Source organism: Alnus glutinosa, chromosome 4, assembly GCF_958979055.1.
Source record: "Alnus glutinosa chromosome 4, dhAlnGlut1.1, whole genome shotgun sequence".
Classification (NCBI taxonomy): Eukaryota; Viridiplantae; Streptophyta; class Magnoliopsida; order Fagales; family Betulaceae; genus Alnus; species Alnus glutinosa.
This window is the reverse complement of record NC_084889.1, coordinates 30225993-30298081: the sequence shown is the minus strand read 5'-3', so window position 1 is coordinate 30298081 and position 72089 is coordinate 30225993. Positions and strand designations below refer to the sequence as shown.

At 35.2% G+C, this 72089-nt stretch overlaps 3 protein-coding genes and 1 long non-coding RNA gene across 4 annotated transcripts; 2 read left to right on the top strand and 2 right to left on the bottom strand.

Annotated features, from left to right (window-relative positions):
• Positions 1 to 5014: 5014 nt before the first annotated feature.
• Positions 5015 to 7765, top strand: LOC133866934 (uncharacterized). Its single transcript, XR_009899947.1, has 3 exons — positions 5015 to 6509; positions 6674 to 6720; positions 7571 to 7765. It is a non-coding gene; the product is annotated as an uncharacterized LOC133866934 (long non-coding RNA).
• Positions 7766 to 29510: 21745 nt separating this feature from the next.
• On the top strand, positions 29511 to 32248 carry LOC133866484 (ABC transporter I family member 17-like). Its single transcript, XM_062303024.1, has 4 exons — positions 29511 to 29650; positions 29764 to 30096; positions 31581 to 31768; positions 31860 to 32248. Exons 1-4 carry the CDS (start codon positions 29638 to 29640, stop codon positions 32109 to 32111), a joined length of 786 nt encoding a protein of 261 aa, XP_062159008.1. The 5' UTR covers positions 29511 to 29637; the 3' UTR covers positions 32112 to 32248.
• Positions 32249 to 48026: 15778 nt separating this feature from the next.
• Positions 48027 to 52138, bottom strand: LOC133867259 (ergosterol biosynthetic protein 28). Its single transcript, XM_062303979.1, has 3 exons — positions 51777 to 52138; positions 49150 to 49356; positions 48027 to 48544 (listed from the first exon to the last, which is right to left on the bottom strand). The coding sequence occupies exons 1-3, from the start codon at positions 51889 to 51891 to the stop codon at positions 48477 to 48479; spliced, it is 390 nt and encodes a 129-aa protein (XP_062159963.1). The 5' UTR covers positions 51892 to 52138; the 3' UTR covers positions 48027 to 48476.
• A 5555-nt stretch (positions 52139 to 57693) lies between these two features.
• LOC133866396 (uncharacterized) lies at positions 57694 to 59995 on the bottom strand. The gene is made up of 2 exons (XM_062302906.1): positions 59151 to 59995; positions 57694 to 58681 (listed from the first exon to the last, which is right to left on the bottom strand). The coding sequence occupies exons 1-2, from the start codon at positions 59774 to 59776 to the stop codon at positions 57967 to 57969; spliced, it is 1341 nt and encodes a 446-aa protein (XP_062158890.1). The 5' UTR covers positions 59777 to 59995; the 3' UTR covers positions 57694 to 57966.
• Positions 59996 to 72089: the final 12094 nt, after the last annotated feature.

The following is a 72089-nucleotide window of genomic DNA, read 5'->3' as shown; positions in this document are numbered from 1 at the left end:
TGTGAACGGTGGTTCCATTATCTGGGGCTCTATAGACAAGGGTACTTGGTTCGAGCTTTACAATGCTATGAGAGTGATGAAGGAGAGAGACTGGACTTTGGGCCAATTGTAGTCCAAATACAATAGGCTTAGAACTGATGATAAAGAGTTTTTAGAACTCTTGACTGTGAAACCGGATTTGGGTGGGATCCTATAACTAACACTGTCGATGGGAGTGAAGGGCAATGGGAGCATTTGAAGATGGTATGCTCTAACCCAACTTAGATTAGTACAATTACACTTAGTATTAGAAACACACCAGTTACACACCGGATACCTGTGTCCACTCTACATAAATGAGGTTTGTAATTAGAGATATGTTGTTCCTACGTCATAATACCACATTAATCTACATTAATTTTACACTAAGATGTATTGAATGTAAAATCTATGTATATGAAACTTGTATGTATAAGTTCTACATTTTATGTGTCTTAGCATAAATATATATAAGATAATGTGATGTAAAAATATTATTTTTTTCCATTAAACCTATGTATAACTATGTTTCTTTAACATTTTTCTAACATAATTGTCCCTGGCGGTACCATTTGAATAATTGAATCTTTACTTTTGACGGTGGATCGGAAAGTGGGGTTAGTATCTTTTGTAAAAAGAAGAGAACTTGGAAACTGTTCTCTCACGGGTATTACAGTGCTAGCTATTAGCCTATAAACCCATCCTCAATTATCACAACCATAGCTTGGCCACCTGTGTAAAACTATGATAACTATTAACCAGTGGATAACTTTGTTTTTTTAACATTTTCCTTACATAAATGTCCCTGGCGGTACTATTTGAATAATTGAATCTTTACTTTTGATAGTGGACCGGAGAGTGTAGGTAGCATCTTTTGCGAAAAGAAGAGAACTTGAAAGAAAAATACTAGAATATTTTTTAGTGTTTTCTTATAATGGTATAGATGTAATTAAAAAATTATGTATATGTCCTTCTGAATGGCATGAATGTAAATTTTTAATAAAAAAATTATATTTATGTCATTTCAGGAGAACACAAAGATATGCTCTAACATTCTTCAATTTGAAAACTATTCTCTCACGGGTATTACTGTGCTGGTAAGTAGGTTGTTTTTAATTTAGAATTTTAAAAAATTTGATTTAAAAATATCAATTTTAATATGTACGATTTAAAAAAATACTTTATTGTTTGTGATTTGAATAAATATTTTATTTTTAAATTATAAATTTTTTAAAAATTATTTTCTAAACGATTTATATTTTACTATTTAAATTAAAATCACAATTTTTTTTTTTACAAAATCGCAATTTCAAAGCATGCTTAGCATATAAGCCCATCGTCAATTATCACAACAATGGCTTGGCCACCTAGATGCATGCGCCCCATTACCGGACAAAAATACTGATCCAGCGTCACTTCTGATGGACGTGCAATCAATGCCCAGCTGTTGCACTTTTGACTTCTCTTCAGATTCGGCACTTTCTTTTCTAGAGGGTAGAGGCTCGCAATCATTACTCAAGTAGGTATAGATTATTATTATTATTATTTTTTTAAGAACAAATAGCATGTACTATTATAAAATCTACAAAGTACATCATAAGTAAAAAGACAAGACCCCTTAAACTCTAAGCCAGAAGGATCTGACTTAAAAAACAGCTGCCTGCGCAGAAACATCAAACCTTACCAAAATTACATTTGAGCCTCTCTTACATTAACGCTCACTCTCAAATAAAAGAGGGCCGATCTAGCATCAAGCCAACTAAAATTCTAATAAAATCTGAGTAATATACAAGCAGGCTGTACAGGAAGAAACAAGAGAATACACAACACAAACAGACAGAAGCCACAAAAATCAAGCTGCCGGCAGTAGAGGCAGGGGCTGAAACCGCCGGAGACGGCGGCGCGTGTCCTACACGCGCCGTCACCGATGCCACCCAGCCGCAGATCAGCCACTGTTGCCCCCAGCCCCATCGTGCCCTGCCAGAAAAAAGCGGAGCGTGGCCGTCACGCGCTCCAAAGAGCAAAGAGCTCTCTGGCGTGTGCAGACCACGCGCCGGACTCTGACGACCGGCGTGACCAGTGCTTCCGGCAGAAGGAGCGAACGACGTCGGAGAACGCGGCTGAGGGGCGCGTGTCTTTAAGAAAGCAACGGGGTTGAGTAGATTTGGCACCAAAAAAGTCAAAGAAAAATAATTGAAGAAAAAGCCATAACCGCCGTTGAAAAACACGAACGGCCACCACATTCCAAGCGGGATACCTTGATTTAGCTTTCCTGCCTGAGACGAAAAGAAAAAGAAAAGCAAAAACAAAAACACAAGAAACAAGCCACCATAGCCTCAAAAGGCTAGGGGAAAGACAGCCTCCACCGGCTCTACCGGGGGAAACAAAACCTCCACAACCCAAACGGCTGGGAGAAGTCAAGCCTCCACTGAGAAAACTCAGGGAGGAGAGCAAAAGACCTTAGTCCACATGGACTAAGGGACACAAACGAGCCGGGGGTAGGGAGGCGGCCTCCCTCCCCCGGCAACAACATATTCTTTTTGGGGGGGCTCTGGGCAGAACGAGAGAAGTACGTATCGATTATAATGGTTGGTTTGAGGCTTTTTAAAATTAGAATTTAATTTTAATTTATTGTACAAATTTTAAAACTTAACTTTGTAGAATAACATTTTAAAAAATTAAATAAAATATATATTTTTTTAAATAAAGAAAAATAAAATAAAATAAAATAAAATTTAACTCTATTATCAAACGAACTATTAAAGTAATAAAATTATTAAATGACTATTAGATATAAATTAGTCTAATAAATTATTATGTGTTCGTAAAGTAAATGAAAAACTTATATTTTTTATTAATTAAAAAATATATGAAAGTACCTGATATTAAAAAGATATGTAATTCTTATACGTTTTAAAAACATATAATAATTTTTTAAATCAGTCTAATAAATTATTATATTGTAAATAATTATTACAAATTAATTTGTAACTAATTTATGTCCCGCAATTAAAATATATTGTCACTCTCAACGCGCAAGTAAGTTTCACTTTATTGCATCAGTGTGTTTATGCTTTGAATATCAACAATTTGCATTTGTTAGAGTATCACTGGTAAGAGCACTCTGTTTCGGTGGGTCCGGTTCGGCGGCTCTGCGGGGTGGTTCTGGTTTCGGTTGGTGCGATTCTAGTTCGGCAGCTCGGATTGGTGGCAGCTCAAATGTTGTTCCGGTTGGTGTGGTTTTGGTTCAGCGGTTCGAATGTTCTGGGTCCTGGTTCTATTCGGCGAATTTTGTGGCTTTGAACGGATTCTTCAAGTAGAAGTTTCTAGGTGCGGCGTGTAGTTTTTGGCAGGGTGATCGGTTTTATTTGGTGTTTTTTGTGAAGATTTGATTAAAATTAAAATGAATAAAAATTAAAATTGATTATTTTAATAAAATAGAGAAGAAGTTTAGATAAGCTAATGGAGGAAGGTATTGAAAACTGGTTAGCTAAACTAACAAAAGGGAGTTTTCGTTAGCTATTTTGAATAAAATTTTACACAAGCAGATAGGAATGCTCTAAGCTCTTTATTTTAAATTTTTCATTGAAGTCTGGTGAAAAACTCAAAAGAAGTGCACTTTAATAAATTTTTTATAATTTCTTTATTTTATTCATCAACTATTCATTAACAGCTTCTGTATAAAAAATATAAATAAGCTTTCTGAACTAACTGTATCTTTTTTAAAGTATTATAAAGTGACAATTATACTAAAGTGATATATCAAACTAGCAAAGTGCGTTAATTTGTTTTCTCTCTCAAACATTATGCAACTTTAAATTTATTATTGGATTAAAATTTAATAATAATTATTTCAAATTTAATAATAATTTTAAAATATATGAAAAATTTTAGGAGAAAAAAAAAAAAACTAAAATCTCCCTGTAGCTTGAATCACGGGTGACATCGACTTGAGCAAAGTGGATCTGCAAAAGCACATTTGCTTTGAGTGAAAGTCGTGCCTCATTTTTCCCCAACACACGCCCGCTAATCTTGGCAGAGCATCTTTTTGTAGGATCCAGTGTTGGACGAAACTATACAATAAATTTACATAATTTTTATACAATACACATACATGACATAAGACTCATGAGTGTAAAATCTATATATCACATGTAAATGTGTTGCGTAAAAGTTATTGTGTAAGGATCACAACCCCAAAAGGTCAAAACTATATATGAATTACCTGGCAAGTACACTCAATGCCTACCTGCACTTCTCCAAACCCGCATTTACCTTTCTCCTTTTTCACTCATTACACACTTGTTTGCATTGAGTAATGATTTACTATTATCAAAAAATACAATTTGTTATCACCTTGCCTATATGATAAGGTGATTTTTCACTATTTTTAATTTCTTTTTTAAAATAAATTAAAGTGAAAAATTACCCTACTAAATAGATAAAATGATAAAAATTTGTACCTTTTAAAAAAATTCACGTGGATATATAAATATATATATATATATATATATATATATATATAAATTGATTTATTTTCTTTTCAACACTTTAATTTAGATAGTTGACTTTAGTTCTTTTCCGGTTGTTTGTGTGCATATACATTTGTATTCTGTTTGGTATCCAATGCAATACGGGAAAAACGAAATCACGCCGAAGTTTTGTACATGAGCTTTGTATATTTGATTAACTAAGAAAACTTAAACCCATCTAACCATGGAATAAGTAAAGCAAAAGAAATATTTAACATCGGATTGGTAAAGCTCACGGTTACTCCAACATTTGCCAAGTGTTCTTCTGTTTCTTTATGAACCTTTTGTTTTTTGTTATTTTGTTTTCACATCTTTATTGTGCACTTACTATGCAAAGTGAACGCCTTTTATATATATATATATATATATTTTAAAACAGGAAATTATTCTTTACCCCATGTATTTGGCCTATAAAAAGGACAGGTCTTGGGGTGAGGCATAAGCTTTTGGACGAAATTTCTTTCGAGTCTTTCATTCTCTACTCGCTTTTTTTTTCATATTATCCAGCTCTTGTAATCTGTTCCACTCTTGTTCTCCTGCTCTAATTCCTGTAAGTGTATTCTGCAGACATAATAATACATTTGCAATTGCCAAAATTGTTGTTCCATAATCTGCTTTGCGCTCAAATTTCGTGCTTACTCTTGAAATTTTTTCACAATGTTTAAATCTAAATCTTCCGTGGGCTCTAGATCTACTTTTTCTGTCGAAGATAATATTTCTGTTAATTCTGATAAATGGAAAATCCCTAAGCTCTCCACTAAGGATATTTATACTACTTCTTGGTTAAAAAGTGTTTTTAACGCTGAACATGCTATTAAAACTGTTGAACGAACTTTTGCTATATTTAGTAATAATGAAAAATATGAATTAATTGATAAAAAGATTATTAATGATGCTTTGGTTAAAGGCTATAAGTTTTTGCATATTGGAGCTATTCAAGTTGCTGTTAAACCACTAGCTAGGCTAGGTACTAATGCTTCCGTTTCGCTTTGTCTACGCGATGCTAGATTTATTGATTTCAAGACTAGTATTATTGGTATGATACAATCTTCTTTGTTTAATCGACGAATCCATCTTAATATTTTCCCCAACTTTTCTCTTTCTTTGACTAATGTTCATATTACTAAAGCATTGACTTTAAATGTTTTGACTTTTGGTTATGATATGGTAGAAGGTAGTGGACCTGTTGCTATCAGCTACCGGGTTTATTACAAATTGCTAAAAGACGATCTAAATCCTCAAGCTGTTATCAAAAATTCTGGGGACTATGCTATGTTAATTGAAAGTTCTACACAAGATGCTAACATATATATTCCTAAAATGATGGGAGGTAATGAAATTGACCTCCCTAATGAGTGGCTTTTAGAAAATGTTTCCGAGCCTACTACAGTAGTAAATGAAACAACTAATCATGACTGCGATATCCAACAAAATTTAGATGGAACTGTTAAAATTAGGTTTTTCTAATTTAAATTCTTTCTAATTGAAGAGAAAGATCATTAAATATTAATTAAGGATGTAAATTCGGACCGATTATAACTTGATCGGTGTTCGGAGCGTAACCAGTTCCGGGTCTATTAAAAAAAAATTACCTCCAACCCTTTTATCTTACTTGGGCTATCATGGGGACCTTTCCGTTTTTTTACACTTTTGCCCTAAAATCCTGATTTCTCTACAATGCATTTCGTTCTTTTATTTTCACTTTTGCCTTTTGCGCCGCTGCCTTCTTCAAATCTTCTTGTCTTCTCGCCATTCTTGAATCTTCACGCCATTTTTCACGCTTGCCTTCTTCTCCTTGAATCTTCATTCTTTTCCTCTGTTTTTTTGTTTGCTTTTGCTTTTGCTTTCCTTCACAACACACACGGACCGAGATCGAGAGAGACCTGAGAAAGTTGCTGCTGCTACCGTTACTGTCAAAGAAGTGAAGAACTCAAGAGAGAGCAAGAGTTCTGGATTAAGGTGGGTTTTGTTTTAGTTTCTTTGTACTGGGTTGTTGGACGTGAAGAACAAAGGGACGGCTAGAGGAGAAATAGAGGGAAAGATTTCTGGGTATTTTTTTTTTGAAGGGGAGGGCTATTCGGCCTCAACAATAACTTACTGACTTCGTCTTTGTTTCTCTACAGATTTGGTGATTTCTAAAGCAGATGGAGCAAAGGAAGTAGACTGTTAGGTTAGATCTGGTTCATTTTTAGATATGGTTTATTATTTGTAGATCTGTTCTTTAAATTGGTTAGATCGGTTAGGTTAATGTTGTGGTGCTCGAGTGTGTTATTGCTTACTGATTTGAGTGCATTTTGCTTGAGTGTAGTGTTCTGTGCTCAGTGTGACAAAAGGTGCATGAGAGTAGAGTGAAAATTTGAGGTTCTATAAGATTATGTTTTATTCACACAACTAAGAATGTTTTGATTTTACTTCTAATTCAGTAACCTGTTTTTATAATTCTTAATTTGAAGTCTGTTTTGTGCTGGGATATTGAGATTTGGTATCTTGTCGTAGGCAATGATGCTGAAATTTGTTATTTGCATGAACTGGAAAGCAAACCTGATTTTTAGATCTGTTCTTTACTAAAGTTTATGCATGTTGTGTTGATATGAGTGGGTTTTGTTTTGTGATTTTTTGTTGCTTGATTTTTCCGGATTTGAACAATTGGTGTTATATTATAGGGGTGAGTTACAACTAAGCTTATTATAGAAAATGTCAATGAGTCACATGACAAGCTTGCAACACCATCCACAAATGTTGAAACCGGATTTGAACAATTGGTGTTATATTATAGGGGTGAGTTACAACTAAGCTTATTATAGAAAATGTCAATGAGTCACATGACAAGCTTGCAACACCATCCACAAATGTTGAAACCCTATCACCGTCTTTGCAAACAGGATTGGAGAATGAGAATATTATTGAAATCTTTGATGAGCATGAGAAATAGTTATAAATTCATTTTAGTTTTCATTATTATTAATTCATTTTAGTTATTAATTCATTTAACTCATTCTTTTTTTTTCCTTGTATTGTAGTTATAGATGATTGAGAGCAGACTTGCTGAAAGCTAGAAATCGGACCATGCTTGGATATGTTTTTGAACTTTTGGTTATTAATTTTTTTAATGTGTATGGATTTTTGGGTTTTTAATATTTAATTATGTATGGATGTGGAATTTCCTTGAGGGCATGATAGTTCATACACGTGATTAATAATTTTGATTCATACAATTACTTTCAATGTCTTCGAATGAAATTTTAGGACATAGGAACTTTGTTAGCTATTTCAATTATTTGGTTTCTCTTCAGACATGTTGTGGATCATTACACTAATCTTAGTTCAATAAGATTTTGTTTTTAAAAGTTGGGTTAAAATGTTTAAATAAATCTCAAAAAAATTTAAATGAATTTCAAAAAAGTAGGCCAATACTTATATAGGCTCAAAAAGTTTTTCTTTTTTTGTTTTTTGTAAATATTCGGTGGGATAACTGGAGTATATGGTTCAGCAGCTGGTTATTAAAGTTTAATGACCAGGAACTTCGGAGCTGATTCTTGGTTATGACCCAATAATTGGGAACCAGTTCTAAGTTTACACTCCTCTTATTAATGAAAGAATAAGCTCTTTTGCTAATTCTACTACAAATGAAGAAATTCAATGGAGAGACAAAGATCTTGAAAAATTTCTGTCTAGTTCTGATTTAAAACTAAAAGTGGTCTCCACTGATTTACAAGTTTGCTCTGCATTTTATTCTGCTAAATAATCTACTGCTCCATTTACAGAAGAAGAAAATGATGTTTCTCCCTCTACTTCTGATTTTAATGCTCCTCTTATTCACTAATGCAATGTTATCCATGCTTCTATTAAAACATTTTTTTACAAATCCATTGGCCTGCCTTGCAAAAAGATTTTCTTAAAAAGAAAACCAACAGCGAAGACATGCTTTATGGTGCTAATTATTCTGGAAGTAAAAAAGTTCTGTATTAAAATTCAATGGACTAGTAAAATGATTGAATTAGTCTTCTGACTCTTCTCCTATTGCTTCACATGTTACTATTGCAAATAAGTTCATTACATTCAGTCCAGAACCTACTGTACCTATTTCACTGCCCTTACCATTTGCTTTTGATCCCTTTATTAATCCTCTTCAGAAACCCAGAATTCCTCTTGTTAAAATTGAACAACCATTTGCTTCTGCTCGCTCAAGCTATTTCTAACACCTCCTTTATGTTGAACTAAACATTGCTTCTGTTAGAGACCCAAACCAGTTGGCGCTCTCTTATTTCCCCCATCGCTTTCATTGGTTCCTGAACATTGTTTGAAAGATCTCTCTTATTCCACTAATATTCTGAAAGAGATCAAGGTCTCGTTTGGTTTGTGAAATGGACATTCCATTAGAAATAAGAATAACTAGTTTTGGAAATAAAAGGTGGTGGAATGAAATAGCTATTCTTATTCTTTTGTTTGGTAATAACTCACATTTTAATCGAAATTAAAAATTAATTACTAAAAAAACCCTATATTATATTTTTTCTTTTTTTCTTTTTTTAAAAAAAATCAAACTTAAAAAAAAAAAAAAAAAAAAAAAAAAATTGAAATAAACTGGTGGGTAGCTGACCACCCATTGGGGTGGCTGTCCATCCTCGAGGGACCCTAGGATGGCTTGTGCCACCCTCAGTTGGTCCAGGGGTGGTAGCAACACCCCCAGAACGCCTCAGTAGTCCCCCCGAGGCATTCTGGGGGTGATGCGACCACCCCCGGCTCTCCACAATGGCTGGTCGACCACCTTAATGGGTGGTCGGTCAACCACTTTGGGGTTTAGTTTTATTCCTTCTTTTTTTTTATATATATAAAAAAAGATTTGAAAAGAAAAAAAAAATGTGTTTTTTTTGGGGAAAATGTCGTCTTTACCTTAAGAAATAACTATTCCTCTCATTTTTAAAAGGAATATGTATTCCTCTTCGTAAGAAAATAGCTATTTCATAGAATATACCCCTACCAAACTAAAGAATAGTTATACTTATAGAATAGCCATTCCATTCCAGTGGCCTATTTCACAAACCAAACAGGGCCCAAATTAGCTAATTTCAAACCAATTTTTGATAAAATGCACACTACCAAACTCCTATATTATAGTGTCTATTTTGATAAAATTATTTCTTTGAGGATTGGGGTGATCACCCTTCCAAACCAAGAAGAGCAATTCCATACATTCTTCCCCTAAACCTTGCCAAAGCATTCAGTACCTTTAGAGATACTCATAATGTGGATGCTTATGGTACGAAGTTTCCTTCTATGTTACATTTTATTAAAAAGTTCAAGATTCCTTGGATCTTGAAATGACAGTATGTTAAAGAAGGCGACATCCCAAATCGCCATTGGTTCGTGAAATGTTGGGACAAATTTGCACAATCTAATCTTATTATTGAAGTTGTTAATAAGGATTTTGCAAAGAAGACTGCATCTTCTATGGCTACTCACTACAAAAAAAAAAAAAGGCATTTTGAGCCGTTTCTTTTGGAGACTTTTTAAAAAAAGGGCTCCAATTGTAAACGTTTTCAATTAAAACGGCTCCAATTGGAGCCGTTTTTATAAAAGGTATGCAATTGGAGCCGTTTTTTTAAAACGGCTCCAACTTGAGCCGTTTATAATTACAACGACTCAAACTAGAGCCGTTTTAAAAAACGGATTCAAACAAATTTCGAGCCACTTCAACTTAAACGGCTCAAAATAGAGTCGCTTTATGTAAAACGGCTCAAATTTTAGCCGCTTTATGTAAAACGGCTCTAATTTGAGCCATGACTATTTCCCATCAATATTAATTAGAGTCGTTTTCATGAAAAAAGGTTCCATTTTCAGCCCTTTATTAAAAACGACTCTATTTTGAGCCGTTTTTACAAAATGGCTCAACTTTGAGCCACTTTACAAACAGCTCAATGTTTAGCCGCTTTATATAAATTGGCTCCACTTAGAGCCGCTTAATGTCTTGGTGTGTACATTAAGGTGAAGTTTTTGTAATCGAGTTTATGTAAAAATAACCATCGTGAAAAATATATCTTGAGTTGTTGTGAATGTAGTATTGAATTTTGTAAACAATGTAGGTAAATTGTGTTATCGATTAGACTTGATCGGTTTGTGATCATAAGTAACTTATGTATTATGTTTTGAAATTAGTTATGACCATATGTCATTTATGATTGTAGGTAATTTGATCGGTTTAGGGTTGAATGAAATTATATATGGTGATATGTTGTTGTATTTGTTATTGTTTTTATTTTAATGTCTTGGTGTGTACATTAAAGTAAAGTTTTTTGTTTTAATGCCTTGATATGAAGTTTGGGTTATATATGATCGAGTTTATGTGAAAAGAACAATCGTGAAAAAGATATCTTAAGTTGTTGTGAATGTAGTATTGAATTTTGTAAATGATTTAGGTAACTTGTGTTATCAGTTGAGCTTGATCGATTTGTGATCATTGGTAACTTATGTATTATGTTTTGGAATTACTTATGGTGATATGTCGTTTATGATTGTAGGTAACTTGATCGGTTTGGGATTGAGTGAAATTATATATGGTGATATGTTGTTGTATTTGTTATTGTTTTAATGTTTTAGTGTGTACATTAAGACATTGTTTTTGTTTTAATGCTTTGATATAAAGTTTAGGTTATATGTAAATTTATGTGAAAGGAACTATCGTGAAAAAGAAATCTTGAGTTGTGAATGTAGTATTAAATTTTGGAAATGATATAGATAACTTTTTTGTTATCGGTTGGACTTGATTGATTTGTGATCATAAGTAACTTATATATTATGTTTTGAAAAATTACTTTATGGTGATATGTTGTTTATGAGATTGTAGGTAGCTTGATTGGTTTGGGATGAGTGAAATTATTTATGGCGATATGTTGTATTTGTTATTGTTTTAATGTTTTGGTGTATACATTAAGACATTATTTTTGTTTTAATGCCTTGATATAAAGTTTGGGTTATATATGAGTTTGTATAAATGTTTACTAGTTTTTATATATGAACAATATTTTTGCTATTAGGTATTTAAAAAAAAAATTAAAATATTTTATTTTATTTTATTTTTAATTTTAGAGCCGTTTTAAGTTTTAAAACGGCTTAAAATTAAATTTTAATTTTTTTAATTTAGAGCCGTTTTAATAATTTAGAGTCGCTTTACAAAAGGGCTCGAAATTTTTTGAGCCGCTTTTGAAAAGGGGCTCAAAATTTTTTGAGCCGCTTTTCATTTGAACCGTTTTATGTAAAAACGGATTAATCTGGGTTTTTAATACTTTAGGTGTGTCTCCGTTTCGAAAACGGCTAAAAAAAAACAGCTCAAACTGTTTAGAGCCGTTTTTAAGGCTCTAAAAGGTCTCTAAAAAAACGGTTCAAAACAGCGTTTTTTTTGTAGTGACTCCAAATGTTATTGCTGCTAAACTTATTACTCCAGATGGCTTTTTACCTCCTCCAGAGGTAAAGAATTATTCTGCTGTTAGTTCTCCCTCTTTTTCAAAGACAAAACAGTCTAAAAAGAAGAAGAAAGGTCCTTCAAAGAAAGAAATGGACATGCTCACGCTACTCCTAAAATCTTTCAGAGATGATGATAATGAAGAAGATGAAGAAGAAGAAAATTCTTAAACATCCTCTTTGCCAGGTCATGGCTCCCTTTTTGGGCATGACCCCCTTTGCTACCAGGATTGGGTCCCGGATATTGATGATATTCTTGAACTCAACTATTCACTCACGCGCAAGACAACATTATTAGCTCCTCAGAACTCCACCGAAAGTTCTTTTGTCTTGATGCAGAATTATTAGCTGCACTAAAAACTTTGTTATCACATGGCTACAGTGGACAACACTATTGACTTCTACAGTCCCTTCGCATGTTGTTCTACATGTTGTTCTCCTGCTATCCTACTCGTAATCTTTCTTATTAATTCTGTAAATATTTCAGTATTTTGAAATAAACTTGCAATTATTAAATTTTGTTTTAAATTATTTTACCATTATTTGCATGCCTGCAAGGATGGTTTTACCGCCTGATTACCCTATCCCCTGCATCATATTTACTGTTATTATTATTCTCTATACACACTCACCTTCACCTTTCCACAACATTGTCACCCTTTCCTTTAATAAGGATGGTTTCAAGAGGGGGGTGGCTAGCTTGAATAACAGTTTGGTCAGTTTTGACAAAAAGGTTTTTTAACAACATTTAAAATACCAACATCTTTTCTACCTGCTGAATTTTATTTGATCTTTTTCAAGTGTTTTGAAAAAGTATTATTATAAGCAATTCTATGTTGCTGGTTTTCTTTGGAAAGAAAATTCTTTTGCAAAGATGGCCAATCAAAATCATGAAAAGTCATTTTCTTAACAGGGGCTAACAAGAAGTAGAAGGAGAAACATGTTTAGGCATAGGAGCATTAAAACAAGAAGTAGAAGGAGGAACATCATTTTCTTCTTCAGCCCGAGAAGGGGTTGTAGATTGGTTAAGTCATCTATGTATGATGAATCAGAATCAAAAGAATCTCTGGATTGTAAAATCCCGAAGAGATAATTCATTTATTCTTCATCAATTTTTAATGAATTAATTTTATTTTTTAATTTACCAGGTGGGTTGGGACACTTATCAGCATAATGGCATTTTTTTTTACCACAATTAAAGCATTTTCCTTTAGAAGGTTTAATATTCTTTCACCTAGGTTTTCTAAATATTTTTTCATCAGATTTATTAAATCTTCTTTTCTTAATATGATGGGATCTTTTTCTAATAAACTTATTTGGTTTTTTCCAATGTCTCTTGGAAGGAGCAATAGGAGGTAAACCAAATTGTTCACATAAATTACCCATTTTATATTTAGCTTTTTTAGCATTTTTTAATTGTTGTCTTATCATTTTTTGATCAATTATCATTTTTATACCAAGTTTTTTAATAACAGAAAACAAATCACCATAGTTAAAGTTTTCATAATTAATGGTTCCAGTAGTGGAGTCAACAAGTTCATCGTTTACTTTGTGAGCAAATAAAGAAGGTAATCCATCAATGAATTTTTCTTTCCAATAAGGCTTTAAACTATCAGTTTTAAGCATAACACGAGAAAGAAGAACATCTTCATGCCATCTATAATCAGACATAGTAGGACATCGAAGATTATTCAAATAATCAGAGATACGAGTAGTAATATTAGAACGAGTTCAAACAAAATGTTTAATAATGGTGAAAGCTGGCATGTGTTTCTTTTGTTCTTGGTCGCCATGAGTGGCTTCTTTTTCCTCTTTTACGCTCAGCCCTTTCTCCCTTAGGAGAGGAGACAACTTGCTTTTCTTCTTGATATCATCAGTCCTCTGAAGTCTTGAAGATACTGTTTAATTTTGTTTGCCTGGTCTCTTTCTTTGCTTTGTTGCCCTGTTTCTTAGTAGACAGAGGTTGCAGGTATTCAGTCGTTCTTGGCCTCGTGCACTGTTAGCATTGATTGAAGCCAGAGCTCTCCTTGTTCCATTTTCCCACGTAGTATATGAGACAAAATTATCTAAAAATTCACAAAGCTTCCATATTTTTTTTATTTTTTTTTTATAACTTAATAAAAGGTATGGAACTAAATGTCATTTTGAGAAAATGATACTGAATTATCAAACATCTCAAACTAGTGTATCTAAGTTTTCAAACGTCTTATTTAAGGTTACTCTGTTAGGATTTGCTGTTAAATCCTGTTAAAATTTTCAAATTGCCCATATTTTTTTACAACAAAAAGAAAAAAAAATTAGAAGATTTAGATCTTGGTCAGAATTTAACGAAATTTGCAAAAATACCCATGTTCAAATCTTTGAAATTTTTTTAATTTTTTTTTAAAAAAAATAAAATAAACACATGAGTATTTTAAGAATTTTTGGCATGATTTAATAAAAAAATCTTAACGGAGTACCCTTAACTGTGACATTTGAAAACTTGGATACACTAGTTTGAGACGTTTGATAGTTCAGTATGCATTTCTCAAAACAGCGTATAGTTCGATATTATTTTGTAAATTTTTTTTTTTTTTTTTTTTTTTTTTTTTTTTTAATTCACATTTCGTAGCTATAGTTTTGTTGCTTCAACTTTTGTTCTTTTTAAGTTGTTGGCCTCCCACTTAGACCCATGTTTTGCTGCAGCTCTTAAGTGAACAATCTCGCAAATATCCCTTCTAATCGACACATGTTCCATTATCTCTTTATTTTTCCTTGCCAATAATTCCACAAACTTCTACAAAAAGTGATTCATTGCATTAATAATTCATTTAAGCTCAAAATTAGTGATGGTACAATATTCCACAATTAAGCGTAAAATGCAAGAATTAGTGTAGAATAAAGTATGATAATGCTTTCTTTAATTAAAAAAAAAATGTGGACATTTAAACTATTATCATAGCTTCCCTAAAACGGCAGCATCCTTTGAGTAATAGATCTCTGTGATCCGCAAATAGCATATAGAATCGCTAAACCAAGCCCCAAGCATAACTCACATGACGCAATTGGAAGGAAACGTAATCGCTTTATCTGTGCCTCTTTATTACGGATTTATCTTTCTAGTCTCTAGCCATGTATTCCTTGTCATCATCTCGTGTAGAAGCCTGCAACTATGTTCACACAAATGGTTGTAAACCCATTGAAAAAACTTGCAATGTGGGTTCACCCTTCATATATATTTTGGGTAGCCAAAGAATCGTCTTCAGAGGTATTTTTTGGGCCGTGAAGTTTGCATATATGAAGTCAAACCACAAAAGCATATCCGCGTCTCATTGTGGTCGTGAACGGATGAGAACGATGACCACTCCGATGTAAAAGTATATAGGCCTTACTCACCCTCAAAAGCGCCTTGATAGAGGAGGGGTGTCCATGGCTTATAAAGTTTACAAGACAAGGATCTCTTAGCAATGTGGGACACTTTAACACGCCCCCTTACGTGTGGCATCTTTGACCAAACACGTGTTCAACAACTGGAGGGAAAGGCTCATCATTGTCAAAGGAACCTACTTTGATACTATGTAAAAGTCCATGACCCTTGCTCACCCTCAAAAAACGCCTTGAGAGAGGAGAGGTGTCTATGACTTATAAAGTCTACAAGACAAGGATCTCTTAGCAATGTGAGGCATTTTAACATCCGACACCAAAATGAAAGAACAGGAACACCAACATCCAGTAGAGCATGACAGAAATCAACAAATGTAATAAATTGAATGCAAAAAACGTGTGTTTTAATTTGTTTAAATTGAATGCAAAAAGTTTCTTGGAATCCTCCTCTGAGCACTTGAACTTCTTAGAAATATCTAAGTATTAATTTCAGTGTATCTTATATAGATCATCGAAAATGAGCACTTGAACAGAGAAGTGGCACAAAATTCTCACATAACCAGTAAACGTAAACAGCAGTGCTTAGAGGTTAGAAAATAACGTTAAAGAACACCCACTCAACGCCATAGATCACAAAGCTTACCCACAAACCCAGAAAATTTATCAATCCAGATTCAGCTCTCAACAAAAAATTCAAGAGGAAATTAAAAATTACAGCCCTCTTTCCACTCATTCGGCCAGCACAAGAACATCCAAAAAAAAAAAAAAAAAAAATCATTCCAGAAACAACCCAAGAAAACCATTCCCCCAGCAAAAGTCAAATCAGATAAACATCCAGAAGAATAAACCCAAAATTAAACCAAATTATGAAAAGATTTCAACTAAAAGTTAAAAACCCAGAACACCTAAACCTTAGCTTGTCGGGGATGTTCTAAGACATTTTTCCATTTCTCTAAATCTGAATGTGTAAGACATTATCAAAAATTATATTTACCTATATGTCACATTATAACTTAAAATAAAAAATAAAAAAATTATCCTGTGTTTATTGGTTCAAGTATGCCCTCTCTCTCTCTCTCTTTTCTCAAGAAAACTTTTCTCCTAAACAGTGTGGTGGGTTGCCAGGGGAGAGAGGTTCCAAGCCTCCCTCCTCCCGGTTTTGTTTCCTCTCTTAGCCCTTTTAGGGTTAGAGAGGTTTTTGTTCCTTCCTAGATTGTTCCAGTGGAGGCTAGGGTCTCCCAGCCACTAGGGCTGTGGAGTTTTGAGTCCCCCCGAACTTGTTCTGGTGGTGGTTTTAGTCCTCCTAGTCCTTTTGGACTATGGAGTGTGGTTTGGTTTTTTTAGTTTTTTAGGTTTCCTTTGTTTTTGGTAGGAAAACACTCCAGAGAGGTTCCGGAGGGGGAGAGACCGGCGCTAGTGTCGCTGGCGGAACGATTTGGCGTGCTCCAGTTTTTATCATTCTTTAAGGCCAGATCTACTCTGTTCCACCGTCCTATGGTCGACACGCGTCCCCCAGCCTTGCTTGCCAACGTCTTCCGGTTCTGCCGCTGTTTGCTACGGCCGAAAAGCTCACCGATGAACGACGCGTGGTCATCACGCGCCATGGTGTTTTTCACCCCTTGGGTCGAGCGTGATGGCCATGTTTCGTCTCTGTTGCCGTATTTGGTGGCGTTCGGGGGTTTATGGTGTTTAGCTACTGCAAGGGATCTTCCGATGCTGGCGCGTGTAGAGTGGTGCTTTCTTCCAACGACAGCTTCTGTTTTGAGTGTTTTCTTGAACTTGAATACAGATTGTATTTGACAGTTTGCTCTGTGTTAGATTTAGCCTGGTCATTGCTTCTTAACACAAATTGTTTGTGACCGACTCCATAGTGCAAGTAGAGGTTCATATGTTAACGCAGAGGCACCTTTCTGTTGATTAAGTTTATTTGTAGCAACTGTCGGTATGATCTAAGTTATGGGGTAACTGAAATGGGATATTTGTATTGGTCTGAGTTTGACTCAATCTAGTTGTAACTACGTTACCCTTTGGGTGTATTAATGGAATGATTACATTTTCTCTTCAAAAAAAAAAAAAAAAAAAAAAAAAAAAAAAAATTATGCCATTTTTAGAGTTTCAGGCCCAAAAGCCCAAGTGGGCTTAGTTTTCAGTTTTTTTTTTCCCGGTTGTTGGCACATTGAATTTTTGGCCTAAGTCGGCCCAATTTTTGGTTTGAGGCCCAAGTCAGCGCTGCATTCTGAAGCCGCCACTGCTGTCACCTGCCGCAGTTTTTTAGTCGCCTGCCAGCCCTTTCCCCTCCGCATTGTCATAATTTTCTTGTATTCTTTTTTCTCTTTTGCTCTCACTTTTATTTTTCGTATTTTAAATTTTTCACAAATCCCAACAATATATATGGCGACAACTTATTGTTTAGACTTATTATTAGTATAGTGTGTTGTGCTCTTAAGGCTATAGCCTCTGTGCTTGTTGAACTCTATATTTATGTTAGAACTTATGACTGTGATGCTTATTGTCTGTTTGGATTTGTGATTTTAGAAAGTGCGATTTAAAATTACGATTCTAAAATGTGTGATTTGAAAAAAATAATTTTTAAAAACGCAGTTAAGCGTTTGACAAAATCGCAGTTTAGCATTTAAAATCGCAAATTAGCCTTTAAAATTTCGCGTTTTCAAAAAAGCATCATCTCACCTGCGATTTGAAAAAGCAGATTTTCTGCCTTTTCAAATCGCAATTTTTAAAAACGCAGTTTTTAAACGATTTATGTTTTACGATTTGGTTCAAAATCGCACTTATTATCTACGAAATCGCAATCCCAAACGCACCCTTAATATGTGTTGCTTTAATATGTTATTATTTTGGTGCAATATCATTATAATGTTGCTGCATTTACAACCATGTAATGTTGCATATATATATATATATAATGTAAATTAACCGAATATGTATGTTTATTTGAGAGTTTGATGGATGGCCCACCATTTTGCAGCTTCGGGGCTGGCCGTATGATTGTTTGAACATGTATTTGGCAAAGACTCAGAAGAATTTTGGACGCTGGTTTTACAGGTGTCCGCTTTGACATGATGTTTTTATTGATTTTTTTGGCAATTCGGTTCCAATGGGAAAAACTTTACCTATTTCCCTGAATTATCACATCTCCTTTTGGATTGTCTTTCTTTAAAGTGCAAATTTTTTGAATTTCTCCTTAAACTTCACTTACCTCCCTTGAAGAAACGGATTCTATTTGCTACAATGTTCGGATTTTTCGAAAACAAATCAAATTTTATCTCATTTTTTCTAATTTTATCTTAGAAAGTCAAACTATCCAAACATCTTTTTCAACTTTATTTGCTTTGAACTTCACGCATTAAGTTATAGTTGAATTCAGATTTCAAAAAATCGAACACTCAAACTTGTCATTAAGTATGGCTTCGTACATCACCATCCTTATTGATAAGAAAGTCATTAGAGTGATTAAGGTAACAAATCCAACGATTTGGCTGTTTATTTTTGTGTAATGGGATTGTCCTTATATGGATACGTAGTTTATGTAAGCACCTAACGGACATGCCCTTTTATTTATTATTATTTTTTAAGATGTATATATATATATATATATATATATATATATATATATAGATATTACTTAGATCAGACTGGATGACAAAAACAATTTTATGCTTGTGAATATGGATTTGTCAAAACTTATTTTTTATATCAAACTTAGAGAAGATCATGGATCCACTTAACCTATTGATTAGGTCTCTCTTATTTGGAATTGGATATCTTATCCATTCCAGGACTTTGTTGAGGGGCTTGTAGTTAATGACTAACCTGGGGGCTCCTCTTTCAAGCTCAGCATTCTTCTGGACATAAAAAGCTGAACAAGACCAGGGTGACTTACTTTTACGAATTATGCCTTTGTGCAATAGATCTTCTATTTCTCTCCGGCAAAATTCAGTAACTTCTTGACTCATCTGGATGGTTGCTATCTTCTCTTAGCATGACTCTAGAAAGGAAAACATCCTTATACCATCTAAAGTCGCTCAGGGTAGGACATCTTAGGTTACTCAGTTGGTCATGGACCCTAGACGCAAGGTGACTTGGCGTGCCAATAAAATGCTCTACAATCGTATAGAACAAAGTGTTGACAGCGTCAGAATCTCCTAATCCAATTTTCTCATTGAATATGGGGATTCCATCCTCATCAGTTTTGACAGCACTTCTAATGCTATCTCTAGACTCATTGGTGAGATGCTTTTCCCACCAGGCTTGAAGAGTTCCAGTGAAACCCTTAACCAAAAGGTCAACAACCTCTGGTTGGCTTAAATCATGGTTCATAACATAACTGCTAGAGACCATGGTCATATGGGTTAACTTATCAAGAATTTGCTGTTCTGCTAAACCATCGATGTTCCATTCGTATAGTTTATCAGCAGAAACTGCAAATTGACTTTGGAAGTTTCTTTCCTCAAACTGGATATCCGGAGGGGTAGGTCTGGGATACCAATTCTTAGTGAGACTCATAGGAGAGAACTTCGGCTTATGGATCCTATTCAGTTCTAAGGCTGAAAAGGCTTTCTCAACTTTTCTGACGTTTTCATCAGATTCAGACTCCGAAGAGGATTCTGTTTCAGATGAATTCTCAGAAGACTCAGCAATCTTAGTAACAGACAGAGTGTTGGAACTACTGGGCTGTTCTTGTTTGGGTTTAACCAAATCCTTAAGCATATCCTCTATCTTATCAATAAAGGGCTTTTCCTTATTAACCTTTAGACTAGTTCCTGATTTGAGATCTGGAAACTTGACTATTGGTTTCTCAAAAGGCTTATGTTTCTCTTTTGGGAGAGGCTTATTATCGAGCTTGTCTTCAATCTTATCCAACTGGTTTCCTATGGAGTTTAGGTACTGGTTGGTATAGTTGGCTTGCTCAATGACTTTCTTAACATCTGAGTTCTCAGATGCAACCTTAAAGGGTGAGGCTTTAACCGTAGTGGTTCTATGTTGGAATACTATGGTTTCTTGTGGAGGGTGACTTGAAGAAACAATTGTGCTATCTTCTTTTACCCACTTTTCCTTAGAGACGGTTTGGACCTGGTTTTCTACCGGGTAAAACTCATCAACAAAATCGAAATAAGAGATATGCATCTCTATTTCACTTATGTGTTTCTTAAAGTGACTTAAGATTCCTTTCTTCTGCTCAAGATTGAATCTTTCCTTATAGGCTAATCTTCTTTCGAGATTTGCCTCTGACATAAAATCCTTGTTGAGCAGATCTGAGTCCATCTCAAAAGGTTTCCTCATGGTACATAGTTGGGGGTCTACAGCCGTTTCAACTATGAAATCAGATTCCGTAGGAGAGGCATTACCTTCCTGGGATTCTTCATCTTCTAGCTGTGTGTCAGCTGTATAACATGGATGACTCACTTGGGAGGTCGTCTGGACTCCCTTTAACTTAAGCTTACTTAGTTCTTTTTCCAATTCTAGATCTCGTCGCTTTAGTTCTTCCGTAGAGGTAGAACCAGCAAACGAATGCCTAGCTGGAGCCTTAGGAGTCTTATCCTTAAGTTGTCTAGAAGATCTAGACCTTGGCACTTCAGATCTAGATGCACTAGATCTTGCAACTTCTTCTATGAGAAGATTTGGCTTAGGGGTCTACTGGGAACCTCGATCGAAACTTATCTTAACAGTACCATCCAAGTACTGTTGGATATAATCTAGGTCTCCTAGATTATGACTTATAAGATCAGTAAATGAGAACAATGTGATAGAGTATGATAATCTCACCTACGGGAATATCATAAGTGCTATCCAGAAAAAAGGTCTTAAGATGTGTATCGATATGAAAATATCGAACCAAGCCAATAAGGATAAGAAGAAGGCTAAGTATGAGTTAGGTAATTTCTGTGAGCAATATGGTCTACCTTCAGTAGCACCATCTAAGAAGCATAAGAAGTCTCGTAAGCATGAGGAATATAGAAAGCATAAGAAACGGTTTAAAAGATTCAAGAAAAGAAGCTTTGAGCCGAATGATTTCTATAAAAGAGATAAGAGAAAACCTAAGCAAAGATTTAAGAAATCTAAGAACAACAAAGATGGTTGTTATAAGTGTGGTAAGTCCGGACACTTTGCAAAAGATTGCAAAGCTAAGGAAACCATTAAGTCTCTAAAAGTCTCTAACGAAGATAAGGAAAACTTAATAAGAATGTTAGAGATAAAAGACACTGAGCCCAGTGACTATGAGTCTGAACTAAGTACTAGTTCAAGTGATAACAGCTACCGCTCCTGCAGTAGCAATGAGTCAGGTCCTAACATAAGTTTTGGTTGTAACGACACTTGTTGCAAAACAATTAGTGTTATGACCAAGGAAGAAGAACAAGAAGAGCTGCTTCTTGATCTAATAAGTAAAATTGAGAATCCTGAGTTAAAAAGGCAATATTTAGAAAAGTTAAGAAAGCTTCTAACAAAAAGAGAAGTTAATAAGTCTAAAAGCCTTGATATAAGTTTAAGCAACACGCTTAAAAGATTTGATAAACCAAAGGAACAAATCACAATAAAAGATTTGCAACTTGAAGTTAATCAAATTAAGTCTGAGATTAAAATACTTAAGGAAGAAAATCAAGAATTAAAACAGGATGTTAATCTCTTGAAAATTGAGCACAAGCTTAAGTCAGCCGCTAGCAGTCCCAACGACAGCGAAGCCGAGTCCGAGCCTAAGCTTGAAAATACGCCTCCACAATTTGAAGAAAATTGTATAAGTCTAATCAACAGAATCCATATTAGGAAATGGTATTCAAAGGTTAGAATTAAGATTCATGATTTTGAGTTATCTGTAGTTGTATTAATTGATACAGGTGCAGATCTGAACTGTATACAAGAAGGACTTGTTCCTACAAAGTATTACAGTAAGTCTAAGGAGAATTTGCGTTCTGCTAATGGCAGCAAGATGCAAATTACTTTTGAGATAAGCAAAGCCCATGTGTGTCAAGATAATGTTTGCTTCAAAACATCTTTCGTCTTGGTTAAGAATATGACTGATAAAGTCATACTAGGTTTACCTTTCATTACTCTGTTGTATCCTTTTACAACAGACCAGGATGGTTTAATTACCTATCCTATGGATGAAAAGGTTAAGTTTAAGTTTCTGGCCAAACCAGAATTGAGTCAATTGAATGCCTTCAAAAGCAATTCAATTTCTAAGTCTGTTAACCTAATCAAATCTAAAACCCAACAGATAGGGTTCTTACAGGAGGAGATTAAGGTTAAAAGAATTGAGGAACAATTGAGTCAAAAGACCCTTCAACAAAGAATTCAACTCTTTGAAGATAGGATCAAAAGTGAAGTGTGTTCTGATGTCCCTACTGCCTTTTGGCATAGGAAGAAGCACACTGTAAGCCTTCCTTATATCAAAGATTTTGATGAAGGAAGAATCACCACTAAGGCAAGACCCATCCAGATGAGTCATGAAGTTACTGAATTTTGCCGGAGAGAAATAGAAGATCTATTGCACAAAGGCATAATTCGTAAAAGTAAGTCACCCTGGTCTTGTTCAGCTTTTTATGTCCAGAAGAATGCTGAGCTTGAAAGAGGAGCCCCCAGGTTAGTCATTAACTACAAGCCCCTCAACAAAGTCCTGGAATGGATAAGATATCCAATTCCAAATAAGAGAGACCTAATCAATAGGTTAAGTGGATCCATGATCTTCTCTAAGTTTGATATAAAAAATAAGTTTTGGCAAATCCATATTCACAAGCATAAAATTGTTTTTGTCATCCAGTCTGATCTAAGTAATATCTTTTCCAGTTCCATAAGAAAACACCTCATGTATTGGATTTGTTTAAGTCATTTATTTGATCTTCTGAAAGATATATTCATATATTTTTCAAAAATAATTTTTAAGCATAAAGTCATTTCTGAATTTTGGATTGATTCTAACATCTTCATTTTTCAGGACAAAATGACCTCTCCTAAGCCTCTTTCTTCCACAAAAGAAAGAAAAAATAAATCTAAGACACTTAAGTCATGGAATTTCCCACCAGAAATTCAAAATCCTGAGCACCTAACCTTAACAGGGAAGGGGAAAGCTAAGGTAGACTATGCAGACGGACCAGCGGAAAGTCTGCAGAAAGTCTCTCAACAGATTGAGTTCTTCAATCTGGAAAATCCTAAGTGCCTGACTCCAGCGGAGGAAGGGAAAGCTAAGGTGGTTGAGTATGCAGAAAGTCCAGAGGAACGTCTGCAGAAAAAACCTCAACAGATTGATCCTTTCAATCTGGTAAATCCTAAGCGCCTAACTCCAGCGGAGAAAGGGAAAGCTAAGGTGAATGAGTACGAAGAATCTCCAACAGGGATTCAACAGAAAATTCCTCAACAGGTTGAATTTTTCAATCTGGATAAAACTAATAGTATTATCTTGGAAGAAGTCCTTCAGACTTCAACCAAATATTCAAAGGGTGATCTTATCTGTTACCCTCTTCATATTCAAATACTATTAGATAATTTGACTCAAGCTTTCTTAAAGTTTTAAGAGTCTTCATAATAAGTCCATGAAAGCCACTGAGTATCTTTTAAGCTACAACAAGATTTTGCTACAATCTGTTGTATCCAAAAATTTCAATCGGATTCGATCTCCCACTGAGATCTACCAGCTCCAAAGGATCAGTCTTAAGGAAATGGGAAAAATCCGACAAAGGGTTCTCGACCTTCCTGGCGAGATCCAAAACCTAATTTTCCAAAGTCCAGCATACACTGAATACTTTGACAGGTGGATTCAGAGAATGATGCTGATTACTAATGGAAATAATTTTGAGTACAAGAAGGTCTTCGGAATAAAGACCCTTCGAGTTTTTGAGCCTCATTGTGAGTTTCCAGGACTAATTTATGTTCCTGACAAAGAATATGGTCTTTCAAGACAACTATGGAATGGTGACTGGGATCATTTCGAGATTGGATGTCCTGAATTAGGAGCTCAGCTCTTTGAAGAAGGATTTCTGTCTTACTACCCAGTTAAGTACCTGGAAGAATTACGTGACTTTCCCAACATAGTCCGTGATACTGTCAAAACCATCCAGGATGAACATCTGAGAACAAGGACAAAGATCAACAGTCCTATTATCCTAAGAATCTGGAGCACAGTTCCAGAATTTGATCCCAATAATTTCATGGAAGTTAAGCCTGCTAAACATTGCATTCTCATTAATCCTTCAGTTAGTGATTATGCTGCAGAACTAAGAATGGGAAGAATCCCTCTTAAGTTTGAAGATCCTCTAGGCATTATGAATCTCTGGAGAGTTGTCAAAAAGGGATTTATGATGAACGCGGTCCAAGAAATAAGAAATAGGCCAGTCCTAGCAAAGAATAATAGAATAATTATTTTTGGCGAAGATCAGGCTGTTCTGGGTATTTGGGGCAAACGCCTCAAAGTAAGCAATTACCGCTACAGCAATGGGCAATGGTGGAGTAAAACAGATAAAGATCCAAAAGACCTGATTGATCACAACCAGTTTTCAGGTTCTGACGGAACATGGCATTTGGATTACTGCACCACCTGTGAAGAATGGGGTCACAATGACTGTGACTTCGTTGAAGATGATGAATGGGGTTCTCCTACCCATTATGATCCTTTTGATGATGAGTACGCCAATGATGATTAAGTGCAGAGCATTTTCCACCATCGGTTCAATAAGTCAAGAAACAAACAGTGTCGCCGACACTAAATGTCAAAAGTGTATAGTTCTCGGTCGGCCACCCGACAAGGTACTATTCATGAATAGTGACTTTTTCACTATTCACCATGAGTTTACCCTGCTTTCGGTGCGAGTTACCTGAAGTAAAAGCAGAAAGAATCTGCTTTCGGTGCACGCCTGACAAGCCTAAGCACGCTGGCATCCCGTGATTCCAGCTCTAAGCCCTTCTGAAGCCTTTATAAGCAGCAGAAGACTGAAGTTCAAGGCAGAGCTCATTCCGGAGTTTACTCCTTTTGTAATCTCACCTGAACCTCTCATAAGCCAAACACTTGTAATGTTTCATTCTTGTGTTACTGAGTTTAAACTTGTAATCGCCAGTTGCATTCTGGCCTAAGTTATTTGTAAGTTTTTACATTTAAGTTATTTTGAATCTAAGCATTACTTTGAGTTTAATTTCATGATCATCACTGAATACTCTTTCATTTTGTATTCTGATTTTGATATTGAAATTGTTATGCATGTTTTTATGTTTTCATATGCCAACCATCACTCTGTCCACACCACTGTCACCACTTCTTACTACTAAGCCCCCACTCCCTGCTTACTCTGGCTACTTTGGATCAACATGGTTTGACCATTTGGGCTTCTCTTAATTGCTCCGAAATTTATGTTGGTTCCGGTGCACTTATAGTAGATCCTGTAAATCAAAGCTAGAGGCTGAACACCTTCTAGAATCTTATATCCTTGGGTTCTAATACTCAGGGTTAAAACCTTAAGGATGTGAGGATCACTCAGACTTACAGTGAAATCAGGGAAACAGTCAAAATAGACTGGTCCATCATGCATGGTTGCTTCAATGACTCCGAGGAGACTATCCTGCCAGTCAGTGAAACGGGCATCTCTTAATCCTAACATAACAGAGGCTTTAAGACCTCTCCGTGTTAGGGGCTTAATGGCGACCTGAACTAATCCTATGTGGATAAAGTTGTGGCCTTCTCTTCTATGTCGCTTAATGGCTTCTGGGCTAAAAAGCTGGCATAACTCATGTTCCTTATTGAGAGCATAGACTTGCTCTACAGTCTTAACATGCTGTTCAGTCTTGAACGCAAGTGCAGACCACTTCTTCCTGTAGATTTCTCTACTGGGGACCTTAGGTATATTCCAATCATTGACATCAATGAAGGAATCCTCATCGTGGTATTCAACGTGTTCTTCGTTGACTACCTCCGGAATCTCAGGGATCCGAGTGGATCTAGAGCTTACTGATGAGTTAGATCTGAACAATCTTTTCATCGCTACAAGTTTAGGGTTACCTGGCTTAGACTTCTACTGTTCCGGTCTCTCTACCGCGAGACATCTCTCTACCACACTTCATCTCTGTTCTCCAACTAGGTCTCCTAGGTCATACGCCTGTGTCCTATCCGTGTGTCCTCCCGACTTACCTGGCCCTTCTCTCGGCTCTCAACTGCGCTGACGGCACGTTGACGGCAGTGTCCTTCCTATTCACCCTAGAATCTTAACAGAGAGTGGTGTAACAAACAAACTTGGAACAATATAAGAACAAGCTCAATAACCAGCCACTTGGGCGGATGCTCAGATTATAACAGGAACAAACTCAACAACACTTATGGCTCTGATACCAAAAGGGGGGCGGAAGCAGGGAGTGGGGGCTTAGTAGTAAGAAGTGGTGACAGTGGTGTGGACAGAGTGATGGTTGGCATATATATATATATATATATATATATATATATATATATATATACATAACCTCGTTGTTGTTATATAGATAACAGACTACACCAGTGGCCCATAATCATAAATATAATTAAAGAGTAATATTAAAAATTATATTTTTATTCCACAATATTGATGTGACAGTCAAACTAATCCTTGGATCAATAATTGTTTAAAAAATAAATAAAAAATCCAATTGTTTGTTGGAAATGCCAAGTCAGTGTCTAAAAATATGGTATATAACGCTTACTTTTTTGACGATTTTGTTTGACATGTTTGATAATTAAGCTTTTCAGGAAACAAAGAATTCGTAGCCATACATTTTTCACTCAAGTTTTTTGCTTTTTATATATATATAGGGAAAACTTCAATTTACCCCCATGAAGTTGTCACCAATTTGCAATTCTAACACCAATGTTTTAATTTTGTTAATTGCACCCCATTAAGTTTTAGAAATTTTCAATTCACCCCCTTCAGTCTAAATCAACCGTTTGACTTAACGAAATCAAACAAAAAGACAGAAATACCCTCATCAAAACGCAGCATTTTGTGAGGGTTTGTTTTTTTTCTTCCTTCTTCTTCTCAGCAAAACGCAGTGTTTTGCACTGAACAGTTTTTTTTTTTTTTTTTTTTTTTCAACAAAACGCAGCGTTTTGCTGAGAAGGAGACTCAGCAAAACACTGCGTTTAGCATTCCCTGTCTCCTTCAACAATCGGCCGACGCAAACCCTAGGCCGACGAAAACCCGTTAATCCTCACTTGGAAATAGCCCTCCATGGAGCGTTGAAGCTTGGAGAAGGTTCACAAAACGATGTCGTTTTGTAAGTCTTCTCCAAGCTTCAAAACGGCACCGTTTGTGTGTCGAGCCCTAAAACTCGTCGGGGAAGACGGCCTCAATGGTCTTCCAGACCTGGACGAAATTCCTTCGATACACGACCCACCTCGAAAATTTCTATCTGCGCTGGCATTCATCGCGCGATCCATCTCCGTCAAGGACGACCCGCTCGCCGCCAACCGATTGACGCCGTCTTCCCCGACAACCTGCTCCCTGATAGGGCCATGATGTTTTGAACGAAAACGGCACCGTTTTGTAGAGGGAAATTTTGGTTTTGGTGTTTCACAAAACAGTGTCGTTTTGTAGAGGGCATTCTGGTCAATTTTCATCCCTAACAGGCACGTGAACGGCACATGAGGCAAATTTCGTTAATTCAGACGGATGATTTGGACGGAATCCCTAAATTGAAATTTTTTGAAACTTAATGGGGTGCAATTAACAAAATTGAAACATTGGTATTAGAATTGCAAATTGGCGACAACTTCATGGGGGTAAATTGAAGTTTTCCCTATATATATATAAACAAACAACTTAAAACACACCGAAAAACTATTTTGACTTTTGTGTCATATTAAAAATACTCTTTTTTTAAAAAAAAAAACAAAAAACAAAAAAAAAAAGTACTTGCTAAATTGTTTGGAAAATGTTAGATTTACAACATCAACACAACAAGTGTACAACAACCTCTCACACGAGGGTGAGCTCCACACATTGGGACACACTCTCATGTGAGGGATTATGCATTTGTTATGTTGGTATAGTGTAAGAATCAAATCCCAAATTGTTTTGCCAAATGAACTAAAAACCTTTGTCAATGGGTTCAAAATAATATTTAGTTTAGCGGTTTCATATGGTTGTTTTGCGCATACGTGCATTGTGCGTACTTCGCTTTTGGGATTACTTTTATCCAGGTGGGAAAGGTTGTATTCGGCGGCACACCGAATTTGGTTCTGGATAAACTTATTCCAGAAGGTGATTAAAGGAGATTTCTCAATCAAATCGTTGATATAAATCATCTGAATTTGAATCAGTCCACTACTCCACTGAATATAAAATTATCGTAGATATAAATATAAAAAATTTCCTTGCAATTTAAGTTAATTGTCTTTTGACAAAATGTTTAGTTCTTATTTTCTATTCTCAAACACAAATTTATTAACAAATAACTTAAAATGTAAAATATTTTTTAAATTTAAAAAAAGTATAAACAAGATGCATTCTAATTCCTTCTTTTGTGAATGCACCGGAAAATATGATCCGGGACTGAAAGAGAGAATTTTTTTTTTCTTTTTTTTTTTTTAATCCGGGCCTAGCTACGATAGTGGCGTCCATTCCTAACCAGTTTCAAAAAGCTTTGTTCATATTGGATGGAGCATCCCCACTTAGCGATTGGTCTGCTAGTTAATGCAAATCCAAAAAAGTTATCACGGACGAGCCAAATGCAAGAAAACGTGCACGTTTGGTTATGGTCGAGCTTTTCAGGAATATGTCAATATATTTATTAAACAAAACACGAAAAACAAATTCAAAACATATTAACAAACATATCACGTTAACCTCATGACACAAATTAGTAAAAAAATAAATAAATACTAAGATAATAAATTTTTAATTTTACATTATGGAAGATTATAAAGATGCTAAGGAATATAATCCTTAAATTATGGAGTGATGATACAAAGGGAAGGAAAAAATATTCTTTTTAATTAAAAAATCAAATATAATTAAAAAAATATCCTTTAATGTCACATCAAAAAAACACTTACTGATTATATTTAATTTTTTTATTAAAAAAAGCCTGTCAGGGACGATTTCCCGTCCGAAACCGTACCCTGAAAATCATTTCCCTTGTGGTCCATTTCCATATAATAATACATCAAAAGTCATCAACTGAGCCAAGCGGTTATCTCTCCCATGGGAACTGAGGAAGGCTTTTCCTGTTCCCCCTTCCATAAATAAAACAGTCTCTCTAACTTCCTTATCTCTTCTCTCTCTCTCTGTGCATCACAAACACAATGCCTTCTCTAGGTACTTGCAAATTCTATACGCAGAAAAATCAAACATCATCCTTTACTTTTTACGTATGTATGATGAAATCCAACGGCTCCCATCTCATCTCTGATTCTGTTTTTTCTGTGCAGAGGAGGCGCAGGAGCACCTACTGGTGGTGGACGTAGAAGATTCCGGTCCGGACGAAGGCCAAGCGAAATTTCGGATACGTGATCTGACAAAGGAATCGGACGCGGGGGTTCCGATACTGAACGGGATCAACGTGGACATTCCCAAGGGCGTGATCGTAGGGATCATAGGCCCCAGCGGGAGTGGCAAATCGACGCTGTTGAGGGCACTGAACCGCCTGTGGGAGCCTCCTTTGGGTACCGTCTTTCTGGACGGCCATGATATTTGCGATCTCGATGTGCTCAGCCTTCGTCGCAAGGTGGGCATGCTCTTCCAGCTTCCCGCTCTCTTCGAAGGTACGGTGTCGTTTACTATCATTTTTTTTTTTCTTTTTAAATATGAACAAACATTTTTGTGGTCAACGGTGAAAGTACCAAAATTCTTTTTGCACCAAGTGGGTTCAAGTAATGTTAAATATTATCATTTTGCTTCTTTTTTTTTTTTTCTTTTTTTTTTTCCTTCAAAATTAATGTTATTTTTAAAATTATTATTAAATTAAAATTTAATAGTGATTTATGATAAATTAAATAGTAATTTTAAAAGTCACATCAATTTTAAAGACAAAAGAAGAACACAAATGTGATATACAATATTACTCTAGGTTCACATGGATGCCACTTGCTTGGTGATGGTGTATAATTAACAACAACTAGAAATTAATTTACTTTACCTAAAATAAAATAAAAAAAGAAAGAAATTAAAAATTACTTAACAACTTGCAGTGGGGACATGACAATTTAGTTTACTGTTAGTTTTTGTTTTTGGTCGTTGTATTTATAATAATAAATGCTATTTTTTTTTATAAAAAAAAAAAGAAAAAAAAAAAGAGTCTAATCTTAAAAATATAGGACCTTCATTTAACTACAGATCTAAAAAAGAGATAAATAAATAGCATGTCTCATTTATGATTCTCATTCTAGTTTGATTTATAGGGCAATACAATTTTTATTTGTATGTCTTACAAACTAATGTTGCAGAGTAAGTCGGTCATTAAAATGTGAACTATTGTGTGATAATTTACATGACACTTGTACTGTTTATAAATTGACATGATAGGTTCGTGACACTTATCATGTTAGCAACTAAAGCATGAATCATCACGCGAGAATCTATGTGATACTCATTTACACGACACGTGTAAATAGTAATTTGAGATTGTAAAATATTATAGTAAAAGTAATATATGAAACCAAAAACATTTATTTTTCCTGGCCTAATTCCTCTCCTCATCACCATCAAACTCCATTCCTCTTGAATTTCAATTATTCATATGCTAATGACTTTAATGTTGGCTAAAGTCTTGGTGGTATTTCTCTTTGTTTTCTACCATTATGGTTGGTAGAAAATCTTTTTTAACATAGCCTCCATTACTTACCTTTTCCATATGCATATATGCATTACGGTAGAGCATATTTAGCAGTAGTGGTTATTTTAGCTATTTAAAATATATAAATTTTTTTTTTTAATTTTAGCTACTAGTTTTTCAATGCAAATTCCAAAAGATTATCTATCTCACTCACTACTTTTTTTAAATATTATTTTTCAATGCATTTTTAATTGTGAAAGTAGAGAGAGAGGGAGAGAGAAGTGAGAGAAAGAGGGGAGAAAAAAGAATAAAAAATTAAAAGGTGCGATAGTGAATTTTCATATGAAAGTTTACACTAACAAAATAAATGGAGATGCTCTATTTTGAAGCAATTTCTGGAAGAATAAAGTAGCTCATAATAACTAACGAAGGATCTACCGAAGATGTTCTTAACATGAATTTTTATCTTTTCAGGCACAGTGGCAGACAACATACGATATGGACCACAATTGAAAGGGAAAAAGCTAAGTGATGACGAGGTTTACAAGTTGCTAAGGCTTGCAGACCTTGATCCCTCTTTTTTCAGTAAGACTGGTGGTGAGCTCTCTGTGGGACAAGCTCAAAGGGTTGCTCTGGCTAGGACCGTTGCTAATAAACCAGAGGTAACCCCACCTCTTAACCCATGATACGTATATATATATATATCTTCACATGTTTTTTGTAGTGGATCTGATAATGGGGTCTCTGTTGAAGGTTCTGCTGCTGGACGAGCCAACAAGTGCCTTGGACCCAATATCGACGGAGAACATAGAGGATGTGCTTGTGAATCTGAAGAAGAAACAGGGGATGACAATTATAATCGTCTCTCACAGCATCAAACAAATCCAGAGGATTGCTGATATTGTCTGTCTCCTTGTCAAAGGTGAAATTGTTGAAGTGTTGGAACCTCATAATCTCTCAGAAGCCAAGCATCCCATGGCACAAAGATTTCTTGAGCTCAGCTGAAAGTTCCGTATAAAACTTCATTGTTGGATATTTTTGTTTCTCCATCATAAATTTATATCTAAGGTTAAATGCCTTTGACTCCTGTAGTTCGATTTCAATTCTTATTGTACATGATATTTCGCTTATGGTTAAAAATAGGATGATCTCTCCATTTTGGATGGAAGATAAACAACCGCAGTAGGTAAAAGTAAAGTCTTTAAATCGGGATGAAAGGCATTTAACCTTTGAAAACAAAATACAGGCAATCATTTTTAGTAATAAGATACAAAGTGGTGGCACCATTTGTGAAAATTTCCCTTCAATGGAGCTTGGCTCATGAACGACTTCACCAAAGGACTCATTTGGAGGCCTATTCTACATCATTCCGATTTTTTTCTCAAAATTTTAAAAATGAAGAACAAAAACTCTGAAAAATTGATCTATTTGCATAACAAAATTCATCAAAACATATTTGCGAAGATTGATCTATTATGATAAAATAAAATTTATTTCGAGAATTCATGTTTAGGTGAAAATTGTTTTAATGATTTGTCTAAACGAAAATGGATTCGACTTCAATGCCGAAAAAGAAAAGAATATCACATCTTTTATTGAAAAATGAATGGTGAAGATTGAATGACAAAACTTTTAAGACATATAACATCGTCCTTTTAAAGAAACTCGCGGATTGTTTTAAACGGCACTATAGTTTTTTTTTTTTTTTCATAAGAATTCAAAACTCATCTAGTGTATATATATATATCCTTTTTTCCGTTCTCTTCCTCTTTAATTCTTTTTTTCTTTATTTTTCTAATAATCTTCCTCTCGAATTCAAATAAATCATTGGTCATTCTCTCGCACTTATTCAATCTCTTTTCCAGCTCACTTTTCAGAATCTACGCCCGCTCATTCGCCTTTGTGCTTAAAGATAAGAAGCAAGAGCTCATGCACAATTAGCATTTTTAGTAAACTAACAAAAATAGTTTTTTAGTTATTTTTGTGAGTCAAATCACTAAAAATTACTAAAAACCTTCTCCAATAGCCTCAATAGCCTCACCAAAATGGTGATTTTTATTTAGAGAATATTATTTCCTCACCAAAAGAATAAAAAGGAATAAAATTTCTCTCCCTTTTTTTTTTAATTTTTTTTTTTTTCACTCAAAGCGAAACGTTCATTTCTCTCTCTCTATTTTTAATTTTTTAGTTTTTATCCTATATATATAACTTTTTGTCCACGTATATATTTTTTAAGGGAAAAATTAATGAAATAGGAGTAAGGATTGTAAATTTACATTAAACTGAACTGTGATTACTCCCACCTTAAGTGGAGAGACTATCGACTCTATTGAATCGTTCTCTTCACTCATGGAATATGACATCCATTGTAGTGGTGGGGGTACATAACATGTGAGGACCAAAAAGGAAGAAAGTATATCATATAGTTCGACAACAATTTGTTCATTTTTATTTGGAAGTTTGCATTAAAGTATAGAACAATATCTGAAACATAACGTGTTTGTTACAATGTGGCATATGGTAATGTTCTTATCGAAGTTCATTTTAACACTACATTGGAACTAGTCGAGGCATATATACCCTTGGTGGCGGAGTTAGAAATTTACTGTAGTAGGGACCGATTAAAAATATGAAAAATGCAATTTAAATTTTTTTTTTTTTTTTTGAAAATGAATATTCATCAACTTTAACACTTGAAATTCCATAATTAGAGTTTTAAAACCATGTTATTCTGCTTCAACCCTTGGAGATTTAAGAGGATGCTATTTGAGATTTGAAGTTTCGTCAATAAAATCCAATGTATTACTTTGTGAAATGTCAACTTCTTTTCTTTTGAATCGATAGTTTCTAATTTCGACACAATTCATGAACTTAAATTATTAAATTAAATTACAACCCCATGAGAGGTAATCAGTGTTGATAAACAACAAATGAACAATCATAGAATAGAAACAAATATATGTATAAAAGTCTAAATGGAAATAATCATATAATAAATTAACCATTGGATCAATCCTTATTACAACAAATATATATATATATATATAAACACACACACACACACACACACTCAAGGGTTGGTTGAGACTGTTACATTATCATTGTGGAATAAAAATAGAGTAAGCATTACTTCCCAACTTTTTTCTCTTATACTTTTATCTCTTGAAATTTTCTAGAAACTAATTTTATATTTTCTTATAGGGTTAAATACCTTTAAGGTTCCTGAGTTTTGACAACTTTATTTTTTAGTCCCTGAGTTTCAATTCGCATCACAGATGATACATCAATTTTGGGAAATGACCAAATTAGTACCCCGGTTAACTTCTCCGTCCAAAAATTAACGGTCCGCCACGTGTCAACCTCAGAAGTTGACACGTGGCACTATATAAAAAAATAAAAAATAAAAAATCTTTAAAAATTAATTAAAAAATTTAAAAAAAAATTGAAAAAACTAAAAAAAAAAGGGGGGTGGCTCTTGGCCACCATGGGGGTGGCCGGCCACCCCCATTTTGGCCAGGGAGGTGGCCGGCCGGTCTGGGGTGGCCGAACCACCCATGGACAGAAAAAAAAAAAAAAAAAAAAAAAATTGGGTTTAGGGTTTTGCCCTTGGGGGTGGCCGAACCACCCCCGTGGCCCTTGGGGGTGGTTCGGCCACCCCAAGGGCAAAACCCTAAACCCAATTTTTTTTTTTTTTTTGTCCAGGGGGTGGCCGAACCACCACATGGGGGTGGTTCGGCCACCCCAAACCGGCCGGCCACCTCCCTGGCCAAAATGGGGGTGGCCGGCCACCCCCATGGTGGCCAAGGGGGTGGCTCAGCCACCCCCTTTTTTTTTTAGTTTTTTCAATTTTTTTTTTAAATTTTTTAATTAATTTTTAAAGATTTTTTATTTTTTTATATAGTGCCACGTGTCAACTTCTGAGGTTGACACGTGGCAGACCGTTAATTTTTGGACGGAGAAGTTAACCGAGGTACTAATTTGGTCATTTCCCAAAATTGATGTATCATTTGTGATGCGAATTGAAACTCAGGGATTAAAAAATAAAGTTGTCAAAACTCAGGGACCTTAAAGGTATTTAACCCTTTCTTATATTATTCTCTAAGTTGCAAATATTGCTTAATGCAACCAAAGCAATATAACTCACCATAAAAGAATGAGTAATGATAGACAGGGGACGGGTAGTCGTCCCCTATCCGGCACTTTTCAGAAGGAAAGTGTATTTTATTAAAAAATAAATAAATAATAAAAGAATGCACTTTTCACAAGGAAAGTGTCGGACAGGAGACGGGTAGCCGTCCCTTGTCTATCGTTACTCTAAAAAAAGATGGTTCACAAGCAACATTAACTTTCTTAAAAGTTCTTTTTTTTTTAAAAAAAAAAAAAAAAAAAAAAAAAAAAAAAAAAAAAAAAAAAATTGGCAAATATGTGCGGGGGCACTTCAGAATTTTCCCTTATAATTTTTTTTTTAAAGGGTTTGTAGGGGCCACAACCCTGTATGAAAAGACAATTAAGATAATAGTATGAAAGTAACTATAGGGAAAAGTTTGAATTCATCATTTAAAATTAAGCAAGATATATATATATATATATATATATATATATATTCCCAAAACTGCTCATTCCATTTTCCCCATCATTCATTTGAAGATGAGCAAGAGAAATCAGGTTTTGTGGTTTTATGTTCATTTTTTTTTAAGAAAAAAAAATATTGGTGGTTTAAAATTAAGATTTAGAGGTAATAGGATAAATGATAAAAATCTCGAGGATGACGAGATGAACTTTGATTAGATGGCTTGGCCGGAGAGGTTATTACAGAGGAAAAAGAAAAGTGGAAGGGAAATAGATCTGATAGGTTTGGAGAGACAGACACGTGAAAGCATGGCATGTATAACTCTAAAAAGCTATGCGGTAGTCACCTGAAATGACTGAGTGCAGATTTGTCTCGAGTTTCACCTACAGAAATCGCAGGCCTCACTAAGAAAATCGCGTGGGTACAGAGCTATTTCAAACCATCACAACACGTTAAGATGCTGACCAAGTCATGTGGGTCACTGGAGTCTGGAGAAGTAAGAACAGACCAAATTTCGGATACGTTGGGGTTATGTTTAGAGATGGGCAAAAGGGTGTTTTTAGTGTATGTACAAGAGAAAACGACAGAGAGAAGAAGAAGAAGGCTCAGTAGGCGAGAAAAAATCATTTCTCATGATGCAATGCTCTACGGTGAAAGAGAAATGATTTTTTTACACTCCCACCATCCCTACAACCGATTTTCTTTTTTAAAAAACGAAAAAAAAGAAAAAGAAAGAATCAAAGGGCATGTGTAAAAGAATCACTCTTCACAATGAAATATTGAAGAAAAATGATCCATGTACACCCCTTACTCACCTCTGCCCTACGTAACAATTTTTTGTTTTGAGCAGTGCTACGGAGAAGGAAAAATTCCGGATTTCATCCGGAATTTTGGCTGTACAGGGGCATTTTTGTAATTTTTTAAAATTACAAAAATGCCCCTGTACAGCCAAAATTCCGGATGAAATCCGGAATTTTTCCTTCTCCCCAGTATTACCCTTGTGGAAAGCAAATTACAACTAAATTGTGGTCATGTTGTAATTTCTTCAACCGAATTGGTTATCAATAAGCTCTGTGTCACTAAATGGCAACGAGTTTTACTTGAGCATTTCTTGAAACTGCGTTCGTATTGATTATATATTTTATGTATATGTACAGTAGGTCTTGCTTTATACAGTACTTTACCTTTTTTTTGTTATGCTTTTTTTATAGGTAGTTCGCTAAATAACTTTTGTATATAGCACTTTCATAAATAAATGGACTCTTCAAGCTCATGCTTGGACAATGAGGGTAAGTTGAATCTCTGTATACACATATTTCAAATGACGATGCTTTAATCTACCAAGAGGGCCCTAAAAAAATGGTTAGACTTCTCACTTTTGTTTGGGTTATAATTGTGCTTTGACCCGCCAAAATGTCTTTTTTTTTTTTATTATTATTATTTTTATCGTGGGTGCAACAATTGAAGAATCAAAGGAAATAATGACGTTTAGTTCGAATGAAGAGTTGAATAATAAGAAAGATAATGTTGTATTATTGCAGATGATCGATAGGGATGAAAAAGTTGAAGAACCTGAGCCGTCAATGACCTTTAGTTCATTAGAAAAAGTTTGCTCATATTATAGGTAGTTCGCTAATCAAGCTGGTTTTGGTATGCAAAGAAGAACCACGAAAAAAGAAAAAGAAAAGCTCTTAAACCAAGATACCTAATTCTTACATGTAGTCATGGAGGCTCAAAACGAACCAGGACAAGCAATGTTGCGAAGCCAACTCCAACAACTAATAGTACCGGGTGTCATGCTAGAATTTGTACGTTGTTATGTGATGATGAAACGTGGTTTTTGAATAAAGTTGAGCTTGAGCATAATCATTAACTAAGCTTGGGCAAAGCAAGATTTTTTAGATGCACTAAGATTACAAATGATGCTGTCAAAAGAAAGTTTAAGCTAAATGATAGAGCAGGAATACGTACCAATAAGAATTTTAAATCATTGGTTATTGAAATGGGGGGTTGAAAGTTTTTCCTTTGGAGAGAGATTGCCAAAATTTTATTAATAAGGCTAGAGAGCTTTGACTTGGTAAAGAAGGTGCTTCTATTATATGATGGACATGGATGATAATTGTAGGTTACAAAATGTTTTTTAGGCTGATACACGAAGTAGGGCAGTGTATGAATTCTTTCATGATGTTATTACGTTTGAAACAACATACTTGACTAATAAATACGACATGTCATTTATTCCTTTTGTAGGAGTAAATTACTATGGTCAGTCTATACTTTTGGGGGCATGACTAATATCAAATGAGGATTTGATTGGTTGTTTAATTCTTGGTTAGGGTGCATGAAGGGCCAAGCCCCAAGAGCAATTATAAAAGATCAGGACAGAGCTATGAAAAATGCAATCTCAATAGTTTTTCCTAAAACTCGACATAGATATTGTTCATTACACATTATGAGAAAGCTTCCTAAAAAGTTTGGAGCACATGCCAATTTCAATGGCATTAAGAGTGTCTTACATACTTGTTTGTATGCTTCTCAAACATGTGAAGAATTTGAGAAAAATTGAAAAATTCTAATTGAGAGTTATCATCTCCAGGATAATACATGGCTACATGGGTTATATAGTGAGAGGACTTTTTGGATGCCGGTATACATGAAAGATATATTTTAGGCAGGAATGAATACTGCGCAACGAAGTTAAAATATGAATGCATTTTTTTATGGTTACGTGCACTCACATAACTTTTAAGATGAGAATTATTACAAGACAACTTTCCCAAACTGTTCATGAACTTCTTTGAACTTTGCATTTGTATACACATCTTAAAAAAGAAAAGAAGCTTATACATAGGATCTTGCGATTAAAAGAATTGAAATCAGCATTAGGGGTGGGCATCGGCTCGGTAGGCGGTTAATTCGGTCAGTTAACTGACTTTTGTCGAAATGCAGTCGGTGAATTTGTTTCGGTTAAGCAGTCGGTTTAAGTCGGTTAAGCGGTTAATATGCAGTCGATTAAGTCGGTAAAGCGGTTAATAGGCGGTCGGTTAAGTCGGTAAAGCGGTTAATAGGTGGTTGGTTAAGTCGGTTAATATTCGGTTAACATGGGGTAATGAAACGACGACGTTTTGATTTTTTTAAAGGAAAAAAATAGGATTAAACGTTTCGTTTTTACTAAAACGACGTCGTTTCGTTTTATGTCGGTTCGAATAATCGGTTCGAAATCAAAGGCAGTTCGGTTCGGTTACCGCTTAAACGTCGGTTCGGTTCAGTTCGGTTATCGCTTAAAAGGCGGTTCGGTTCGGCTCGGCTCGGTTACCAAACCAACTTTCGGAATAAAATTTTATACCGACTACCGAACCGAAAATTAGTCGGTAGAGTCGGTAGGCGGTCGATGGTGGTTCGGTAAATGATCGGTAGGCGGTAGGCGGATAATTTACCCACCCCTAATCAGCATGTGTCTCAATGCATTGTCAAATTAATCAACAAATTCTTGCAATGTAGTTTGTGAGTGCAAATAACCATTAAAAAAAAAATGCATTCATACTTTCACTTCGCCGCATTGTATTCATTCCCGTCCAAAATGTATATTTCATGTATACCGACACCAAAAAGACCTCTCACTATATAACCCATGCAGCCATGCATTATCCTGAAGATGATAACTCTCAAGTAGAATTTTTCAATTTTTCTCAAATTCTTCACATGTTTGAAAATCATACAAACAAGTACGTAGGGCACTCTTAATGCCATTGAAATTAGCATGTGCTTCAAACTTTTCAGGAAGTTCTTTCATAATGTGTTACAGACAATATCTATGTCAAGTTTTCAGGGAAAACTAATGAGATTGAATTTTTCATAGCCATGTCTTGATCTTTTATAATTGCTCTTGGGGCTCGACCCTTCATGCACCCTAACCAAGAATTAAACAACTAAACAAATCCTCGTTTGATATTAGTTATGCCCCTAAAAGTAGACCATGGTGATTCACTCCTACAAAAAGAGTAAATGACATGTCGTATCTATTGATCAAGTACGTTTCAAACGTAATAACATCACGGAAGAATTCATACACTGCCCTACTTCGTATATCAGCCCAAAAAACATTCTACAACCTACAATCATCATCCATGTCCATCACATAATAGAAACCACAAATTCTACTTTTACATTCTACTGAAATAATCACAAAGTGCTAGAGCACCTTCTTTACCAAGCTAAAGCTCTCTTGCCTTGTTAATTAAATTTCGACAATCTCTCTCTCTAGAGGAAAGACTCTCACCCCCTTCTCATTTCAACAACCAATGATTAAATTCTTATTGGTATGTATTCCTACTTTATCATTTAGCTCAACCATGCTTTTGGCAGCATCATTTATAATCTTATTGCATCTAAAAAATCTTGATTTGCCTAGGATTAGTTGATGATTATGCTCAAACATAACTTTACTCAAAAATCGCATTTAATTATCACATAACATCGCACAAATCCTAGCACGACACCCCGTTCTATTAGTTGTTGGAGTTGGCTTCGCAACATTACTTGTGCTGGTTCGTTTTGAGCCTTCACGAATACATGTAAAGATTAAGTATCTTAAAAAAAAAAAAAGACCCAGCTTGCTATAATATGAGCAAACTTCTTCTAATTAACTAACGGTCATTGATGGCTTAGGTTCTTCAACTTTTTCATCTCCATCAATCATCTTTAATAATACAACATTGTCTTCCTTATCATTCAACTTTTTGTCCGAACTAAACGTCATTGTTTCCTTCTATTCTTCAATTGTTTCACCCACATCTATCCAAAAAATTTGTAGGCCATCTTGGTGGGTTAAAGCATCGTCATTTGGAATATGTGTATACAGAGATTCAACTTCACCCTTGTTATCTAAGCGTGAGCTTGAAGAGTCCATTTAAGAAAGTAATATATTCAAAAGTTATGTTGTATAACATTAAAAAGCATTTTTTTTAAAAATAAAATAAAGTAATGAAAGTATTATATAAAAGGAACAAAACTACATTTTATTTTCCTATACAAATACACTCCACAATAATTTCCCTTAATCATTCCATATTTTATTAAGGGTAAAATATAATTTAGCCCTATCAACTAACAACTATTTTTAATAAAACACCACGAATTGACAATTATCATGTTTTGGCCCTTCAAACTACTAATTTGTTGCAACTTAGCCCCATCCGTCATTCTTGACTGTTATGTTGGATTGATAATCAAATTTCATCAAAATGTTTAGAAAATACAATTATCTTGACCATTGAAAAACCAAAATTACCTTGTCTTTTTCTTCTAATTAATAAATAAAAATGTTAATTTTAGTTTTTCAATGGTCAAAATAAAGGCATTTTCGGAACATTTTAGTCAAATTTGATTTTCTATCCAACATAACGGCCAAGATTAACGGAAGTAACTAAACAATAACAGATTGACAGTTGTCAATTTGTGGTGCTTTATTAAAAATGACTATTAGTTTAGGGCGCTAAATAATATTTAACCATTTTATTAAAATGTTAGTTTTTTATGATACTTTTTTTTTTCCTTAAGCTCCATCCATCATCTTTAACAACAATTCTACTGTAGACATGTGCCATCTCTGTTGGTTGCTCGTGAAACCCCTTGATGGAGGCCATCGTACGGGCTAGATCTCCAAACGGGACACAGTAGTTGACAATCTGGAAAAAAAACTCATTCATTCGAGTCCATCCTAGAGAGATCGATGAGGGGGATGAGATCGGGTCTGGGTCGTGAACCAGGTTTGAGGTCAGAGAGCGTCTTGAGGAGGTGAACAAAGAAGTGGGGGATGGACGCTAGAGTCGACCTTCGGAGACGAGTGGCTTCATCATTTCGCGTCCAACTCCAATCTAGAATAGGTTAGAGGCCTCGAAAGAAGACATGATTTGCAACCCAAGGGTAGGATGTAAAGTAGTAGTGGGTTTAAAGAAAGCAGGGCTAAGATGGATCGTAAGTAAGTTCATAACTAAACAAAATCATGAGCTTCTTACTCCTAAAAGTACAAGTTTTCTTCATGGACAAAGTGCTAGGAGTGGTAACACGTGGCCAAAAAAATCTTATAAATACACTCAATGGGTCCGATGTACCTCCAAGGAAGATAATGTTGGGGTTGAGTAAAGAATTCGCTTGTGACCATAATGTTGGTTGTATTGCTAAAGATGTTCAAAATTATTAGGGTAATAGAAAAGGATTTCTTTTTGAATAGGGAGATACACATAAAATGTACAATTATTTTCTCTAGAGACAATTCCAAAATTTGGGTTTTGTTTATGCAATCCAAGTAGATGAAAATTGATGCATGGGCAATTGTTTTTGGACAGATGCTAGATCACGAGCTGCATACCAATATTTTGGAGATGTTACTTTTGATGCTACCTACATGGCAAATTGTTAAAAGATGTCTTTTGTTCCTTTTACTAGAGTTAACCTTCATCACCAATTTGTGATGTTTGGATGTGGTTTGCTCGAAAATGAAACGGCTGAATCTTATATATGATTGTTGAAAACATGGCTTGAAGCAATGTTTGGACGTGCTCCTTCTACAATTATCACAGATAATGACGAGGCAATAGGTAAGGCAATTGTAGAAGTATTGTCAAATATCACTCAAAGATAACGTGCATTCAAAGTTTTTTCATACTGATGGACAATCTAAGGGCAAATACTACCAAATACCACTCTTAGATTGTCCATCGGTATGAAAAAACCTTTAATGCACGTTATCTCTGAGTGGTATTTGGTAAGTACTTCTACAATTGCCTTATTCATAGCATTGTCATCATCTGTGATAATTGTAGAAGGAGTACGTCCAAGCATTGCTTCAAGCCACGTTTTCAACAATCATGTATAAGATTCAACCGTTTCATTTTCGAGCAAAGCACATCCAAACATCACAGATTAGTGATGATTGTTAACTCTAGTAAAATGAACAAGAGACATCTTATAATAATTTGTCATGTAGGTAACATCAAAAGTAATATCTCCAAAATATTGGTATGCAACTCGTGATCTAGCAGCTGCACAAAAGCAATTGCACATACATCCATTTCATCTACTTAGATTGCGTAAAGAAAACTCTGATTTTGGAATTCTCTCAAGAAAATAATTGTACATTTTTTGTGCATCTCCCTTTCCAAAAAGAAATACCCTTCTATTGCTCAAATAATTTGAACATCTGTAGCAATACAACCAAAATTATGGTTACCACTAGATTCTTTACTCAACACATACATTTTCTTCCTTGGAGGCACCAGACTCATTGAATGTATCTATAAGATATTTTTGAGCACATGTTACCACTCATAGAAATCTCTGTCTACAAAGAAAACTTCAACTTTTAGGAGAAAGGAGTTCATGTTTATGTTCGATTATGAACTTACTTGCAGTCTATCTTAGCCTCGCTTTCTTTAGACCCATCGCTACTTTACGTCCTATCCTTGTTTTTACAGGCTCTGAATTTGTATAGATTTTCTTTTGATAACTTTTGTCACAAAATCCTTCTCTTGAAGAAACATATTTTATCCCAATTAATGACTTATCTTCCTTCAATGGTCAATAATGATTCTTTTGAATGCTAAAACATTTTCACCTTACACAAGCATTATAACATGCATTGGCATCTTCTAATTCATCAAATTCCTTACTAAGACATGTTTCTATATGACCATTATATAAAGAAAAGCTGACCATTGGTTGCTTCAAATCATTTTGATCTTCTGCTCAATTTAGGGATCCAGCAAGAGGTTAACAACATTCTTCAACTATAACTACTGAAAGAGAGAGTTCGCAACAATGGGATTGTTTCAACCATCGAGAGAAATCATCCCATGCAGATAAGAGAGGAGGCTCATATGAAATCAGTGAAGACTCTGACATGAGAGAAAGGTTAGACAATCTCACCCGCAAAGTAAAGGGACTTGAAGGACATCTCAATTCTTCTCCCCATTCAGGATCCTAGTTCTTCCTAGCCTATTGTTGCTAATCCCCCTGTTAGAAATTTTGTTCCAAAAGCTCCATTTCCTTAGAGATTTGCAAGCCCCAAAAAAGGTGCACAATGCATAGATATTTAAGAGGTTTTTAAGCAAGTCCAGATAAACATATCATTTCTTGATGCCATCCAACAGGTGCTCGCTTATGCTAAGTTTTTGAAAGATCTTGTTATAATGGAGAGGAAGACAAATGTTTCTAAAAAGGCATTTCTAATAGAACAAGCTAGTTCAATCATTCAGTATAGATATCCTGTCAAATACAGGGACCCTGCATGTCCTACAATTTCATGCAAGTCAGGGATTATCACATTGAGCGAGTTTTGTTAGATTTAAGGGCGAGTGTGAACCTACTTCCATACTTTAGTGTATTTGCAATTAGGTTTGGGGGAGCTGAAACCCAACTCTAATGACACTTTAGTTAGCCGATAGGTCTCTGAAAATCCACAAAAGTATTGTTGAGGATGTTCTGATTAAGATTGATGCATAATATTTTCTTGTAGATTTCGTAGTCCTAGATATTGAACCTGTTCAAAATGCCAATGGCCAAATTCCTGTCATTTTGGGTAATCCTTTCTAGGTCACATCCAATGCTTTAATCAATTGTTGAAATGGTAGTGACGAATATTTCTTTTGGAAACACGACGGTTGAACATTGTCTTTGACATAAGCAAACAAGCACCAAACAAGGAGAATGTTAGTGGGCTTTACATAGTTGAGAGTATGGTTCATGATACTTTCATACAGTTGAGTTGTGAGGCCTAGGCTCGTATAACCCTTTTTGGATGTAATTTTGATATTGAAAAATCAATTAAAGAGTCAATGCATTGTTAGATCATGTCCCTCTTTTAAGTACCAACAAGTGGCAACCAAGAGTGGTTTCTCTTCCACTTTCTTAATCACCCCCACTTTCATACTGTAGAACCAACAAAGTTGGACTTGAAACCATTGCCTGACACTCTCAAGCATGTGTTTTTAGGTTCGTCTGAAACTATCAGTATACCTTCATATTTGGATAACACTCATGAATGTCAATTGGTAAGTGTACTTCAAGGGCATAAGGAAACTATAGGGTGGGCAATTGTTGACATCAAGGGTATTAGTCCCTCTATGGTTATGCATAGAAATCACTTGGAAGAAAATGCTAAAGTTTCACATGAATCATAGAGGCACCTAAACCCTGTCATGCAAGAGGTGGTTAAAGCTGAAGTTTTAAAGCTTTTGGATGTGGGTGTTATTTACCCAATTTGTAATAGTTATTGGGTGAGCCCGGTTCACAACGCCAAAGAAGCCTGGCATAACGATGGACAAGAATGAATCTAGTGAGTTAGTTCCAAATGGCATTCAACGGGATGGAAAGTATGCATTGACTATCGTAAGTTGAACTCCATGACGAGGAAGGATCATTTTCCTCTTCCTTTTATAGATCAAATGTTGGAAAGGTTAGCCGGTCATGCTTATTACTGTTTTCTCTATGGTTATACCAATTATAACCAAATTCCTATTACATTTTAAGATCAAGAGAAGACTACTTTCACTTGCCCCTTCAGCACATTTCCCTACTATTGCATGTCCTTGATTTATGCAATGCTCCTGCTACTTTTCAGTAGTGTATGATCAATATTTTCTCTGACAAAGTGGAACGTTTCTTGGAGGAATTTATGGATGACTTTTCCGTATTTGGGTCTACCTTTGAGGAATGTTTGCGCCACCTATCTTTAGTAACACCTAACATTCGACCACGTGATTGGACTATGCCTTTTGAGATTATGTGTGATGCCTCCGATTATGCAATTGGTGTTGTTTTGGGGCAACACATTGCTCAGATGCAACAACAACAACAACAAAAACAAGAAAATAAATAAAGATAAACCAATCGACAAGCATAATTTTTTTTTTGTTGCATCTTAGTATCATTTAAAGTTACTGACATAGTTACTCAAGGTCTTCATCATCAACTACAACACACTTCATCTTATACTCATTCAATTGTGCTACATAGTCAGTGACAAAAATATTTTCTTGACTTAGATTGTTTCATTGGTCCAAAAGGTTACCTCGATATGACCGAAATAAGTATTTCTCTTAAAGTTTATGCTTCATTTTAACACAGTCAGTGATAGGAGGCTCATTCCTCCTAATGAGGAGTTCCTCAATACCTGTGAGGTATCCTGCCCTCACCTATGGGCTATGGTGTGATGGCTTCCATTGTGGGAGGTCTCGCCCTCATTCAGCCCTCTCCAAGCAGTTTTTTGTCTGGTCTTGAGAGACTAATTTGGCCGTAAAGATTTTCTAATCAGTCGAGGATGGCATTCAGTTGGTTTTGCAATTATTTGCTAAAGGTGTCTAATTAGGTGAGGTCCATGACAGATTGGGATACAGAACTAGGCAATAAACAACCACTACACAAATGCATTCAACAATTGTTCTATGAAAGCAACTTAGACCAACAAAAACCTTGCAAATTAAAGCCCAATACAAAATTAAAGCTAATTAGATCAAATTTAATTTGATTTATTTTTCTTTTCTTTTTTTAAAGTCAAAATCAAAATAGACAAAAATGCAAACAAATAGTGTCGAACCTCCGAGTGTAGAGCGTAACCAACAGAAAGTCACAACATTCCATGCATCCAAGCAAACTCCGCAATCAACAAAAGGCTAGCTATTGAAAAGAATTTTTTTCTTGGTTTTTTTCTTTGGCTCATCAATAAATAATTTATGGTAAAGGACAAAGTGGATTACAGAAACAAAAATATGGGAATGTTATTCAAGAGTCAAGACCAATAGTTTTTTTTTTTCTTTTCTTTTCTTTTTTTGACAACTCACCAAGCACAAAATTAAATAAATATTGATGACAAATTTAAATAGCAAACAATTAATACCAAGAAAAAGGAGTCAGCAAACCTGAACCTTGGATTGTTGACGACGCCCACACTGACAGAACCTCAAGAGCGTTGTCTGGGATGGGCTTGTTGTTGTCACAGTTTTGGGCTCACTCACTGTCGTTTGGGCTTCAAATAAATCCACAGACAATCTGCGGCCATATTGCCAGCAAGAAACGCTGGCAAGACTGTTGTGGTGGTGCTACAGAACGTGGCGATATTGTCTGCGGCCGCTTTGCACAGAGTAAGAGGCTGTCACGGAACCGTCTGGGCGGTGGGCTGACGGCAGAGATGGCCGGAAGCTGACGACATTGGGGTTCTACGGTCAGCGGCACGTATGGGATGTTGGGTGCTTGGGTGGCGTAGGTTGTGTGATGGGTTCTCTCCCGATCGTTGGCTGAAACAAAGATGGGCCAGAGGTACAACGAAATTGTTCTGGCGTTGGAATTGTTGTTTGAAAACGGTGCTGATCGCTCGATCCATTACAATCGAACTTGGGTTTGATACCAAAATTGATACGTGACAGCAAGAATTTGAGACGAAAAGTTGAAGAGAAAGAGAAGAAACAGAAGAAGCGCGAGAATGAAGAAAATTCGGGAGGAAGAAGACGACAATCAATCGATCAAAATATTATTCATCAAAAACTGCTTCTTCTTTTTTCTACGCAAGAATGCCAAGAAAGGATTCGTCAAAAAGCTGCTTACCCCAATACAAAATTGTCTTAAATAGCCCAATAATAGGATTAGGACTAAACCCTAATCCAACTGACACTTGGGCCTATAGCCCAATAATATAACATAAAGCCCAACTAAATTAACATAACCCGAAGTCTTAAAAAAAAAACACACATAACAGTAAAATGTGACATAATCGAAAGTGCTAAAAAGTAAAATCTTCCGTAAAATCTTCAGCTTTCAAGGTTGGTTGACAAGGTTGCCAAAACGAGTTATCGTGTCGGGTTCAGATTAACCCAGTTGACCTGCCAATCCCTTTAAGCCAATCCGAACCCACCACGATTAACTAAACAGGATGAGAAACGAAACTCGAACACGACACGTTTATGAGGATCTTAAATGGGTTGACTTGTTTGACCCGTTTATAAATGTGTCATCAACCCGTTTAATCTAAACTCAAACCCTATAATTTCGTGTCGGATTTGCAAGTCGTATAAAAAATTGTCAACCTTAAAGGTTATCCTCTGATATGAGAGTCCAGACACACGTGTAATCACTTGCCAGTATCTTGTGTTCCCCAACCAACAATATAAAACACAATTTTAAATTACCTACGAAATTGGACATGAATATTTATCAACTACAACTTACTAATTCAGAAATTTGCTCCAATGTTGTCACCAAACAAATTACTAGGAATAGGCTGAATAGCTATGTTATTCCCAAGATTGCTGATTCCCTGTAATTACTAAGTCTCACTCCAATTCTACACTGATCCAACATACAAACTAGCCCAAGTGTAAACAGGGAAACACAATTCCAATGCCGGCAAATGGCAAGGGTCTAGAATTCAGCATAACATTACCTCACAATTCAAAACCAAAGACTCTGCTTTTTACCATATTTTGTAGAAACTAGAGTCAGAAAAACTCCTAACATTGTCATGAACTTCAAAGTGCTTCTAAATAACATTAAATATGGAGGGGCAGGAAACACCAGCGCCTTATCTAATATTCTGATATAGTGAAAATTGTTTCAACATTGAAACACACTTCTGAGGTTCTTGGTAAGCTAAATCTTCATAACTTGATAACACGACAGTGAAAAGAATCCCTCGAGTGGATAGATAATCCATGCATAAAAAGGACTAAAGTAGCAACTTGAAAAACTCTTGGTGAAAAATCCTTCTTCATCAGCAAAAAATGGAGCAACGAGAAACACATCATCCTATATCAAGAATGCTTTGGGTGGATAGGTTGATGTGTGTTCCATTGTAATAGCATCCATATTATTGACGTGCCTGATCAAAGACGGAAGTTTAATTAATTGAAGATTAAGGTCATAATTTCATTAGATGTAGAATGCTCCAAATTTAAGTGCAAGACAGTAATCATTTTGGTGTCAATGAAATCTTAAAGACCAGATAATTGGGAAAAACAAGGTCATGAGCATAATAAAACCAGGTAATCATTTTTTTTTTTTTTTGTTATTATTTTTTGGGAAAAGCGGGGTTGGGGGGGTGGCTTATGCCCTTTCCATGGGTCCAGCTTATGACCAAGCAAATCAACAAGAAAAACAAAGAAACAAAACAAAACAAAGCAGGGCCTATAAGCCAGCTGAACAAAACCCAAGCTTCACCTAGAATTGCTGCTAGGTACATGAAGTGATCATTGCATAGGGACGAAGGTTTTAAGAGAAAAAAAAAAGGACTATCTCCCTTGGTATATCTCATTCACTAATGGCTTTCTAGAAAAATAAAAAAGTGATCACATTGCCAGTCCAGAAACATGACAATCATATGTCAAAGTTAAGGAAAATAACCAAGCAACTTCAACCCAAATACAAAGCAAAAAGGAATAACAACATATAGACAAATGTTGCAAATTTGATCAATAACATTCATACCTGCAAAGATGCCAACAGTTGTCAGATTTGCAATCGCCATTGTCCGATATATTAGGTACTCAGTCAAGAAATGGCCAAAGGCATAGATGAATGATAAGAAGGTAGCCAAATAAAGTGGCTTATTTTCAAGGTTAAATGCACAAAGAAAGCAAAGGGTGCAAGTTAAAAGTGTCCAAACTCCAAATGTCCTTCCATGAACTTCAGTCACTACAAAGAGGGGAAAGACCATCAGAACCTTGTAGTACACATAACCACAACATGAAAAGGGAAAAATGATATGGCATAAGAGCATAGAAGAGAGAAAGAGAGGAAACTTTTGAAATATTCAAAGAGCACAGAAGAGAGCGTATTGTTAACTCATGCATGTGTTAAATATTGAATCAAAAGAGAACGATTGCAATGTCAAGATTGCCTCAAATTGTCATCATTCAGTTTATGTCCTTCAGCAGGTAATCAAAATAGTAATTAGAACTCCTCTCTGAAGTATTCAAAAGCAGCAGAACAAAAAACAAGTAAAAATAAAGATAAAAAATAAACACAGACAAGTTAGTAGGCAGGGATATTGTCCAATTGATCTCTTATAAATGGTTGTATTTTCATAGGCAGACATCCAGGTATTGTCATATTATTAGCAGGGTTATTCCTCTTTTTCTAGTGGCCTAAATTTTATGAGAATTTATATGGACATAAGAGGGGCTAAAGAAGAAATCCATTTTTACAAAGGAAGACAAAGGTTCTATCATTAATGGTATGTAAGAGAGATAAAAGAACTTTTACACAAATGAAGTAGAGCAGCAGCATTTGCAGCTTCTTCTGGCTGACCGTCTGGTAACTACATTACACATTTTCTCCTTATTTGAATGAAACAGATCCATTGCATTATTTACAAAAGAAAATAAACTTCAATCTGCTAATCTTCTGGAAACAAAAGGGCATAGGAGGAGAAACAACTTTTAGCAAATATAATTATCTCTCTTTTTTTCTTTTCCTTCTTTTTTGTGTTGGTTGGGGTGGAATGGGGGGGTAGTAATTCTAGCAAATCTTCAAAATTCACTGTCAAAATCCCTCAATTCTAGAGGATTATGCACATTGAATGTATGCAGTCAGAATATAAAACACTTTTATATACAGGCCAAATTGTATACAATAGTATCTTAAGGCATAGAATACATCTTGCTTATATGCTAGGAGTACAAGGGCGAAAGGTGAGGGTGATTCCCAAATACTAAGATATCTTAATGCATGTACCCAAATACTAAGATATCTTAATGCATGTACCCAAAAGAACCATGTTGCAGGGTCCTGGGAACAAATCTACCAGCTAAGAAAATCTATTCTTGTTATTATAGTCAAAATCCAACATTCTACATCTTTCTCAGTCAATGGAGTCAAAATCCACTGTGCTTAATTAATTCATTGCCCTTGCTATTGTTCTTAAAATGCATTCATGTAGTTCTTTGAATTTTCCACTAGACTCAAAAACCACAGTTTTTCTGTTGATTAGTTATTGAAATTGCAATCCATCATTGTATATCTTTCTTGGTTTTGGCACTAAGACTGAAGCATATATTGATATCTCACCCACGTTGCCTTCTCCATACCAAGATAATATCAAATGGGAACTACATTCTGACTCCAAACTTAAAGCAAGACATTTTATCGGGATCAGAGTCCCTTAGCAAGTCTCAAACTAAAAAAATGAGAAAAATTAGATCAGAAGTGGGAAATCAAACCTAATGAGCTAAAAATTTGTTAAAGTAATTAGCAATGTTTGATATTATTTCTCCCTAGACAATCAAATAAATCTTGATTAACCAATTGGCAGGTAGGTAATTCTGACTAAACTTTTTAATCGTGCACTTGCAAATCAGCCACCGAGGTTCTACCATCAGACTCAGTTGACATCTCCTTATACAAAGGCTTTCCCCATGCTAATTAGAAACAACAAGGAAATGGGTAAAACCAAAGCCTCAACGCAAATACAAAATGCACTTGTCAAAATCCTCTAAACTAAGATATAATTTGCTCAAGCGTTCAGTTTTCACAGGCTAATCTGCACAGAAAGTAACCAAAAAGTGAAGACATCATTTAGTTGGCATTTTTCATACTACTTTTCTTCGTTTCAAAAGCCAAAAAATACAGAGATTTTAGCTTTTAAACACACACACACACACAACAACAACAACAAAAAATGGGCACTTCCAATATGCAAACCAATAACCCCAGATCCAAGACTTTGGGATCTGCCACTCTTTTTTCTTTTCTTTGAAGTTAAACGCAGATCTCTTGCTTGAGGTACACAACCCGACATGCACGCACAAATTTAGCACCTTTTCCGGCTCACCAGAACACATCAACCTTTTCCTCGACAAAAAACCGTTCTTCTTGATCTTTTGCTGGCAATCCCTTTATGGGAGTGGGTGTTCTTATTGAAAACTGTGAATCGGATTTTTAGCTAGACAAGAACAAAGTCTAGTTCTTTTTTCATTTTGGGTCAACGATGATAACATTGGTGTGTGATTCTGATCTAATGACAGGAACTAAAATTGAAAAGATACATTACAAGAAAAACATTATTTAACAACAACAAAAAGAAAAAGATTTAGAGAGAGAGAGAGAGAGCTGACTGGTGGTTTTGGAGAAGACGGCGAGTCTAAGAGCCCAGATGTTGAAGAAGCCGAACCAAACGGAGGCTAAGCGAAGTGAACCCACTAGCATCAACCACCATCCTAACGCCTTCATTTTTGGCTATGCCTTTCCTTTCGTTTCCCTGCTTACCTGCTTTCGGTCTTGTGTTTGTGTCACCCGTTGTGTTTTCCTAGCGCTTACCAGGCATAGGAGCCTTGTATTTCCATTAAAGTATTCCTCCAATTTTCCTGTTTACCATTTTATTAAATTGACATATATTCTTATAGTTTATTGAAGCAAAATTTCGCTCGGCCGGAGTGGATGATGCCATGATGGGTTATTTGCAAGATAAGCCAAAAAAATGTCACCGGAAAATCGATGGCCCTAAAGAACAGAACAGCCTCCCATGCTTAAATTAATAAAATATTAATAAATAAATAATAAAAGAATACATGTTTTTTTTTAAGGATGGCGACCCGTTTAATGTGATGTTTCCTCAAGATGGTCCTGATGGGGTGTTTGATGCATGCCACATGGCCAGTTGCATTATTGCAGTTGTCTATCAACTGTCTAGTTATTTGCCATACGGCACATATAGGCCTGGTTGCTAACCCCCTTCCCTCTCCTCTTCTTATTTTTTCTTAACGCCCCACCTATCCGTGTCCCTTCCCTCAGACTTTTGACAGGCGTGAACTTTTGGCAGGCCTAATATTTTAAATCTTTCTTCCCATTTTACCCTCCACAGTCTTTCAAGTTGTGAAAAAAAGAGGGGTAAAATAAAAATTTTCGCCAACATGAAATGTTTCTCCAACACGTGACTTCGAGTGTTGGAGATTTGTGGCAGATGGCAATTTGCTACAAGGTCATGTCCTGACAAAAAGTGAATGGGGGGAGGGAGTTACTAAACAAGATAATAGTAAGCTGTTTGAGTGGAGTCATTGGTGATTTACATCTACGATTCTATACCTAACCAAGATGTTAAACCTAATTAAGGCTCAATATTCTTTAGGGTACGAGATTTAGCATTTGGAAAACCTAAATGCAGTACTTCGCAAATTATCCCTCGATCTAAGCTTTTAGACATCATTAACTAGGCCTAGAAGCTCCACGAGTTATTCGGCAGTTAGAACCCCACCTCTTCAGACAGATACTTTAATTCTCCGAACAAGTAAGATACACTATACACTTACATAGCTGGAACAGGTAGAATAGACTATACTTACATACTTCGACGCTATTGCAATAGGACATAAATATGAGTAATGCTACATATTATCCCATTGTCCTCCTTTTATCCTCCCAAAATTGATGTGATTCTTGAAATCACTATTGAATTTATGATAGATCATTATTGGATTTTGATCCAATGGGGATTTCAAAAGCCACATCAATTTTGGGAGGATAAAAGGAGGACAAATGGATGATATGTAGCATTACTCCATAAATATTGCACCGAATCTTTATCCATAAATGCCATGTCGCACATGACCCATCACAAGATGGATCTTAGGCGATTTTCTCACCTCTCAATGCCAATACGGCAATATTAACTTCTTTCATTCACAAACATTTCGTACGTTGTTCAGTACATACATTCATGAACTGATCTTGGACTTAATGAGTCAGATTCTGGGGCATATATAACGCTGTCATGAATTGATTATTAGAGAATGAATAAGCAGATGGCCCGTGAAGTATTAATTAAATGATCAAATTTATTTTTTTTATTAATTTAAATTTTTTAAAAAAATAGTAATTTAACATGATATCAGACAGATATTTTGAGTTCAAATCTTATTTTTCAATTTTAATTAAGTATTTCACGTGTTGAGTCTCACTTATTAAAAAAATAAAATTTAAACTCACACTTGATGAAAAATGTAAAATATTGATTAAATAATTAAATTTATTCTTCTTATTACACGTCCTTCCCTTCCTCTCTAGCATTTCTTTTTTATTTTATTTTCATATTTTTAATATTAGAGTGTCATTATTGTATTTTACAATGAGGCCCCAACATGAGGTCTTGGAACTTTGCTTTGGATCTAATGCCCAAGGTTCTACAATTTGATGGAAACCGGAATAGATACATCCCATGTGGTTGACATAAGCAATGTTAACGATATGGAGGCATATTAAAAGTGGACGCACAATTTTTTATATGGTTTATGAATTTGACACGTATTCAACATAAAATTAATGGGTAATGACTGATTTATATAGTCTTTTATTCATGTTTCGACACGATCTGAACTCAACACACGAATACAAATTACCCCACTAATTAAGAAGAAGAAAAAAGGACAGTTTTCTTCCAATTTAGAAATCTTTTCAATCCAATTTATTAAATAATATCTGTCTTTAGAGCATGCGATTCACATGTATTTTTTTTTTAAAAAAAAAAAAATACTATTAAAAAAATAATGAATGCTAAAATTCTTTCTAGTGTTCTTCTAGTGTCCATCTGAAATAACATAAATGTAATAAAAAATATATATATTTGTCATTCTGGATGATATTGATGCAATTTTTTAATTTTTTTATTACATTTATATCATTCCAGATGAACACTAGCATTCCTCATTAAAAATACATGTGAAAATTACATACTCTAAAGACAAATATCAGTTTAATATAATTCCTCGTACGGGTTTAAAATAAAACTTGATTCATAAAAGAAAACTTAACTCCACAAATTTTTTCCTTTTCCTTTTTATTTTTGTTTTGCATAAGTCTTAACTCTTTAAATTAACCTGTTAAGTAGCAAATTGATTAGTAAATGTATGCCACTCCATCCATTAATTAGATAAAAATACTGATAAAGATGACAATTATATAATATACTCATTACTTAGATAACTATTCCTTTCTTTCTTTTAACGACAAAAAATGAATTTATTTCGTAGTAGTTGTAACCCACTACACCTTTGATTTGAATTCAAATATTTTCAATTTACTTCTCAAAACAAAAAACAAAAAATATTCAATTTGAAAGGAAATGGACTCCCTCATTAGAAAGATCGATATATTAACGTGGTTGAGACTACAAATAATAATAAAAAATAAAATAAAATAAAATAAAATAAAATAAAAAAATCATATGTTTTATTTTATGTATCCATTTTTCTAAAGTACTTACATCTCACTCTTATTTTAGCTATCAGCTTTCATTATTCAATTTAAATCTTTTTTCTTTCAAAGTACCTACATTTCAAAATCATTTGCATATTTTATCAGAGTCAAAAAAATAATTATTTATTTATTTATTTTTAACATTTGGTGAGCTACAGTTCTCACCAAATTTTGTGAGCACGCCACACAGTAGCAGATCACCAATTTTCGGGACTAAAGTAACCAATCGATTGTAGCTCTATTTTCACCCAAATTTATATCTAATTAGTCAAAATAACCTTTAGCTAGCCAGATATATAAATATGCTCTAAAAGGTCATTACTCATGGTATATACCCACACATACACCAGCTAAACACAATAATATACTCAAATAAAGTCAAAACCAACCCTGAAAAACAAGGAATTTCAAGATGAAAGAGCAATGATTTTGTTTGTTAATAGTTATGTAGGGTAATTTTTATTTTTTTATTTTTTATTTTAAAAAAAAAAGAAGTGTTTAGATGTAACATAAAAGTAAAAAATTATTTTTGTGTTTTACAAATATTTTGTATTTTGAATCATTTGATAATATTTTTATAGGAGAACTTCACTTAAAGGTACTGAACTTTAAAATGTCTCAAACTATGGTATTCAATTTTCTAAACGTCTCAATTACAGGTACTCCGTTACGATTTGTTTTTAAATTCTGCCAAACTTCTCAAAATACCCCACCTTTTTTTAAGAAAAAAAAAATATTGTCTCAAACTAACTAAGGTATCCAATTTTCCAAACGTCTCAATTATAGGTACTCCGTTACGATTTGTTTTTAAACTCTGCCAAACTTCTCAAAATACCCCACCTTTTTTTAAGAAAAAAAAAATTATTGTCTCAAACTAGGGTATCCAATTTTCCAAACGTCTCAATTACAGGTACTTCGTTAGGATTTATTGTTAAACCCTGCCAAAATTCTCAAAAAACCCATCTTTTGAGAATTCTCAACACCTCCGTTAAGTGCTGGTCAGAATTTAATTTGTAAAAATATACATGCATGAATCTTTGAAAAATTTTATAATTTTATTTTTTTAAAAAAAAAAATACAGAGGTATATTGAAAATTGTGACAAGATTTAACGGCAAATCCTAATGGAATACCTGTAATTGAGATATTTTGAAAATTGAATACTATAATTTAAGAGTTTTAAAGTTCAATACCCTTAAGTCAAATAAATCGATAATTTGATATCATTAATTGAAGTTCTCTCTATTTTTATTTTTTTAAAAAAAAAAATTAAAGTTTTAACAAACAGGGCCCTTAATTTCTATCGAAGTGATCAATATATGAATAAAAGACTAAACTTAATTTTAAGAGTCATGGCTAATTTTTAACCTTATATATATATATATATATATGAAAATAGAGCAAAAGTAAAATTCATTGACAACCACCTCAGAATTGTAGTCCCCAAGGCAAGTCTCTTTATGGCACTTATTTTTACAACTATTCCTCAGCCCAGACTCCATTGCACCAATGCACCCCACTCACTAATTTGTCCCCTTCTTTCGTTTTCCCTAACTGCTACGTTATTTATTGTTCTGCCTTTTGGGGATGGAATCGAAAGGGATTTGGTCCCCCTCTCAACCCAAATTAAATTGGACCCAACTAATCCTACCCCTACCCATACCCATTTTTTTCTCATGATAATACTTTTTAAACGATTATTTTTGCTTTTTAGTTGTGGTGGAAATAATTTTAAATATTTTTTTAGTTGTTTGTTAATGATTTTTTTTTTTTATATATATATAAAACAAGAAATTAGCTTTAAAAAGCAGTGTCCAACGAGCTTTGGTTTTCACTCATTGTGATATTTTTACATGATAAATAATTCGTTTTGTACAATTTTTTATCAGTCACCTACTTCAACTGAATTTGAGAGTGACCGATCACCTCCGATTGCCGTTATGCGCCTTCAATCTTTCTTTTTTTAAATATATAAATATATATATATATATATATATATAATTTCATAATGACCTTGACAAAAATTAATAAAATTTGTACAAAAAGAATTATTTATCACATTAGGCATCAAAGAAAGTGATTTGTCACCTTTTAAACCCTAAAAAACTATTTGTAAAAGAATCAAAAACTTCACCGACTAATTTAAAAAAAATTTACTTTTCCCACAAATGAAACTTTTAATAAACAATGTTAATCTTAAAACTAATGAGTAAGAGCAAGCCAACAAACCACACCATGATTCTGCGCCATGTCATCCGCAAGCTGGCGAAAAAGTGCGCAAATATCTAAGCCACGTTCATAAAAGCGAATTACAGCTACCACCCACTCTTCTCTCACCATCACCAATGAGAAGTACTACTACCAAAACTCAAAATTAATATTCACATTCCACTCACGCATAACGTGCACGCATCATCGCAAGATTTGAGGCGGGGTTTGAGTTTCGTTAAATTAAATAAAAATCTTTTATAACTCTTTGAAATCAAAAAACAAAACTCAACATTTTTGAAGAGTTTTCTTTAATTTCATCTATTAATAACATGTGATTTCTCACTCTCTTTTTTAAATTACAAATGCATGTAAAATTTAAAAATGCATATATTTTAATATATGCTAGTTTAATAGACTAAATTTAAACAAAATAAAAAGTTCCTCCAGTATGTTCTCTCCTGATTAGTTAAAAAAAGCTAATTAAGGTATTGAAATTGCATCATGAACGAGATGAAATCAGCAATGGACATAACATAAGATTCCAGCTCAGTAATCATCATGAGAAGACTAAAAATTATCTGAAAAACAACTCCCTGTTGTTGTTTCACCCAAATTACAAAGAAAAAGGAAAATACATGAACAAGCCACACAAGTAAAAACAAAGCGTGCCCTGTCTACACCCTCTCCCACTGTACAGTCTGTAGATTGTCTGTTAGTTAAAAAGCCTAAAAGGCTCCCACTCCCATCGATGGAATCCAAAATCCATCGGAAAACCCCACTCACAATAAACCAAAAAAAAAAAAGTGAAAACTAAAAACTAAAATTAAAAATCAGATAAAAAAAACGGCTACACAATCGAATCATGTGACTGGCACAGCTCTTTCCTGAGGCGCTGAGAGAAGGGCCTGCAAGCGTCCAAGCTGAGATCAACGGCTGCGGCTAAAGCCACGAAAACGGCCGCGTCCTCCGTGCAGGTCACGTGCTGCACGCTCACCTCCACGCTGGGCTTACTTTGGGACTTGCACTCGCCCTCCACGCGCGCCGACATCACAAACCCTCTGTACGCGCAGTACGGCCACAAGCCGAAGCCGTAGTCTCCGCTGCTCCTCGGGCTGCAACCCGGCGAGCCGGTGGTTCCCGGCGTGGCTCGACCGTTTGAGCCGGAGCCCAAGTCGATGAGGAACTTCCCGCCCTTGTGCGTGCTCAGCGTCGACTCGGCTAACACGATGCCGGCCGCGCCCGTGTCCGGGACGACCAGCTCGAAGCGGTAGCCGAGGCCGTCGGAGCCGCCCCGCTCACGCCACGCCTCGAGCCGGCCCCAGGGCTTCCAGGTACCCTCTCCCGGGCGGAGTATGAGCCACGAGCCGGGGTTGGACCGGCTGACCCTGTCCGAACCGGGGGAGGCCACGAAGGGTGTGACCATTGACGCGGCGGCGACCGGTGAACCGGAGAGATCGTGGACTGTGATTGACCATCCCTTTCGTTCCTTTCCCGGTCGCTCTCGCTCGCTCCCGAATGAGCTCAGCCAGCCCCGAGCACTGCCAGTCTCCGATTGCATCGATCTGACCAACGTAACAAGTAAAGAATAAACATTAAAGCTTGAAATTGATAACAAAAACTTTCTCACAGCTCGTAAACAAGAAGGAAGGATAATTAAAGTTGGTAATCAAGCTTTAATGTGGATTAGAGTCTTTGCGAAGCATTAAGTAAAGATGATAGGGTTTCAAATACGATCATACATTATAATCTTCAGCTTTAGCTTTCGGAATTTTTTATTTAAAGAGTAAAGTCATACACTTGAACGAAAAGTGAAATTCATAGTAGGCAAAATCGTACATTTGAGCAAGCTTTAATGCCTTTACCAAAAACGCAAGAGAAAAGATACAGTTGCGGTCATTTTCGAAATTCATACTTAGAACAAAAGAAGAAACACGAATCGAGCATGAGGAATCATCTGAAACCTAAAACCCTAGCTAAAAGCAACCGCAAAATAATATAAAAAACGTCAAAAAATGAAAAACCCTAACCAACCTGGATCTCTGAGTCCGGTCACCGGTGTTCCTGAAGCTGAACTTGCAAGTAAAAACCGGTTGCCGAATGTTGCCTTGGATCTGAAACACTTGTGGACTACACTCAGGCTCGCCGTCGAACTGAAACACGAACCTCGGGTCAGGCTCTGCCTTCACATTCAAGTGGAACTGTGTGGACGAGCTCTTGGCTTCTTTCCCGACGGAAATCCAGCCGTTGTGGAACACGGTGCAAGCCCTGGACTCCGTTCCCGCCAGATCCAACGGCACCGACACCTTTCCGAGCAGCTTCCCGGAGCTTACCCCGCAGGTGGTGCCTCTCCGGCCGGTGTAGATGGAGATCTTCACGGATAGTTTCCCACCGAAGATGTACTTCCCGGAGAGCCTCTCAATATCGGACTTGCTCAAGTGAAACGTGGCCGCTATTGTCTGGACGTGGCCGTCCGGGAACTGGTTCTCCGGTGGAATGAACGGAACGACGGCGGTTTGGAGCGGAAAGTTCTTAAGTTTGACTTTGCAGAAACACGGCGACGACGACGGGTGCACGACGGAGCGAGCGGGCTTTGACGCGACAGGGATCTTGAGGGCCAGATTCCCGACGGTGAGGCGCACGAAAGGGCAGGGATCCATAGCTCCTTTGTGAGTATAAAAATTGGTAGCTTCCTTCAGTCTAAGCACATTGCGCACTGCCAGCAGAGCACCAAACCCTGCCTTTCTTCTATTTTTCGCCCTTTTTGTTATCCAAGTGGTGAAAGAGGAACGAAGAGCTCAAAGGATATTAGACTTTGACGTCAGGGGGTTTGAATAAGGAAGAGAATTAGTTGCGAACAGCCTGGGTTTTTTTGGGAGGGGTTGGAAGACAGCTGGTTACAGCCTGGCAGCTTACTGCCAGTGGGATCGAAGTTGACGCTATCTGAGGTCCCGCCTCACCCAGCTTACCAACTAACTGGATTTCTATCTACTTATAAAAATAAAAATTATAAAAATAAAATAATAATAATTGGATTTCTATCTCGATTTTTTTAGAATATTCTTTCAAATATATATTTTTTTTTTTCAAATTTTGATTTTGTCATTAGAATCCGAATTGCCTACAATAATTAGCATATTGCTCGTGGAAAATAATTTTAATTCGATCGTTCAATTTAATTGAACTGCCAAGAGTGTGGCAGTACATAGAATAGATCTCACCATTTCAAAAATGAAATGGGAAACATTTTTATTACATGATTTAGATTAGGTTTTATAGACCGAGGAATGATAGAGCATCTCCGGGTGTTCTCTTAGTGTTATCCTGTATAAAAAATTACATCTCTGCCTTCTAAAAGGATATATATGTAATTTTTTAATTACATCTATGCCATTCCAGGATAATATCAGGATAACACTTGAATATGTTATAGCATTTCTCTTATAGATATGATAGTATAGGTTATCCGTTATCCCTTAACGAAGGTAACAAAATAAAATGTAGACCAATCTCTAGTCCAAAAATGATGGCTTATAAGCTACAGTGATGGTCAACTCACAAATTCAACCATTATGGTGGTCCGATCACCCCCAACGTAATAATTTAGAATAATCGACTCACTTCAATAATTAAAAGAGTTGATTACGACTTAGAACATCATTGTGGCTTACTCGCGACGCAAGCCATCTCTTTCCTCTCTTTTGTATATTGTTTTATTTTAAGTAATTTACTTAAATTGAACCGTCTAAATTAAAGCTGTTGCATTTTGTATTACATGTGATCTTAATCCAATTAGTTAGTAGTTTCAAAATATAAATATATAGTAATTACTGTATAACAAAACAATAATTATTATTATTATTATTATTTGAGAAAATCTATTTGATAGAATGACTCTAATAACTCTATAAGAAATCTTTTGTACAAATTGCATGAGTTTTACTTAGGTGGTTACACCGCCTTCTATTTCAATTTTTTATTATTATTTTGTAGTTAATGACCGAACTGCCCTTGTTCTTTTATTGGCTGCAATGGTAAACCACGGTAACCACCTATACAGAAAATCGGGCTCTCTGTCGCTGCATGTTTGATACACTGTATCGTCGGCACGTGGCTCGTTTGCAGAAGATGAAAACCCGGGATCCGTGGGTCCTACTCCATTCACACTAGTGTCGTTAGGCGTGTTTATGATGGCCGTGCAATGCGTGCATTCGCCCCGCAGATAATCGGAGGGTGTAGAATCTTTTGAGGTGACGATGCTGGATAACCCTCGTGGGGTACCCGCACTTTTTGACACGTGGCGGAGTGGAGTTATTTTGGCGCCCGTGATCCAGGCTTTCGTAATTTGACAGCCCTCTCTCGTGTCATACTGATGTCATGCAAATGCAATGCTTGAAGGCTCAGAAAACAACAATAAAAAAATGCAATGCTTGAAGGCTCAGAAAACAACAATAAAAAAATGCAATGCTTGAAGAAAAATAAAAGTTGGCCAAATCAGGAGAAGAGCTAATGGTTTTTCGAATTTTGATAAATATTGGAGATTTTTTCTGTTTTTTCTTTTTCTTTTTTTGGTGTCACAAAAATTTATACTATATTTTATTATTTTTTAAAAACATGTATGGGTTTAGAATATTTTTCAAACATATTTTTCAAACTAATTTTTCCTCGAAATTCATAGAGTAGAATATAATAAAATATAAATTTAAAAAAATCGAACACTCAAACGTATCCTTAATTTTCAAAAGCATTCGTGATGTACACATTTTGACTTTTTTTTTTTTTTTTTTTTTTTAAGTTGTAAATGCCATATCTTATGTATTTAGCATGATGTAACACACTTGTTATTGATATAGTATTTTCTGGGTTGATTAACTTGATTGTATGGGTTAAGAATTAACGATAGAATGAATTGCAATGATAAAGATGTTATGAAATTATTAAAATATTAATTAAATTATTAAATTTACATTTTTTTTATCGGTTTAATTCTTTAGAAAGAGTGATGATTTAACATGGTATCAGAGCATAGGTCCTGAGACAGGAATTCGACAGATCCGGACAGATGACAGGAATTCGACCATTCTGGTGGTCGAAATCTGGGCTGGCCGAATTTTGGCAAAGGTGAGCAGAATTCAACTAAGGTGGCTAAACGTTGTCGAATTCCTGTGGTGGTCGATTGTTTGAACGTGAAAATCGACTGTATCATTCAAAATATCATTGAATGCGTCTGTCATTTGGGAAAAATAATTTATGCTTTTAAAATGTGTAAATCATTTTTCAAAATTTGATAAACATTGTTGGTCAAACAAAAATTATTTTCTAGTTGACTATTATTTTTATTCTCACTAAACATCGAAAATGAGCATTTTATCAAACTGCCGCCTTAACTGCTAGCTGCTCAGCCCAAACCGTTTTCTTTTCTCTCGCTAACTCACGTGCTACTCACTGCCCGTTATCTAGAATCTTCCGTTATCTTCGTGCGTGACCTTGCCAGCTAATGACTTAACTTTTTATTTTCCCAAGCTTCTGCGATTTGTCTTCCTCAAGTCGTCTTAGACTGTCACGCTTACTTTTAAAGCACTATTCTTTTCTCTTAAATCTCTTTACAACAATTCTTCCCGCAACACTTCTGCAACCCCAATTTTTTATAACTTTTTAGAGAGATAGAAAAAAAAAATCCTCTAAATTTAATGGTCAATTTTAGAATAGTTCTATGAATTATTAAGTGCATCAATGTAATCCATTAAACTGTTAAATAAGTATACAAAAAGGTTACTTTTGTCAAAATATTCCTATAATACCTTTATTATTTTAAAAACTAAAAAGAAAAATGGAAAAAAAAAAAAAAACTTTGTTTAAAAAAATTAAAGAAATTCAAAAAAAAAAAACTATTAATATAAAACTAAAAAATTTAAAGAAATTAAAACCTTCAAAATTATTATTTTTTAATTAAAAATTAATTAATTAATTTTTTTTAGTAAAAAAGACACATGCTATCATTTTATTGGTATTATCGTTGACAATAACACAATCCGTCAAGTATTTTGACGAAATTTGACTACAGTGACTAAATTGTTATTTTTTGCTTACCATGAAGACTTTCGAATTATTTTTTATTCCAAAATGAACGATTTGTAATTTAGGCCAACCACATTGATTGATTTTGCATTTGCCATTTTTTTATGTATTTTTTTAAAAAAAAAAAAGAAAAAGAAAAATAGTTTAGTTTTTTTTTTTTTAAAAAAAAAAAAAAAAAAAAAGAAGAGTTTTTAAGAGAATATGGGTATTATTGGAACATTTCAACAAAAGTTACATTTTTGGCACGCATTGGTAGTTTGATGAATCATATTAGTACATTTAAAAATTCATGGGGATACTCTAAAATTGGCTATTAGTTCAGGAAGCTTTTTTATATTTTTTTCCTAACTCTTCTCTTCTCAAATTAGACCCGTGACACATGAGCAATATTATATACCATATTTTTATTTTATAATTATCTCACAATACTGATGTGCCAATTCTAACCAATGTTTAAATTTATTTTTATAAGAATTAGTCAAAGAATTTGATAGAATTATCACATCAACATTATGAGTTAATTACGCAATAAAAATAATTTATAGCATTACTCATTTACTATAATGTTTGCATAAAGAGAAGAATGATTTTTTATTTTATGGCTAAAGTTTGAATTATGAGTAATAGTGGTCAAGCCTAATTTTTAAATTTAAAAATAAACACATATATAATATTAAACTTAATAACAGAAATTTACGAGAAAATTTGGAAAGTAAGGGGGCATAGCTAGGATTAGCAATTTTTTACAAGACCCGCAAATCCAACGCGAATACAACATGAAGTTATAAGGTTTGGGTTTAAAATAAACAGGTTGACCTGTTTATGACACATTTATAAATTAGTCAAACTGCGGATTTATGATATGTCAACTCATTTATAACTCGTCAATCTGTTTATGACCAATTATAAACATAAACATGTGTTTTCGGGTTTCGTGTCTTAACCTGTTTAGCTAATAGTGTCGAGTTCGAGTTGACGGGTTAACTGGGTCGACTCGAACACGACACGGTAACTTATTTTGCCAAACCTAGGCATAACCCCCTTTGGCCTGCATATAGTTCAACCCATGCATGTATGGTCTTCGCAATGGGTTAAGAGCATTAAAAAATAATAATAATAAAGTACATATATAAAAAAGGGCTAATTGGATCATTAGTTCCTCAAGTATACCATAATTACAAAATATTCCCTATAATTTAAAAAGTTTATGAGAGGTCTTTATGGTAAACTATAATTACAAATAAATCACTGGAGTCAAATTCTGTTAAAATTTTTGACAGATTCTGTTAAATGCCACGTCAACACCACGTCAAATTAATAAGATGGTGACACGTGTCCATTTGAATAAAAATAAATAAATTTATTAAAAAATAAATAAATAAACTTTTTTTTTAAAAAAAAAAAACAAGAACAAAAATGAGGAGGGGTGGCCACCCCTAGACCTTCTAGGGGTGGCCCGATGGCCCACCCCAGCCTTTGGGGAGGCCGCGGCCACCCGCGACCACTTGGGGTGGCCAGGCCACCCCTCCCCTTTTTTTCTTTTTTAAAAAAAGTTTATTTATTTATTTTTTAATAAATTTATATTTTTTTATTTAGGTGGAAACGTGTCACCATCTTATTGGTTTAACGTGGCACTGACGTGGTATTTAACAGAATCTGTCAAAAAATTAAACGGAATTTGACTCAAGGGATTGATTTGTAATTATAGTTTACCACAAAGACATCCCATGAACTTTTTAAATCATAGTGAGTATTTTGTAATTATGGCATACCTGAGGGACCAATGGTGCAATTATCCCTATAAAAAAGGATAATGGGTTAAGATCTTTTAAATTTTCATCTCAAAAGATAAAAAAAGATATGTAAAACTTACTAACTATTCTTCTATATAGATGCTATTAAATATTTGTCATTGTTTTTAAATTAAATTATTAGAAATTTTGTCATATTATTACTTGTCATACTTGTTATTTGAAAAATGATATACTTCAGGGGCGGACCTATTCAGGGGCAGGGGGCCCTGGCCCTCCAAACCCCATATTTCCCCCCCAAAAAAAAATTAAAATTTGACCTCTAATTTTTTTTTTTTTTTTTTAGTTTTGCCCCCCCTAATTTTTTTTTTCAATTTGGCCCCCCAATTTGTCAATGCTGGGTCTGCCATTGATATACTTACATCTCATATATATCTTTTGTACACCTCTATACAACCAAGAATTTACGGACCCCATAAATTCAAAGGTAAATTTAAAAATGAGATGTACAAGAAATATATAAGAGATGTAAAAATATCATTTCTCATTTTCATTTATTGCTTCAATATTTATTATATTTGAAAATAAAAAAAAAATATGGATATGATAGAAATATTTTATGTTTTAAGTAGGATGAAATTATTCTCTACTAAAATAAAATTCAAACTAGTAGAGTATATATTCATTTTAAGATTGTTTATCCCCATTCCCGTGCCGATTGAATTTGTCTTATCTATATATATGTACCAACCCATATAAACCCACAAGCCTTGTGAGTTTTTTAGAATGCCCAAACACAAGTATAGCCTCAGCTTTTATAATGCTTTATGTTGTTGGTTTGTTGGTTGAAACCGACTTTGTTTATTGGGCGTAGGATCTTTTTCTGTTAGTTTATTGTGATGGGGTTTTGTTGTCTAGTTGTGAAAATCAATTGGCTTGGGTTGCTTTCGTTAGTCCCCTAATTGAAGTTAAAATGCCAACTATATGGATGCTTTAGTGGTCCCCCTATGCTATGGGCATATTTTAATAATGCCGACTGTATGGAAGCTTTAGTGGTCCCCCAATTGAAATTGTTACAGTACATGAATGTTCTTTTGAAAAACCAAAAAAAAAAAAAAAAAAAAAAAAAGAAGAAGAAGAAAAAGTCTATGGTGTTCATAGTCTGTTGCTTGTGGGGGCAGAAAATTTTGATCATTATAATTTCTAATTAATATCTTTCCTAGCAAACATGGAGTCTAAGGGGCTAGCTCTTGTTAATGGGGCTATTGTTTTTTATGTAAAGTTGCCATGATTACTTTTCAACATGCTTTAGTTTAGTTTAAGATTTTTTATTTTTTATTTTTTATTTTTTTCTAGTTGAGTCACTTAGATAGGCGTTTCATGAATACATATGTTGGGGGAGATATTGATGTGTACAACGAGACCATTGAGCATGATCGATTATCATTTCCTGTTGTTGAGGGTATTGCAAAAAGTTATGCGTACAAATCAGGGGACTTAATTTACTACTTACTGCCGAGTAATACTCTTCGAAATGGCTTGAAATTAATTACATCAAACTTTGATGTACATGAAATGGTTCAAGCTCACTCAGGTCTACCAATTATTGAGTTGTACATCAATTCATTTAGTGAGTCCATACCTGACATTGGTGAGGAGAACAGTGATGATGATGGGGGGTCTTCTAGGATCGAGCGAGACGATCCATATTGGAATGAGGTGGATGAACCAGATCTGTTCGTTGAGAATAATGATATTCCTGAGCCATCTATGAGGAGGGACAATAGAGATGTTAGGGTCAATAGAAATGTTGGAGACATCGATGGGGAGGGTAGGGAAGATAGTGATGGTGGTGAGGGTGAAGAGAGTGGCAAGGATGAAGAGTCCGAAGAGGGTGGTGATGACAGTGGTAGGTCAACAGTTGATGATGATGATGATGATGATGATGCCAACTCAGACATGGCACGTAGTGACACTTTTACATCTCCTCCAAAGAGTGATGATGAGTACGAGGTAGACTCCCAGAGGAAACATGTCAGAAAGCGGTCTAAGTTTCATTTGACTGATATGGGTAATAATGATTTTTGTGGTGGGTCAGAAATTCTCATCGATCCAGGTGTTCAGAGATGCAGTTAGGGAGTCTAATGTAAATAGGGAGAAGGATGTAAAGTTTAAGAAAAATTACCTCGCTAAGTGTGTAGTAGTATGCAAGGATACAAGCTGTAAGTATAGGATTTATGGGCGCCAGTGCAAGTATGAGGAATCCTTCGAAGTTAGATCATTTCAGCCTGTACACAGTTGCAGGAGGAAACATAAAAATTCAATTTTGAAATTAAAGTGGATTGCAGACAAGTTGATTGACAAGTTTATGGCACAACCCAACATGCCTGTAAAGGCAATTGTAGAGGAGGTTAAAGATAGGTAGGGTGTTGATGTGAAAGAGTATAGGTTGTATCGGGCTAGAAGACTAGCAAAAGTTATGATCCGTGGCAAAATGGATGAATAGTACAACAAACTGTGGGACTATATAGAGGCACTTAAAAGAACGAATGTTGGTAGTTGTGTAATGATGAAGGTAGATAGGCCTTTACCTGACATTCCAGCAAAATTTCAGCGGCTGTACTTGTCCTTAGCCGCCATGAAGAGAGGTTTTGTTGCTGGTTGCCGTCCAATCATTGGCTTGGATGCATGCTTCTTAAAAGGCCTGCATAAGGGCCAACTATTGGCCGCAATTTCGAGGGATGCAAACAACCAAATGTACTTATTGGCATTTGCAGTTGTGGAAGCAGAAATCAAAGAGAGCTGGACATGGTTTTTAGAAGCGTTGCTTTCGGACCTTGGCACTCCTCCCACGGAGGGATGGACATTCATTTCTGATCGTCAGAAGGTAAAGATGTTTATTATGATATATTTTTTATCTTTCATTTAATCAATGTTTATTATGATACAAATCAATTTAGTTATGACATTTTAATTGGTTGACATTTTTATTTTACTCTGTGCAGAGTCTTGTACCGAGTTTGGAATTGGTGGCTCTCGGTGCTGAGCACCGGATTTGTTGTAGACATTTGTATGCAAACTACCGAGATGTAGGTCACAAAGGATTGGCGTTGAAGGATAAGCTATGGATCGCAGCTGCAGGCGAGGCTAAATGGACTAGAGAAATGAAGGAGTTAAAGAGTATAAGCCCGGACGCGCACGAGTACTTGTCCAAGATTAACCCAAGTACATGGTTGAAGGCTTGGTTCAGTACCTTCCCCAAATGCAATTTAATTGTGAACAACCTCTAAGAGTGTTTCAATTCGTGGATTTTGAAACAACGTGACTTGCCAATAATATCGCTATTGGAAATGTTGAGGACAAAATTGTTGAAAAGATACCAAAGGAAGCGGGAAGGCATCATCAACATGGATGGTAGGATTTGTCCCAAAATTCTGGCGCGGTTAGATGAACTCGCAATTGATGCTGGTCATTGTTATGGCGTGTATGCTGGGGATGGGTTCTATGAAATCACAGAGAAGCAAAAACAATATGTGGTGAACCTAGTGACAAGAACCTGTGGGTGTAGATAATGGGATATGACAGGTATCCCATGTGCACATGCAATGTGTGCAATATGGCTTGATGGTGCTGAACCTGTGGATTATGTTTCTCATTGGTATACTGTGGATATTCTTAAAAAGGCATATGAACCGATCATGTATCCCATGCCTGGAGAAGAACAATGGACAAAGACAAACTGCGAGTATATAGACCCACCAGTGGTTAGAATACAACCTGGGAGACCGAGAGTAGTGAGGACTAGAGGACCAGATTAGCCCAGGAATCAATACAGGATGAGGAAGGGTGGGGTTACTATGAGATGTTCCAGATGCAGGAGGACTGGACACAATGCAAGAACATGTCCCCACGCAAGAATAGAAACAGTAAATTATAGAGGACAGAGCAAGAGTGATGTAAATTCTTTAGACATTTATTTCTTTTCTTTTCTCTTATTATTATTATTATTATTTTGTATTCGGTGTGATACTTAATTTTATGTTTCAATGTGTTAGGTACAATCTACAGTTGATACTGAACCGAATCCCCAATCTACAGTTCATTATGCATCGGTAATTTTCAAGACTCTTATAACTTTTCCATCATTTATATTGAATTTTCAAAACTCTCATATATTTTCCATCGTTTACATTGCATCCCTCAATTCCCCAACATACCCCACAAACCAATGTTGCATTGTCTAGAGGTACCGTTAGGGGTAGGGGTAGGGGTATTGGCAGGGGTAGGGGTCAACCAGCTTCAAGGGACTCAGCTACAGGTAGAGGTCAGCCTCAGCCTCGGACCAATGCTTGGGAGAGTACTCCAAAAACCCATATTTTACGTGTTGTTTATTTATTTTGTTGGCTCAACTGGTTAATGTGTCTTGACAGTCTCGAGGTACTGCCAACACAGTAAGGTGGTATGAACCGCAAGCCGTGGGTCATTATCAGTCACTGCCTTAGACCCAGACCAATGTTATTGTGAGCACTCATTTATATTTCCTCTATTATATTTCATGTTTCATTATGTTATACACTAAATAGTGTGTCTTTATAGTCTCAAGGTACCGTCAACACTGTGAGATTATATGGACCCTCGACAGTAGGCCAGGCTCAATCTTAGTCTCAGCCTCAGCCTCAGTCTCAGTCTTAGACAAATGCTTTCGTAAGCACTCAATCCACTATTCTTTTATATCTATTGGTTTATGTAAATTTTTATGTGCCCTAATTAATAATATTTTATAGACCCATGGTAATATCAACACAGTTAGACTGTATGGACCTACTCGTACAATTAGTTAGTCACAACCTCAGCCACATATTAATGCTATTGTGAGAAATCAAAACACTCATTTATGTGTAGAATTTTATTTAAATTTTTGACTCACAACATTGCTTTAATTTCAAATTATAGTTTTAAGGGACTGTCAATACAATGAGATTGTATGGACCTCCTCAACCATCAGGATCTACTCAACCGACAGGGTCTTCTCAAGCAGAAGGGTATACTCAGCCAACAAGACCATCTCAGCCTTCACAGACAAGAAGGTCTTCATCAAGGCCTGTCACTAGATCTTGGAATATCGTTCCGACAGTGAATAAGGCAATAGAAGTACTAGAGGCTAATCAAAGAAAGAGGAAGAAGCCGGAATGACAAAAATATTAGGCAACTTGATGTATTGTTGTGTTATTACTATTTTGTTGGATTGTTGTGTCGTTGTTATGTAATTTGAGGACAATCAAAGTGGACAATGCTTAGGTGATGGATATGATGTGTTATTTTATTTCATACTGAAGTAATGGATATGGATATGGTATGTTATTTGATACTTAAGTGATGGATTTGATATTTGATGCTTAAGTGATGGATATGATGTGTTATTTTATTTCATACTAAAGTGATGGATATGGATATGGATATGGTATGTTATTTGATACTTAGGTGATGAATATGGTATGCTATTTGATACTTAAGTGATGGATTTGATATTTGATGCATAATGTGAAATATGTAAATCCAAGGTGGCTCAAATCAATAGCTTGATTGTATTAGAACTGTAATGTGGTTCATCCCAAATCACCTTGACTTACATTTTGGTAGTATTTATACATTTTGGTAGTAACTTACATAAATATTATGCAATGTCAATAATTTACCAAAGCTTTTGAGTTGTCAAGTCCTCAATGAGATGCTCCATTTGGTAAACATACATACATAACATTCAAAATAGACAAGTTTGAAATCACAAAAAAGTATAACAACTAAACTGTTTCCACAATTTCATTCTAACATCAACTTAGAACCTCTAGATCCACCACTACAACCACTAAAATAATAGACCAACAAGAACATGATTATTAATGCCATAGCTCGAAACATCTTCCTACTATATTGACCCAACCCTAACTCTTATCGTAGATTATCACAATGTTCCTTGCATTTTCGGTCAATTGATTCATCAACTCTGAAATTAGCAGCATGCATTCTCAACTTCATTTGTTGTAGATATTTCATTAATTTCTTCTCGTAAGCGTTCATTTCCTTATCAGCCCACTCAAAAAAATCACAATAACTGGGTTTCTACATGATAAAAAATACGCAAAACTGTCATAAATTATTAACGACGAAATATAAAATAAAGCTAAGCTCAAAAATTACCTTGTAGTTAACACATCCATACCACTTCCTACCAGGATTGGTCTGGGTCCAAGAGTTCCTTACACATGCAGGAACTCCACATCGACAGGGGACCACTTGAGCAGTCACTAGTTGTAAACATTTTACTCGTGCCTACATTGGAAAGCACATGTCATGAGAATCTTATAACATTTATAATTGAATTCTATACCATATTAACAAATGACTTGCATAATCTAATTAGTAGTAATGGATTACCTATCAAAAGAATAATAGTATAGAAATTTGTACATGTTTTTGGTGTTGTTGGTCTAAGTGCATTTAACCGGTCTAAGTGCATTTAACCAAGCAAATAATCCAGCATTTACCCCAAGAGCATACTCTATATTCAAATGAATCCAACATTTATTAACAAGATTGGAAAATTTCATGAGTTAACCATTATACATCATTTCTCAGCATCAATCTTAGAATTGGATTATCACTAAATACAGAGTCATCACTAACAGCTGTAGCAACAAACTCTTCCAATAGAATTGAATTATCACCAAATTATGTACTACACATTGATAACCATACAACTATACCTCAAAACACAATCAAAACAACAACGACACAACCCAGCAGCTACAAACCAGCTGCCAACAAAATGCAACCAAACAGAACAAAAACTCTTGAGAAACAAAACATACAAGAACCATAAGCATTTCTGCAGCTACAACCCAACTTGCAACAACCAACCTAGTCCCTTATACTTCTCTAATACTTCCCTTATACTTTTTCTTAAATTTGTTTTTCCAATCAACATTCCATTTGGTTTAATCATATATGACCTCTAATCGAATAGCTCAATTTTGAGAATTATGTCTACTAACCCAATCAACCAACCCGAAACCCTAAATTTCAAGGTAGTAGCTCTCAAGATTTCGGTGCACATAAAATTCTAGAAATTTTTATAGTCTTTTAA

Excerpts from the sequence above, each read along its gene's own strand:
- LOC133867259 (XM_062303979.1), bottom strand. The coding sequence starts at position 51,891 with ATGAAGGCGTTAGGATGGTGGTTGATGCTAGTGGGTTCACTTCGCTTA. Across the intron at positions 49,357-51,776 it reads CGTCTTCTCCAAAACCACCA|TGACTGAAGTTCATGGAAGG; the intron begins GTCAGCTCTCTC and ends CCCTCTTTGTAG. Across the intron at positions 48,545-49,149 it reads AACTGTTGGCATCTTTGCAG|GCACGTCAATAATATGGATG; the intron begins GTATGAATGTTA and ends GTCTTTGATCAG.
- LOC133866396 (XM_062302906.1), bottom strand. The coding sequence starts at position 59,776 with ATGGATCCCTGCCCTTTCGTGCGCCTCACCGTCGGGAATCTGGCCCTC. Across the intron at positions 58,682-59,150 it reads GACCGGACTCAGAGATCCAG|ATCGATGCAATCGGAGACTG; the intron begins GTTGGTTAGGGT and ends TACGTTGGTCAG.
- LOC133866484 (XM_062303024.1), top strand. Across the intron at positions 30,097-31,580 it reads GCTTCCCGCTCTCTTCGAAG|GCACAGTGGCAGACAACATA; the intron begins GTACGGTGTCGT and ends TTATCTTTTCAG. Across the intron at positions 31,769-31,859 it reads CCGTTGCTAATAAACCAGAG|GTTCTGCTGCTGGACGAGCC; the intron begins GTAACCCCACCT and ends TCTCTGTTGAAG.